The 72,089-nt window shown below is 41.0% G+C and overlaps 2 protein-coding genes across 3 annotated transcripts; one reads left to right on the plus strand and one right to left on the minus strand.

Moving 5' to 3' along the window:
- The first annotated feature begins 4,957 nt into the window (after window positions 1-4,957).
- Window positions 4,958-16,866, plus strand: POMP (proteasome maturation protein). The gene is made up of 6 exons (XM_081951434.1): window positions 4,958-5,098; window positions 8,683-8,780; window positions 10,979-11,039; window positions 12,232-12,333; window positions 15,454-15,547; window positions 16,715-16,866. Exons 1-6 carry the CDS (start codon window positions 5,096-5,098, stop codon window positions 16,780-16,782), a joined length of 426 nt encoding a protein of 141 aa, XP_081807560.1. The 5' UTR covers window positions 4,958-5,095; the 3' UTR covers window positions 16,783-16,866.
- Window positions 16,867-17,346: 480 nt separating this feature from the next.
- On the minus strand, window positions 17,347-34,702 carry SLC46A3 (solute carrier family 46 member 3). Of its 2 annotated transcripts, none has more exons than XM_081951417.1 (6): window positions 34,419-34,702; window positions 29,547-29,751; window positions 27,483-28,347; window positions 25,272-25,355; window positions 22,573-22,729; window positions 17,347-22,066 (listed from the first exon to the last, which is right to left on the minus strand). In XM_081951417.1, the coding sequence occupies exons 2-6, from the start codon at window positions 29,736-29,738 to the stop codon at window positions 21,979-21,981; spliced, it is 1,386 nt and encodes a 461-aa protein (XP_081807543.1). In that variant the 5' UTR covers window positions 29,739-29,751; window positions 34,419-34,702; the 3' UTR covers window positions 17,347-21,978. The 2 variants fall into 2 exon arrangements, with proteins under 2 accessions (XP_081807543.1, XP_081807544.1); XM_081951418.1 differs by lacking the exon at window positions 34,419-34,702 and adding an exon at window positions 33,866-34,387.
- Between the last annotated feature and the right edge of the window lie 37,387 nt (window positions 34,703-72,089).

Below are 72,089 nucleotides of genomic sequence, written 5' to 3' on the forward strand. Positions count from 1 at the left end.
ACTTCCTGTCCCTTAGGGTCCCTGTAGGCCTTGGGTCTGCTCCCCACCCCATTGCCACCCCCCCCCCCCGCCTATCATCGATTGCACACTTATCTTCTGTAGATCTCTAAAGCTTCATGTTGGGGAAGGTGAGCAGGTCACTCCCAATCTTGGCACACGTGAAGGCCATTCCAGAAATTGGCACCATTTGACGCCACAATTCATTGCAGTCTCTCCAAAAATAGTGCTGTTTCCTGGGATTCTGGGGGTGCCAAGGGGTGGAGCTTTCTGCTGTCCTTCACCGATGCACATTCTGAAACTCTAGAGATCACATTGAGTAAGGACTTCACCCATTAATATCCCTGAAGGCTGCGTGGCTCCGCCTTAGAAGTAGGTGTCATTTTTGGAAACACAATTCATGGTGGCCACTCCAAAAATGGTGCCTGCTCCCTGCAGGGATGCCGAGAGGTAGAGCAGCCTGCTCCCCTTCCCCAAATTAGATTAGATGGGTGGCCATACAAATTGAATAAATAAATAAATAAATACATGCTAGCTATCAGAAGACTAGCATATGATTCAAGTCATTTCCAACAGAAGGTATCCAATGCAGTAGGAGTTTGTTTTTTAAACAGAATGAACAGAAACAACAATCTATTAGAGTGGACTAGGTCTGATTCAATAGTTTACAAAACTAATGCAAATTCAATCTTATTTGGTAAAAGCAGGTGATCTAAACCATTATAACTTTTCTGAATTAAAGTTGTATAGGTTAATGTCATTCTGCATTTTTTAATGGAAGGGTTTTATATATAGCTTCTGGAAGAAACACAGGATATAAAGCTAATGAATGAACAAACAAACAAACAAACAAATTCTGAGATAAGAACTTTGAGCTCAGTTTGATTTACTCTGTTAACTTGGACAAAATTATTGCCTACTTTATAAACTTCAAAGATTAATTAAAAGAAAGCAAACCCAGGAGGGTGGGGGGTGGAAGGGGAACAAACCTATTGGCAAAACTTTCTTACTATTTATTTATATTTAGTATGTTACCCTTTTATGGAAGTCTGCTTTTAAGGGAAACCAAATTATTACTGCAACAATACATTCTTTTGTTATATAGCCTAAACATATGTCAATTATGTACGTGTAATGAGGGTGTCGTGTCTATATCCTACATCTACAAGGACAACTTTGAAATGTAAATGTTTCACATCCTGAACAACAAACACAAATATAAGAGAGAAACATGAAAGATTTACTTTTTTTTCTAGGAAATTAGCTAAGCAGAAAGTTAAGAACATTCCATACTTTTTAATAAAAAATCCGTTACATTAATTAAGCTAATATTTGTTTTGCAAAATATAAGTGTGTAGAAAAAATACACTCAAGTATCAGGTATTAAGTTGTTCTACTCTATTATTTGGCAAAGATCAATCGTTATTATAATATGACTAAGCATTTTAAGATATGATGGCATGCAGATCATGCTTAGCAAAACAACAGAACAAAATTCTGTTATTAGAGTCTGTGTTGAACAAAGAAAAGAAGCATAACAACTGATGCACTAAAAAATATTTTGCTAAAAGATGTCTCATACTGATGCCCATTCCCAATTAAAAAAAACCTTGTCATTTGATTAGTAAGTATCTACAGGTACTCCTCGATTTTTGACAATTGAGCCCATAATTCTGTTGCTAAGAACGACAATTGTAAAAGTTAGTTTTGCCCCATTTTACAACCTTTGTTGCCACAGCTGTTAAGTGAATCACTGCAGTTGTTAAGTTAATAATACAGTTATAAAGTGAATCTGGCTTCCCAATTGACTTTGCTTGTCAGCAGATTGCAAAAGAATCACACTGTTGAAAGAAATGTCCTTCTGGGTTCGGCTCCAAGTGGGGAAAAAGACACTGGAGACATGGAGGCTGCTTGGAAAGATGATTTAATGGTGAACAGGACCACATGGCTTGAACAGAAAAGGTGATCCAGAACAGAAAAGGTGATCACATGCTTCAATGTTGGGTGAAGAAGAAGAGAGAGGAAGGAGCTTGCTGGGCTTTTTATAATCTGTTCAGCCCCACCTCTGTTTCCTGTTCCTGTGTAAGAAATGGCATGTTCCTGTGTAAGAAATGGCATAGGGCCTAGTTATCTGCGGGATCGTGTCCTGCCCCATACATCCCTGCGGCCCATTCGCTCACACAGAGAAGGCCTTCTCCGGGTGCCGTCCTCTAGAGACTGTCAGAGGGCGGTGCCCAGGAGTAGGTCCTTCTCTGTGGCGGGTCCCACCCTTTGGAACGACCTCCCCCCAGACATCAGGACAACAACCGATCTCCGCTCCTTCCGCAGTAAACTGAAGACCCACCTGTTTCGCCTAGCCGGCCTGGCATAATCTCGACAACTGTTCCACCCCTTGGTTAATTTTAATTGTCAATGTTAGCTTTTAAACTTTTATTCTTATTGGGGTTTTAACTTCTCTGATTATTGTATTTATTTATTTTTACCTCCTCCTTTGTAGTCCGTAGACCGTTGCTTGTGTACGTCGCCCCGAGTCCCTGTGGGGAGAGGGGGCGACTAATAAGTCTGATAAAATAAATAAATAAATAAATAAATAAATAAATAAATAAATAAATAAATAAATAAATAAATGTATTCTGATTGGTTGTCAGACTCCCATGGGGCCATGCAAGGGCAACTCTCTAGGCTATGTTTTGAATCCAAGTTTGGTTGAGTTCTCAGATGCTATGTGGTAAATTGGGTAAAGGGCTAATACTATCATGCCTTAATCCCATCACCCTGGAGCTGAAGGGGAGAACTCTTTAGAATAGACTGGCTTGGATATCTTAATGGCCCATTGACAAAGGGGGATGGGCAGTGTGGAAAGTTATCACCCAGCCCTCTCCCAGAAAAATAAAATATCCTAGGAAATATTGAAAAGGCAGAATATTATATTTCCCTGGATGTGAAAAGGAAGAAACATGTTTTAAATTGAGAATAGCTCCCTGTAGCTTCCTGCTTCCACCCACTTTGTCAAGAAGGCCAAGCCAGTCCCTTTACATAATAAAGAGTTCTCCCCTTCAGCTCCAGGGGGATGGGATTAAGACATGACAATATTGGCCCTTTACTCAACTCACCACATGGCATCTGAGAAATCAACCAAACTTGGATTCAAAACACAGCCTAGAGAGTTGCCCCTGCATGGCCCCATGGGAGTCTGACAACCAATCAGAATACAAGCTCAAGATCAAAGGCCAGAGAGAGCATAAAACCAGGGACTCAGCATCTCAGTCCTTCCTTCTCTTCTTCTCCCCAACATTGAAGCATGTGATCACCTTTTCTGTTCAGGACTCAAGCCATGTGGTCCTGTCCACCAGTAAACCATCTTTCCAAGCAGACTCCATGTCTCCAGTGTCTTTTTCCCCACTTGGAGCCGAACCCAGAAGGACATTTCTTTCAACAGAAGGAGCTACTTTGTCTTTAAAACATGTTTCTCACTTTTCACATCCGGGGATATATAATATTCTTGCCTTTTCAACATTCTTCTAGGAGAGGGATGGGTTTTAACTTCCTACAACACGACCCCGGGATTCTGGAAGCATCATAAATCTGAACCAATTGCCAAGCATTCGAATTTTGATCATATGACCAAGTCTGAAAATCACTCATAAATCACTTTTTCCAGTACTATTGTAACTCTGAATGGTCACTAAACAAATGGTTGTAAGTCAAGGACTACGGCTAAATTAATGGTTGTATGAGGCAAGAAATTATTCACTCATTATTTTATTATGCTCCAGCACTCCCATGATAAATGGGGCATTTTATTTTCTTTCATAATTTTATTCCCTGCCCTTCCCCCCCCCCCCCCCCCAAAAAGGCATTTGTTGAGTGAAGTCAAGATTGTTTCAAACTCCTTCTATGCTGTTCTACCTCTGCTATTTCTCCTTTTGGATTTAGATAATGAAACCTCAAGGAAATGAGGCTTCATTTTTTACAGTGGTGATAATTTCAGAAATATATCACACACAAAGGACTACAGCAATAACATTCAAGTCTCCTGATGTTCCACCGGACTCTCCTCCAGCAGCTCCTCATTTGGCAACCGCCCCTGAACTGAGGCGATCTGGGCAGAGCCAATGCTGCTGGAGGATTTGGCTGACTACGCATGTGCTAACTGGGAGGAGAGGGGTGTTAAGTCCTCGAGCCTATGGCCCCTGATTGGTTGAGACACGAGCAGCCTGGCGGGAGAATGCAGCCATTCTATTGGTTCAGCTTCTGACAGCTCTAGTATAAAAAGGGCTGTCAGCTGTCAAATGTTGCAGTTTGCCGGATCGAAGTTTGCCTTACATTTTGCATTGTTATACTATTAATAAAGGTTGTGTTAGCTTAAACCTGCCTTGCCTCAGTTCCTGTCTGCCTCGTTCTCCCTACAAAACACCTTCCTTCTCATCAGGTGGCCAAAGTACTTGAGTTTCATCTTCAGGATCTGGCCTTTTAAAGAGCAGTCAGGGTTGATCTCCTCCAGGACTGACCGGTTTGATCACCTTGCAGTCCAAAGGACTCGCAGGAGTCTTCTCTAGCACCAGTTCAAAGGCCTCAATTTTTTGGCACTCAGCCTTTCCTATGGTCCAACCTTCACAGCCATATATTGCAACTGGGAAAAACCACAGCCATATCATTAAACAACAACAACAAAAAAGATAATGCAACTCTTTAAGATACTTTTTCCTCCCCAGTTTTATTTTGACCTCCCAGGGGCTGCAACTGTGAGAAAACGTCCCCAGCACGACTATCAGAAATAGAAACCGCCTAATAATAACTGCAGTAATTTGTAAAGTCGAGACGCTTAACTTCCTAACCCGTAAACAAAGTGAGAATAAACGCAGCATACAGTACACTAGAAAACAATTTTCTGCTCTCAAGCGGCCGCCTCCTATTGGCGGGTAGAGGAGCTTTCCAAGCCCCGCCCCCTCTCGCCTCCGAACTCATTCCCAACCCTACTTTCTTCCTGCGTCGCGCGAGAATTTCGTGTACGTCGGGGCGGGCGTATTTGACGTCACCGCGCGCTCTCGTCACCTGAAGCCCGCGGAAGAAAGCAGCCGCCGGTGACTCTGCAAAGATGGTGAGGGAGGGTCGTTGTGCGGTTGAAGGGAGATGGGGGGGAAAAACGCGCGCGGGGTGGGTAGGCGAAAGGAGGGATCGCGGGGAAAAAAGGGAGATGTGGGAAGATCCTCTCGCGTGCTGTGGAGCGATGGCCGGACAGAACCGGGATTTTAGGGAACGTGGATGGGTGGGGGTGGGGGGGTTACCTTAATGTTCAATGCTGGCTTATTCTTGGCTTCCCCGACGGGATTCTGGGTTATCAGAAGCAGGCCTGGTGGTACCTTGGTTCCGCGGCTACATTGTCACATAGGGTCTTCCCCCAATTTTGTGGATTCTGCGCCTCTGTCCTTTCTTAACTAACACGAAGGTTTTCTTGGCCAGTTAATTCAAATTCTAGATTTCGGCAGGATATCGTTGGGTAAAAGGATCACGGTTTAATATTTTATTTATTTCAGCAGTTTATTCAGGCTTTAGGCGCGGCTCGGGGCGGCTAGGTTTCGTTTTTTCATTTGCTGCTATTAGTGGTGTAACTGCAGCAAAATGCTTCTTTTGGGTGGGGGGAATCCTGTTACTTGTCAGTTTGTTTTTCTTTTATACTGCTTAAGGGACGTTGATCTTTTGTCAACGTGGGTTTGACAAAAATTTTACATGGGCTTCACCATACTAATTGGATTAATACAGTAGGTTTGATGGCAGGGTTTACATCTAACTCTGCTTTCCATTTCAAATGCATTCTGTAGCCAAGAAATATGATTGCATGCATGCTTGGAAAAGCACCAGTGATGGAAAAATGATAATCCTCCAAAGAGATTAAACTAAGGTTGGGAAAACCCAAGTTCAAGTAGATGCTCATTTTTGGAAGTTCATGTGGTGACTTTAGGCCAGCCACTCTCTTTCAGCCCACTTTACCTCACAGATTAAGCGTATGGGAAAAAATTAGAAGAGGGAATGTTGTATACACAACTATTATAGCTGGAGAAAAGGCTGGATATAAATTAGGAAATAACATCTGTATGCAAATATTGGTGGTTCTGCCTTTGTTAATCCAGCTGAATCAGTCTAGTTTAGAAGAAAAAAAACTATTTCCTGTTGACTGATACAGATGAACATATAACAAGTTCCATTATTTGCAGTGGCTATAAGGAAGATACAAAAGCATATGTTGACAATAGTTTTGTTAGTATTAGAGAGGATGTATTGAACTAATGTGGATATTTGTAATTTTATATGGATTTTGCTAAAAAAAAACAGTTGCAAATAAATGTATACACCACAATTGATAAAATAGTATCTTTGTGCAAATATTAAAACTATGGTGACAACATCCAGTAATTAAACACTTGCATTATTTATGGAGAAAAACAAATAGTGTGGTACAATAATCACACTGGGATGGACAACTAAACATAAGAATGAAATGAATTGATTTTTTTAAAAAGTCCAGCAGAGGCCAGAAATTGTGGAGATGATTTATTTCCAAGCAGCTATGTATAAAAAGACATTTTACATATTAAATATGGTAGCATCACTCTTGGTGTCAATGGAAGTGCAGCTTTTAAACAATGGCAACCATTCACTTTGCCCGTGGTGCCAGACTCTTCTTGGTTACTTTTGCTGGATCGCTGTCTCCTGGCAAGATTTTTGCAGGATTTACTTTGCAAATATTTCACTTCCACAGGGAAGCAATAGCACATTAGTTCCAGTGTCATTGTTGGAAGGATTTCCTGCAGTTCACCCTCTTATTTACTTAATCTAGCCAGTGATTTAATAGATCAGCTCATTGTAAATTTATACACTCCAAATATTTGTAAAATAGAGGTGTGTGTTTGGGCAAAGGAAATGCCTGGATATTCATGTCAGGGTAATGTGGTGCAATAACCCATGCAGACTGGTTGAAAGAGACACACATAAGGTGCAGTTAAAATAAACAAGAAAAGCTGATGGTGGGAAAGGAAACAAGTGTTGCTAATACTTGTGGGAATCTTGGCTTCATAGTATAATATCAGCTTGTGTCTCAGTTCATAAATTAGTCTGTTGTATATATTCCATGACTGTTTGCTATATAGTCTTAATTTTATTTCATTGTATGGTTTATAGTGAACAACTCCTTAGAATTATGTACAATTTTATGGGAATATTTAATATATTTTTTGGGGGGGAGAATCCTGTCACTAAATAGGTAAAGCATTGGGGAGTCTTGTTCTTTATCTTAATCACAGATCTTATTTCTACAACCTATGGTAAGTATTTTCCCTCTTTATATACTCTGCTTGTTTTATAATGGATTTTTGTTATAAATAAACCATTTTCCATAACCCTGAGTTTTCAACTCTCCCTTTCTTTCTTCCTCTCCCTCCCCCGCCTCCTCTCCGATATTTATCAGATAGATATAGTACTTGGCTGCTAGAAGTACAAATATAATTTCTGTCTCTCAAACTTTTTAGTAACTAACCCAAATTTATGGTTCCTATGCTCCTTTCATCTTCCTGGAAGTGAGAATGTTTAGAGATAGTTTAAAGGTAGAAAGAATTGTTGCCATTGTGGCAAGTCCCTTGCTGAACTCTCTTTGATTTTTACAGTTTGATAGAAGCATGTTTACTCAGATTGCAGGAACAAAGGTTTACATTGTATTGTTGTACGGAGTACTATGTTTGCTATATTGAGTTGACCAAGTATATGTATGGATAAAAATATAATAAAAATGTTTCTTTCTGTATTGTTCTATAAAAAGATTTTAGTAATTCCAATAAAGCTTGTCACATATTAATTGTTGTAGAAATGGTAGTCACAAGAACTGTTTAAGAACAGCCTGCATACCAAAGTAATTGATTTAGCAAGTCAGAGAACAGGTAGTTACGTGATGAGTTGCATGGGTGTAAATTTAGTAATTATCAAAGCATCTAATCTATACTATTAGGTCCAAACAAGTTATAGACTAAGCTTTAACTTCATATGCTACTTGGACAGGACAGAATAGATCAAAACTCTTATAGCTTTAGTGATACAACCCAGATTTACTACAAGTGTTAAAAGTGTAATAAACAGGAGGAAAAAAGGTTTAAAAATGTTTTGCATTAACCCTAATTTTGAATGCTGTCATCTATAGGTAATCCTCCACTTGTGACCACAGTTGGCCCCAAACCTTCTGGTACTAAGTGACACAGTTAAGAATTTTGCCCCATTTTATGACTTTTCTCACCACAGTTGTTAAAGGAATCACTGCAGTTAAGTTAGTAACATGGTTGTAAAGAAAGAAACAAAATTGGCTTTCTTGTTGACTTTGCTTGTTGGAAATTTGCAAAAGGTGATCACATGACCCCAAGACACCGCAACAGATACATATGAGCCAGTTGCCAAGCATCCAAATTTTGATCATGTGACCCTGGGAATGCTGCAAAGGTCATAAGTGTGAAAAATGGTCATACCACTTTCTTCAGTGCTATTGTAAGGTCCAATGGTCGCTAAATGAATGGTTATAAGTCAAGGACTACCTGTATTTAACAAGCAATTATTGCAAAGTTTGAAGTCTCAGGTGCACAGAATTTAATTGTATTAAAATGAACAATGTTGCCTGTCTACAATAATAGCTTTCTTCTATTTAAGAATACCAGAGGGCTTGGATCTCAGCTGAAGGACTGCATTTCAGTTCCTGATTTCTCAGCTAGTGGAACATTTGAAAGCCATGATGTGATGCACAGAGGGTAAGTACCAGAGATTTATAGAAATATCAGGGTGAAATTTCCTGTGTAATCAGATCAAGTCATAATGATCACAAATCCTTCTGCCTGACTTTTGTGTACTTTGTGAAAAATAGTGTGGAAATAGTTTATTTCCAAACTCCAGTCAATCTTTATTTTTATTCTTTGCTTGCAATAAACACACTTAAATCTATTTGGATATGCCAGATTTTCACCTTCAACTTTCAAAGGAATGGAGTCCATTTGTCACTTGCGGGCTGGATAATTCCCTTTTCCAAATACCACTCTACCTTATTCTTACAGTAAAAATATTTAATAACTTTTAGAACTTAAATCCAGTTGTCCAATTCTAATAAATGCTTAATATATAGATTATTTCTACAGAATTATGGTCATAAGACATTCTCCAGAATGCTTCCAACTTGTTTAGGTAAAGGAACCAATTCATTTTCTTGAATCAGGTGAAAAGTTCCGTCTATTAGTAGTAGATAGGTACAATTTATAATCACCTTCTTGTCTGGGAAAAGGGGTCTGTGCAAGTGTGTATAGTTTTACCATGCTGGAAATGAGTGAGACTTGTCCTGTGAATGAAAATTTTGAAGCTGACTCCCTTTGTTACCACACTGGTAGCAAAAACGTTTGTATGACTACAAATATAAAGCTCATTTTGTCTAACTAGTTCTGTAGCACTGTCTCTTTGGAATTCTTTTACCTATGAGTAACCAAATCATTGTGGAATATATGTGTCTGCAAAGGTTTGTTAGCAATTTAGTGGTAAAATCAGTGAATGACTAGGCTACTGAATATTTGGAATCACACACCATGGTAAGATATATTTTATAAAATAATGTTGACTGGGTTCATATAGTACTTGCAACTGCATGTCACAGAGAACTCTGGAGTGGTCAGCCTAGTTTTCAGGAATATTATCTACTGTGGAAATATTCATGCCTCATTTTTCTCTCACGATAGATACACTGTAGTGCTAACTGAGAACTGATAGAGAGGGTCACTTAAGAGTAAGCAAAATAAAATTGTATTTGAGGAACTCAGTGAGACAAAAGTGTCATTGGTGAAGCTGCCTCTTAAAAAGAGTTGCCCCAGTCAGCCAGTCTGGGGGTCTGAAAGAATTCTGGGCTTTGATATCATCTTCCACAGTTTTTTCATCCTGCTTTTTTGGAGATGAAAGATGCTCTCTTATTTAGCAAATAAAAAGGAATTTAAAAAAGAGTAAGCAAAACAAGGCTTAAATCTTAAATGTTATCAGTCACGGGGAAAAAATTCCTTCAGTTGTATCCCTATAGTTTTCTTGGCAAGTTTTTCAGAATCGGCTTGCCTTTGCAAGCTTCCTAGAGCTGAGAGAAAGTGAGTAGCCCAAAGTCACCCAGATGTCTTTGTGCTTAAGGGGGACAAGAACCTACAGTTTCCTGGTTTCTAACATGATGCCTTAACCACTACATCAAACTCACTGGTTAAGGGAAAAATAAGTCATGTAGTGCTTGACTTATTACTACAACTGGGGGCAGAATTTCTGTTGCTAAGCATAATTGTTGTTAACTGGTTGTTAAGCAAGTTGTGCCGGATGTTACAAACTTTTTTTGACACAGTCAAAGGAAATTACTGAAGTTGTTAAATGAATCATATGGTTGTTAAGCAAATCCAGCCTCCTCCATTGACTTTGTCAGAAGCTGGCTAAGAACATTGTAAATGGCAATCACATGACCCTGGGACACTGCAACCATCATAAATATATGCCAGTTGCCAAGCACCCATATTTTGCTCACATGAACATGGAGATGGTTATAAGTGTGAGAACAGCTCATAAGTCACCTTTTTCTTTGCTGTTGAACAGTTGCTAAACAAATGGTTTTAAGTCAAGAATTACCTGTCTATAAGAACTATTTATTTCAAAGGTGAAAAAATTCAAGGTAAATTCCTGGAATACAATGAAAATGTTTTCAGTGGTATATAAATGTGCTAAGAGAAATATACTGTATAGTGAACATTGCAGTGGTAAAAATGAAGAAAAAATAATTAATAGTAGTTTATGTCAGATTTTCAGGCTTTTAGAATTCAAGGTGTGTATTTGGAATGTCTTCTAATGTTGGTGAAGGAAACAAGACTGACATGTATAGTTGCCTTCATTCACAAGACTTTGACATAAGATTTTATGTGATATCTCTTTTTATTTGTGTTTGCAGCTTTCCACATGTAAAGAGTGAAATTTTTCCTGTTCATCCGTTGGAACTTTCAGAGAAGAATGTAAGTGGAAGGGAATATTATAGATAGGTGTATAGATGTAGGTATAGATATGAAAAAAACTGTCCATACTGAAACGTATCTTTTCAGATGCCTGATGACTAAAATCAAAATTAACTGAAACTTTCTAAACAACCAATAATTTACAGAATAGATACTTTTGAGTACAAGCTGCAAAAATGATAGCAAGAGTACAAGAACTCTGCTAGGGTTATTTATGAGTAAAGCTGAAAATTTCATTGGAACATAAAATTCCTGTTGTCAATCACATCACGTTAGAGAAGACTAAATGGATAACCTTTTTCATTTGTGCATGCATATAGGTGGAAAGTCTAAATGGTGTAGTTGTCAATTAGTACTACAGCTACTATTCAAGGACTGGAAAATAGAAATGGAGAAGAGCAGCATAGCTAATATGCAAATAGGCATTTAATATGTAATTTAACATAATGTTCCCTCTAATTTATACTTAGGTTAATTATTTATATAAACTAAACCTAGAAAATGTAGGTTGTAATGTAATTTTAATTTAAGATTTAAAAAAAAAATCTTTAAATTTTTTAAAATCGTCTCGTACTATATGTAACTTTAAAATATACCTGAAAATTACCTTAATATGCTTGGTTAAAACATTCAATACTTTTAAGGAAAGATACCATTAGCAAAAAGCTATGTATTACATTATACTTTTAGAAATGTGTTGGATTTCTGATTTACCCTTTGGGGTACGACCTTCAAGAAATTTTTGACATTTAAGTCTGAAGCTTTATGTGATAGAAATTTATAATTATATAATACTATATTCAAATTTGTACACTGATGAAATAGACTTGTAAGATAAATTACCCAGATTCTTATAAAAGTTTGGCAAAGTAGCTCATCTCTTTTCCCTTCTCAAAATAGTCAAATTTGACAATGCCAAATATATTGATGGTGGGTGATTGGTGTAGGATTTGGATCATCCGTCTGTTTATTACATGGGGGTCCCATTAATTCAGTTGGTGTAAAACAGCAAAGCTGTATGTTAATGGAAAGGAATGTTTGAGCTTTCTTACTCTGGACAGGAGAGTTTCTTTTCCTGTTCAGCGAGAAAAAAATAAATAACAGCATTCTCTTATCTGCATAGTTTTTACTAAGTTAATTCACATCTGACTGTCTAGAATGTAAAACATGTTTTCACCATTTCTTTTGGTAGTTTTCCTTAACTCAAGATAAAATGAATTTTTCAACTCTGAGAAATATTCAAGGGCTACATGCGCCATTAAAGTTGCAAATGGAATTCAAAGCAGTGAAACAGGTATGCTTATTTTCAATAAATAATGTCTCCAGATTTTAGTTTATTTAAAAAAAATTAGAACACAAGTTAACATTTACAGAACTAAAATGGCTATTATTACCCAGCGCAGTTTGAAAAAAATTTGGACAATTAATGGCATGACACAAAAATGTAGGACAAAGGCATAAAGCAAAACACACACCCAACACAATAATATTTAAGGTACCATGTTTCCCCGAAAATACCACCTGTCCTGAAACTAACACATTTGCCACATTTTTCGCGTGGGCAAAAATATAAGCACCCCTGAAAATAAGCCCCCTGGACAACCCCCCCCCGCTCACCGACCTAGCGGTATCCCGAAAGCACCAAGCAGCGAGAGCCGGGGTGGCGGAAAAGCACTCACATTGCTTGGTGCCTTCAGGATACTGCTAGGTTGAGGAGTGGCGTTCTGCCTGGCCGGAGGAGGGAGTTGCCGGGCGGCTGCTCCCTTGCAAGCAGGCTCCCGAAGAGCTGGGCACAGCCTCGGGCGAAGCAGCCATGAGGTGACCACGCTCACGAGCAGCCGCCCAGCAAACCCCCTCTCCAGCCAGGCAGAGTGCCATTCACTGACCTAGGGGGTATCCCAAATGTGCCAAGCCCCGGGAGCTGGGGAGTGGGCATAGCACCACGTGCCTTGGCTGTGCCCGGCTCTTCGGGAGCCTACTCGCAAGGGAGCAGCTGCCCAGCAACCCCAAAACAATAAGCCCTCCTCCTATAATAAGCCCAAGGCCATATTTCGTGGGGCGAAAGAAAATAAGACCATGTCTTATTTTGGGGGAAACACGATAGCTATTAACAGGACATCTTATACTTAACCAGAGTAACTCGTAAACTGGTATTCTTGGATTCCCCAAATAATGGGCCAAAATGTTCAAATGTGCATCGGCAAAAAAGTTAATTTTGGTAGGATTATATCTGAGTTTCTTTTGCTCTATCCAGAGCCTCAAGGTACTAGTTGAGGGCTTCCACAGTACAGGTGGTCCTCGATTTATGTTTGGTCACTTAGTGACCATTCAAAGTTATGACAGCCCCCCTCCCCCCAAAAATTACTTATGATCCGAGTTCTGATGGCTGCTTACACTCCCCCACAGCCGCATGACTGGTGCTTGGCAACTAGATCATTTTGTGTCTGATTGCAGTGTTTCATTGTCATATGACTGCAATTTGAAGAACTGTGGTGGCCCAATGGTTAGAATATAGTACTGTAAGCTACTTCTGCTGGCTGCCAGCAGTTTGGCAGTTCGGTTCTCACTGGCTCAAGGTTAACTCAGCCTTCTATCCTTCCGAGGTGGGTAAAATGAGGAGCCAGCAAGATGCTGATTCTGTATACTGCTTAGAGGGGGCTGTAATACTACTGTTGCACCCCTTCCTGGATCGGGATGCTCTGTGCACAGTCACTCATGCCCTCGTCCTTTCTCGCCTGGACTACTGTAATGCTCTCTACATGGGGCTGCCCTTGAAGAGCACCCGGAGGCTTCAGCTGGTCCAGAATGCGGCCGCGCGGGTTGTCATGGGGGTACCTAGGTGCTCCCATGTCACACCCCTTTTTGACGGCCTGCACTGGTTGCCGGTTGTTTTCCGGGTGCGATTCAAGGTATTAATTATGACCTTTAAAGCGCTCCATGGCTTAGGCCCAGGGTACCTGCGAGACCACCTACTGCCACCAGTAGCCTCCCACCGTCCAGTACGATCCCACAGAGTTGGCCTCCTCAGGGTGCCGTTGGCCAAGCAGTGTCGGCTGGTGACCCCAGGGGGAGAGCCTTCTCTGTGGGAGCGCCTTCCCTCTGGAATGAGCTGCACCCGGAGCTCCGCATAATACCTGACCTCCGGTCCTTCCGACGCGCCCTAAAAAGTTGGCTTTTCCAGCAAGCCGGCCTGGCCTGTTAATGTTAATTTTAATTTATTTTAAACGTATTGTTTCTTTTTTAAAAAAAAAATCGGTTTGGTCTTTTTGGAAAAGGATTTAATCTTTTTTTTAACTTTTGTGATGTGTGTTTTTAATGTTGTACGCCTCCCTGATTCCTTTTGGAGAAGGGTGGCATATAAATCCAAATAAACCTAAACCTAAACTGTAAAGTGGTATATAAGTCTAAGTGCTATTGCTGTTTACAATGGTTTCTATTTTTGTGCTTCTTCGGCCGGTTTCTAGAAAAACACACCCATTGGAATACATAAATTAGCTTAATGATTGTGTTCAAATCAGGTCCAGTAATATGGGTGCCATCATGGCCGGTCATGATTTATAATAGAAATTCTGGCTGTGTTATGTAAGTTGAGGACCTTTAAGTTTGGCATGGCCCAAGTTGATGATTTATAACTGTGGGACTGTATAATTGAGTGTCCATAGTATAAATTAGATTTAGTTGGACTTCATATCTTATTCCTACATTCTTTTAGTTTATTTTTTCTTAGTCCTTCTTTGAGTTTTGCCTAACTTTGCTTTATCCAAAAGGGAATGGATAGCTACATAGGTGTTTTGTCAGGATTATTAACTGAATATAAATTAATGCTGTGGATTTATTTGGAATAAATCTCAGTATCTGCACGGAAATTCACTTTTTGATAAGTACACATGGAATTTAGATGCTTCACTCACCCCTTGCAGAGCCATTATTTCAAATTGTTTAGAGAACCCTACTAGGCATTACATGTTGGGGAATTACCCCTTCACAGAACATTTTATGATTTTAAGTATAATGCAAAATATTGTTAATTAACACTGATATCTCTATTGCCTGAAAAGTTGTGTGTCTTCACACCCACCCCAGTAATATTTTTTTTTGAAATGGAAGAACCATATTATTAACTATGTAGACAAAAATTAATGTGAGGCCAGGACAGAAATATTATTTTGAAGAACAATTATGTCTTCTTGCTGACATCTCAGAAGAAGAGGGGAGTTGGTAAAGTTCACATTTTTAGAATGTATTTTTTTCAATACATTTCATGCTATATTTACATTCATGCTTCTTCAGACATTAAATAGGTGGAATACAGAAAGTGCAGCCTGAGTGAGCAACCTGATACTGTTTTGCTTGTTCCTTTTATATATTTCATCATTAGTAAATATGGATGGCTAACTTGTAAAATCTTTTGTAGATCCAGCGCCTGCCTTTCCTTCACAGCTCTAATCTGGCACTGGATATCTTAAAAGGCAATGATGACTTCATTGGTTTTGAAGATATTTTTGGCGGTAAGGAACTTTCTGATGTCTGGACAAGTTTTAAGTTCTAGGGAGAAAAGACTGAACTTGGTCATATTCCCACGTTGGCATAGTTATATGCATGGCCGCACATGGCTGAGGGCTAGTAACAGAAACAACCTAAAGACACATTTATTGTCCTCTGCCGTTGGGTTTCTTAAGCATTTTAATAGGCATCTACAGATAGTCCTCGACTTATGACCACAATTGAGCCCAAAATTTCTGTTGTTTGGTGAGACATTTGTTAAGTGAATTTTGAAATGGGGAAAAGAAGGAATGGTGCAATTCTGTGTCAAACTTTTTTTGACTAGTTGAATTCTAGAATATTGCCCTATGTCAAAACAAAGACGCATTGTATCTAAAACCATGATAACTGAGAAAAGATGCTTTATATCTACAGTACTTTCAACCACAATTGAGCCCAGAATTTCGGTTGTTAAGTGAGACATTTGTTAAGCGAGCTTTGCCCCATTTTACGACCTTTCTTGCCACAGTTGTTAAGTGAATCACTGCAGTTGATAAGTTAGTAGCCCAGTTGTTAAGTGAATCTGGCTTCCCCATTAATTTTGCTTGTCAAAAGGTTGCAAAGGGTGATCAAATGACCCTGGGACACAGCAACAGTCATAAATACGAACCAGTGGCCAAGCCTCTTGAGTTTTGATCACGTGATCATAGAGATGCTACAAAGTTTGTAACTAGAACAGTTATAAATCACTTTTAGCAGTGCCATTCAGTTGTAACTGAATGGTCACTAAATGAACTGTTCTAAGTCGAGTTTACTATGTTGTTGTAGTTGTCTACTATGTTGTTGTAGTTTACTATCAGGGAATGCTGGGAGAGAATAGAACCTCAGTTTAATCTAGTGGAATTCCTTTTCCTATGTGAAACTGTCCATTTAGACATTTTGTAGAGTCTTCGGGAAAGAGAGGAAATATTTATGTGTGGGATATCTGGACCTGGGTAAACACTGTTAAGAAATTACCTCTTATACAAGAAACAAATACTAGATTTTATTCAGGCCATTTTTCATCTGAATAAATTAAATTTGCTCAATGTAGATTAAATGAAGACACAAAGTGTAATGCATAAATGACATGTTTACTGCCAAACGTGCCTTCAATGGTCTTAAATTAACATTTTATTAAATCTCTTTTCCAGATCCTGCACAAAGTGAACTAATGGCAGAGCCTCATGTGATGGTTGAACATAAACTTGGTTTATTATAATACTTACACATTACAGCTTTTTCTGTTTATCCGAACATTCTTACCTGTGTCTGCGAGGGTTGAAATAAACTATATTAAATGAAAGTGAAACAATACTTATTTTGATACGCAGTTTCTCAGCAACTCAAGTGAAGAAAAGCACAATGAAAGTTAGAAGCATCCTGTTCTGTGTTAATGCCAAATGTCTTATGAATTTGATTTTTAAAAAAGGATATATGATTATATCCAACATTACAGTGACTCATATTTATAGTTAGAGAAGGCCACACATCAAAATATATTCAGAAACAGGAAAATATGAAACTGCTAGGGTTAGAAAATCTTTGCAGAAGAACATTTTACAATTTTAAAGCAAGAGATTTGCCGTTAATTTTTCTTTGCTCCTGATGGTTGATGTCTTTTAAGCAATAAATAACATTTTCAATAAGCCTTGGGACTTTTTCTGAGTGTTCAATAGCATCTTCAAAATTGTTTACCCCAAGCAGGGCTTGTTTTTGTTAGGAGGCTGTTGAGTTGCATGTAATGCAGTGGTGGGGTGCAGGCGGTACGTCCCGATACGGGTGTACCAGAGCCTGCCCAGAGCACCGGATACCGTTCCGGTATGGTGCTCCGGAGGGCCCACCTGCCTGCCCGAGTTCCTTACCGTGTTTTAAAGCTTTCAGCGTTTACGTGCATGGCACGTGCAGTGCCTGTGCAATGCTCCGCCAAGCAGCTGGAGCGTTGCGGAGGCTTGCGGAAGAGTTGTTTGCAGCTACAATGCATGCGCGTGCCGTACCGCTTGGAAAGGGATTTGGAACCCACCACTGATTTAATGCTAGCCTATTTGTCATTAACACCGTTTTAAGCTGAATCTGGTAGTAACCAATCATAAGAGCAGGTACTAACTAGCCTCTCAATACATTCTTTTGTCTCCCTGAAATAATACCTCTCTATTGAGCCTCATTTTCTTGGCAGGCACTCTTGCTTTCAGAATAACCTATTTTTGATAAGTTGGAGTTAAAGTCGGTTTGTAGTTTCCTTTTTGTCAGGATACTTCTAATATTTGGTAGCAATATTGGCTATTAGCCAGTTATTAATCTTCAATTATTTGCCAGCTTTCACCCATTTCAAAGATTCAGACATATGTCTCTTCTTCCCCACCTTGGTGTGGGGAATACAAGTTCCCATCTAAAAACTGAATTGGCTAGGTAGTAAGATGACGTGGTGGCTTAGTGGCTAAGACGCTGAGCATGTCGATCAGAAAGGTTGGCAGTTCAGCGGTTCAAATCCCTAGCGCCACTTAACAGAGTGAGCTCCCATTACTTGTCCCAGCTTCTGCCAACCTAGCAGTTCGAAAGCACGTAAAAATGCAAGTAGAAAAATAGGGTCCACCTTTGGTGGGAAGGTAACAGTGTTCCGTGGGCCTTTGGCGTTTAGTCATGCCGGCCACATGACCACGGAGACATCTTCAGACAGTGCAGCTTTGAAATGGAGATGAGCACCTCCCCTAGAGCCAGAAATGATTAGCACATATGTGCGATGGGAACCTTTACCTTTAAGATGAGTTACTGACAAGACTTCTCAGCAGTTGCCTTATTGGGGGTGGGGGAATAAAACCTAAATAGGATTTTTGAGTCTTCATGGCCTGTTAACATGGTCATGATTTTCAGTAACTACATCTTTGTTCTTGTATAAATTCATGGTTATGACACCAGGGATAACAATTGGCTTCTTTTGTATTGTTCCCAGGTTTCAAGCATTACATTTATTTTCATGTTGTTTCTTAAACATTTAAACTTACAGCTTCAATAAATCACATATTAAAAATTACCATTGTAATTCATTTTCCATTATCTACTTATAACCTTTTTGATTTTTATTGTATTGGATACTTTTTAAGTGGTATGTTCGACAGAGAGTGGCCTAAAGTCATCCAGTGAGTTTCTATAATTAAGGCTGGGTTTCTCCATTCCTGGCATGGAGCACACTGACTCTCAACAAGCAGGTTAACAAGAATTTTGGGGCTTTTGCTTGTAAATTAGGAAAGACGGACAGTGAGATCATTGAAATGATGGGGAGATGTGTGAACAATCTGTTGCCTGTTCCCTAAAAGCCACCAATGGCTATGCGAAACACATCAATTAAGAACAGAAGCACATTGGATATTCAGTGGTAGCTATAGGAATCTACTGGAAACCAAAGAAACAGCTGAATTTAATTTGCCAGAATGGATTGCTCCCAGGATCTAGTTCTATATATGGTATAAAAGACCCTCAACAGTCTGAGCAAATGGCAGGAAGCAAAAAGGTTTTCCTCATTTTTGGTTCCGTGCACAAAATCCATCCGAAGATGGTTCATGTATCTGACTTCCAGTTTAAATCTCAGTGCTTCTCATGTGAAAAACTTCCAAGATGCGGCAGCAAAACATTATAAAATAATGTTGAGAACAAAACAATACGCACATGGAGTTAAAAGTTACAAGAAATGCACTAAGTCATCCGCAGTACTTTTCATTTAGGCACTGAATGGGATTCTTTGAACTGCAGACCCAAGTGCTAGGAATTGCTTTTATCTCATTGCCTTGAATGCTCTATGGCGTTGGGATGAGTTAGCCCTTTTACATTAGATTACTCACACATAGGCAAGTAGGTTCATGTCTCACAGTAGCACTGAACAAGTACAATGACTTATGCGCTTGCAATATCTCGGAAGAGAAGCATAAATGTAGTTACGTGGCAATTTCAAGCAGTAACTCTAGACCAATTAGATACACCTCTTTGATTTAATCGCAGAAGCATAAAAAATGCAAAAGGTTTCCAAAGCAGATGGAAAATGTATTTATATAAGAATTAAAAAAATGAGAAAGATTACAAAATATGCATAATTGCAATGGTGGACAACGGAACACTGCTTCTCTAATCCTAGTTTTTAGTCTTTATTAACAACAATAAAATGGTGTATGCTTACAAAAATACAAAAGCCACAACCCACTAAAGGTTGTAAAGTACAACCCTATATGGAATTACCCAGAAACCACAGTGTTCTATGGACCCAATACAAGATCAAGTGCATTTTGCTGCTAATGCATTTAGGCTACCCCCTTCTTGCTCATTTCACCTCAAACATTGTCTTCAATGGCAGCCTGAAGCCATAATAAATAGCCTGCTCTGCAGGCAGTTATATATTGCAGTACCAAGCACTGCGGACCTTGTGTATGTCACTTCCATTATTCATAGTAAAATTCTCCTAAAATCACTGATGCATGGCTCTTCCACTTGCCACTTCCCAAGCAAAATAAAAATACCATTAAAAACCTATTTCTTATGTCAAATTACATAGTGCACTTCAAAAGAAACCACACACAACCAATATTGCAGATTAATTGCCTTTTTGGCACATGTGATTTGATAGGTCATGTGACTAGCATGTCTAAAGCTGTATATTTTAATACATTAGGGCAGAAGTGCAGCGAGCACATCAAAGGATTTAACAAGATGGCAAACATGATCAGGTACTTGCAACAAATTTTTCTGTTAATATTCTAATATTTATATACCTCTTATTATCTGAGAATGAGTGACTGGCCCAGAGTCACCCAGTTGGCTTTCATGCCTAATGTGGAACTAGAACTCACAATCTCCTGGTTTCTAGCCTGGTGCCTTAGGCATGAGACCAAACTAGCACTTTTGAGAAGAATCGATTTTGTTTCATAAAATCAAGGGACTTTCAGAAACCATGTAGAATAAGAGAGGTTTTCAGTTGAGTTTACTCTTTTCATAGATTAAAAGAAATGATCCCTATAAAAAAATAGTAATTACACTTTGCTGAATCGCAACACACAAATTTGTTGACTGTTGTACATGCCTGGAAAAATCCCCCCATTCCCATATCCCTGTGTTCAAAATGCATCTTTACAGGGGATACAAAGTCTTAATGTATCCCTTTGGATTCCAAAGTATTGCTACAATTTTAAGCTCATTGTGATTGCTAAGAAAAAATTGAGGTAGCGGCAAATATCCAAAGCAAGGATTTCTCAATGACATAAGAGAAATTCATTAAACAGTCCTGTTGCATCAGGGCATTCCTATTGTTCATTCATTAATTCATCCATCCATCCATCCATCCATCCATCCATTCATCCGTTACCCTTTTTCTGCCATAACTTGTAACTCTGGTTTTTTTTTCTCAATAAAGATATGCTTTCTATTTTCTGAAGGAAATTTCTAGTTTACAGGTTCTTGGACCCTACTAGAAAGCGATCTTTGCCTACTGGCTGACCCTTTTTTCCATCCTAGAGTGCAAATGAATGATTTTTTGCTGTATCTTCTACATCAGAGGTACCAAACTGGCGGCCCGCGGGCCAGAGGCATCACGCGCAGGCCACGTCCACCCCAGCTCCGCAAAAGGGAAAAACGTCACGAAACATGTGACAGCACCGTGACTGTGCAGTTTTGACACCTGTGTTCTACATAATACCCTCTTTACAAAATTAAATAAGTTAGGAGAATTTTCAGGGTGGCTCACCACTCTTTGCTTTTGAATTCCTGTAAGAAATATGAATCACGGAACTTTACTGTTATTACATTCCGTTCTTAGCCTTTAAGTCAATATACACTGTGGCCTTCCTTGTTTTCTCCCCAACAACCAGTGAAGTTTGGCTGGTTTTTGTCCTAGATCAGGCTGCTCCCCAGTTCCAGCCCAATCTCTTACTAACTACTTCACACTTTCTAAGCCTATGCATTTGTTAAAAGAGGAGCCAATGAATATAATAGGGGTCAAAGAAGAGACACAAAAGAAGAGGTACTTACTTCATAGGGTGATGGTGAAGGATTAACCTTACTGACCTAAATAAATAAATCTTGAGAATTTTGAATTCAGGACACAGATTAGTGCAGTGATTAGACAACACATATAATCCAATCAATAATTTAAGCATAGCTTGCCTATTTATCATAATAATTTTGTAATATGTGATCTGACAAAGCAAATACGTTTTTAGTTGAGTTGACCTAGTGTGGATGAAAGGGCAACAGGGCATTTGACGGATATAAAGCACATTTACACTGCATCCCTTGCAGGGCACCCGGTAGCAATCCAAGATAAAAGCAATTATTGTGGAATTCTCAAAACGGAATCATTGAAAGCACTGAAACTTTGGTAACCCCATCCATAGGTCAAGCCATTGTAGAACTTGCGAGCAGTAACGGCTAGCTGTGTTCAGCTGTCGTCATTCTGGCCAGGACTGCCCTCTTCATTTGTGAGTTGCGCATAGTCCTTTTCGTGCCGAGTAACATACATAAACCCACTGGGGGGGGAAAAGGAGGTAAGACATACCAATTCAGTTGAAAAGAAACATAAGTCATAAAATTGTCGTACATTGTAATGCAAAAAGCCTAGAATTCTCTTTAGCACAAAAGAGACACAATCTTTCTTTTCTTTGAAGTTAATTTAGGAAGAACATGTCCATTGTGCCATTTTTAGATTAAGACTAAAGGTGGCTCTAAATTGTTAAGAGCGTTTCACTTTAATATGCTTTCACCAGGACAATTGAATATTGCAGGGGGGAAAAACCAAAGTGACCCTGGGTGGCTTACAACATTAAAAAAACACATTAAAATAATCAAGGATAAAATGACAATACAAACAAAATAAAATCAAAATAAAATAGTACATTTTCTATAATTGAAAAATGCAACTCTATATGAACGATGAGAATTGGAAATAAAAACTAATATCCCTTTTCTATGGAGATAACGTTTCTGTACAAAATAGATTCCGACCTTTAAAAAAAATGAATGATCCCCTGCTTACCTCATTAAACTCAGTGGAATGATGCAAAAGCCAGCTGATAAGAGAAAAGTGAAGCCAGGAAACCATGCTACAGTCATTGCATAGATGGTATTAAAGACAGCAATTGAAATGGTCCCAGTCAGAATCTCTAAGCAGGCAATGCAAGCAAATAAAGCTCCTGCCAAAAAGGAAAAAGAAAAACTGGATTACAGAGATCCTGACGTGTGTGTGTGTGTGGTGTCTGTGTGTGTATGTGTGTGTGTAATAATACTACACTACTAGAAAGATGAATGGGATGGCTGATTGATTCAGCTCTCTGCAGGTCATTCACTAGGTCCCCCCGTGTGGTCCTGGGATTTTTGCTCACCGTTCTTGTGATCATTTTGACCCCATGGGGTGAGATCTTGCATGGAGCCCCAGATCGAGGGAGGTTATCAGTGGTCTTGTATGTCTTCCATTTTCTAATTATTGCTCCCACAGTTGATTTGTTCACACCAAGCTGCTTGCCTATTGCAGATTCAGTCTTCCCAGCCTGGTGCAGGTCTACAATTTTGTTTCTGCTGTCCTTCGACAGCTCTTTAGTCTTCACCATAGTGGAGTTTGGAGTGTGACTGTTTGAGGTTGTGGACCGGTGTCTTTTATACTGATAACAAGTTCAAACAGGTGCCATTGATACAGGTAACGAGTGCAGGACAGAGGAGCCTCTTAAAGAAGAAGGTACAGGTCTGTGAGAGCCAGAAATCTTGCTTTTTTGTAAGTGACCAAATACTTATTTTCCACCATAATTTGCAAATAAATTCTTTCCAAATCAGCCAATGTGATTGATTGGGTTTTTTTAAACATTTTGTCTCTCATAGTTGAGGTCTACCTATGATGCCAATTACATGCCTCTCTCATCTTTTTAAGTGGGAGAACTTGCACAATTGGTGGCTGACTAAATACTTTTTTGCCCCACTGTATATACTACTGTTAATTTTTTTCCCAACCAACACTTTCCAAATAGGAGGATACTATTATCTCTACAATTATTGGCCACACTGACTGGAATTGTTTTTATGAATTTTGTAATGTGCTTGGTTGCACAATGGAATTAGCAAGGGTGGTTCTCACAAGCATTTTAAACAGTATTAGATCTGGAGCTATCAGGGCAAGAGTGGGCAAACCTCTTCAGCTGGAGATTCGCCTGGCTGGGGTCTGAAAGAAATATGGCTGACATCATAACATCACTGGAGCAAGGGTAGAATTTTGTGGACGTTAAAAAAAAATGGAGGGGACATTCAAGTAAAGAAAACAGTTCCTTTGAAAGACTTAAGGACTCCATTTTGTCCCTTAATCCCTACAGGGATTATAAAGCATTCTTATAATCAGGGGAAATAAGTCATTCTGATTTTGGATGGGAAATCCAGATTTTAAAAGAGCAATATGGTTTCTGCAAGATGCATTTTGCCCTATAAACCTTCCCTTCTCGACCCCACATTTAATTCTGCTCACACAACTTCTGGGGCAGCGTTCTACGCAGAAGGGGTGCATTCCTTATCCTGCTGCTGTAATGATTAGTGTGTCAAACTAGGTTCAAATCCCCGCAGTCAGGATTTTTACTGGCCAAGACCCTGTATCTCAGATTGGTTTACCTCATAAAATTGCAGGAAAGGGAAAACCGAAAGGGGATATACAATGTACATCTTGAAAAAACAGAATAGGAATCTAACCAATAAACCAATTAGTTTTCGAGCAAATTAGAGTTAAAAGGTAAAAGTTCCCCTCATGCACACGTGCTAGACGTTCCTGACTCTAGGGGGCAGTGCTCATCTCTGTTTCAAAGCCGAAGAGCCAGTGCTGTCCGAAGACATCTCCCTGGTCATGTGCCTGACCTGATTAAATACCAAAGGCTCACAGAACGTTTTTACCTTCCCACCAAAGGTGGTTCCTACTTTTTCTACTTGCATTTTTACATGCTTTCAAACTGCTAGATTGACCGAAGCTGGGACAAGTAATGGGAGCTCACTCAGTTATGCGGCGCTAAGGATTCAAACCGCCAAACTGCCGACCTTTCTGATTGACAACTCAGCCACTGAGCCACCGCATCCCTAAATTAAAGTTAGATTAGAGCAATTCTATGAGCACATTAGAGTTGCAACTTAAGCTAGGCGACTTAATATTTATAAGCTGGAAACTGACTTTACCCTTCCAGACAATTATTACACCCTCAGGTCACCCTTGTTACACCTTGGCAGATGGATACCATAAAGTTAAGCACAATAAAAACTTTGTGAATTGTGTTTGGACACAAAACATGCTTAGGTATGCATATCAAGATTGATCTCTGCTATTAAGCTACATGTAACTTTTCCCACTTTCTAAGTTACCCTCACAAGTTTCGTAAATAAGAGTGCTGGTCTATGATTGAATAAAGATTGATTGATTGATTGATGAAAGTCTAGTATGCAGGATACTTCATTTTCCTAAAAATCACAACATTTCAAAGATGGCCACCAAATTAAGCTGATGAGGATACTCAGTGCCATGAATTTGGATATCCAGTGGCAGAATGGAACTTACATTCAGCAAATGGAAATGGTGTTATTGGTGCTAGAACTAATTAAGATAACAATACAATATAGAGCTGTTGCTTCAGGGAGAAAATACAAACTGATAGATCCAAGGAACTTCACTGAATTCCTTCGACACCTGCAATTAATTCTTTAGCAGCACCGACTCACCTTGTTCATTAGGAAGAACTATTTTTGACAACATGGCTCGAATAACTGGAATGGGTATGAAAAGGAGCATTGATGGTATTCTCACTGCAAAATAGGAGTCACGAAAGTCAACAGTCTTTAACATAATTGCCCCATATAGCTAATCAATATATACTGTGACAAATAACAACAAATAATTATCTGGGTAATAAGCATGCTTATTTCAGATCCACATGGATTTAGAAAGATGCCCTCCACCAAGTACATTTTCACTATAGCTGTTTCTCAACCTACAACTGACCACAATTAAGCCCCAAATTTCTGCTGCTAAGCAAGGCAATTGTTAAGTGAGTTGTGCCACATTTTATGACCTTTTTGCCACAGTTGTTAAACGAATCACTGCAGTTGTTAAGTAATTCATGCAGTTGTTAAGCGAATCTGGCTTCCTTCATTGACTTTGCTTGTCAGAATGCAGCTGGGACGATCAAAAATGATGATTACATGACTCCAGGACATGGCAACTGTCATAAATATATGCCAGTTGCCAAGCGCCCAAATTCTGATCACATGATCATGGGGATGCTGAAACCAGTCATTTTCTTTCCCAGGGCCATTGTAACTTTGAATAGACACTAACTGAATGACTGTAAGTCAAGGACTACATGTGTCATAAGCAATATGCTTGTCCACTGAGGAATTTTGTATGAGTAATAAAAGTAGTAACTGAAATATTTAATTTATATCTCTTACGGAAGATATTGGATATTCCTTTGTGTGCACATTTTCAACTGTGGTATGTGGATAGCAATAGCAATAGCAGTTAAGACTTATATACCGCTATACAGTGCTTTTACAGCCCTCTCTAAGCGGTTTACAGAATCAGCATATTGTCCCCCAACAATCTGGGTCCTCATTCTACCCACCTCAGAAGGATGAAAGGCTGAGTCAACCTTTAGCCTGCTGAGGATCGAACTGCCAAATTGAAGGCAGCCGGCAGGCAGCAAAAGTAGCCTGCAGTACTCTGCACTCTAACCACTGCGCCACCGTGGCTCATATGAAGCTGCAAGATACTATTCATGCAGAGCAATTGCAAGAAGGAATTCATTACATTCAGATTTTAAATGCAATATTGAGCAGGTGTTGTATATAGCACCAGTCATGGTTTAGGTGGGGTACAGCGTGGTCGAAAATGGACAAAAGTCATGAAATATATTAAATTATGATGTTATCTTGTTCAAAAGCATTGTGGGGACAGTAGACAAAGAAAATAGAAAGTTATCACATTCCCTAAGATGAAGAACTAATAGAATGAAATCTCCCTAGTTATAGAAAATGACTAAAAGACAAGAAAATAATAGGCCTAACATAGCCAAGTATCTGTTATGGGCCTCTTCTGCAAATTGGGGACAGAAAGTGGAAGATTCAGCTCTATTTTCCAATAAAAATGCAGCAATTAGGTACATTCTATTTTTACTGATAGCTTTCAGCTTGTGAGTTATAATATTGCTATTTCAAGAGGGTCTTTTTGGAATAATTTATATAAAGTGTTGCCTCTAGTTTTGCTGTTTGCTATTATTTTATTGCAGCATATATTTTATGCTGCTATTACGTTGCCTTACAGATCCTAAAGCAGGGGTCCCCAACCCAGGGCCATGACCCACTACTGACCCATGGCGTATTTGGAATCGGACCGGGCCTTGCAAAACTGGCAGGTGCAGGCGCTCTTGCGCACCTATCATTCACACAGCACCATTCCCTCTACCCTCCCGCCAGTCCGCCAAGCCAGAAACCTTGGGAACCGCTGTCCTAAAGGCATGGAAATTGTAATTTGAAGCACAACACTTCTAAAAGATTGAAAACTTCATTCACTTGCATATTACAGAGTTGGAATGTAGAGGTTGAAACTTCTGAACTTCTGTTCAGAAAATCTTGGTTAAATTACCCGGCATTTCCAATTAAAAGTCTGGGCAACTGATCACGAGAAAGACATGAGTCTTGGACCAATGCCATAACTAACGTAAAAAAAAGAACAAGCACCACCAAATTTCTAATCACTTAGATCAATATTTCTCAATCTGGGCACCTTTGAGATATGTTGACAACAGCTTACAGAGTTCCCCAACTTGGAGAAGTCTAGGAGTTTAGATCTACATATCTTAAAAGTGGCCAAGATTGATCTATGTTATCAAAAATGTTTACCATCATCTTTGAACTTCACCAAGTGAAACTTACCCAACATCATCAACAATGTAGTGTTCGCAAAGGCGGCCATGATACTTCCTCCAATATAAGAGAAGATTCCAATAAAAACAAGGTAGATATCTCTCAGATACTGAGAAAGGAAAACAATCCCTAAGAATCCAGTCACAGAGACTGAGGTGGACACAGCTGAGCCGTATCCTATGTAAATGGCATTCCAACAGAGGGGAGCGTTCAGTTCGTATAGCACATAGAGACTAAGCCCTCCAAACATTGTGAAAAGGTAAGTCATGAATGTGCACAGCAGCAAGAGGATTAAAATTCGCTTCTTATAGGAGGAGGATTTAAAGAGCATACATACTCCAGAAAGAGTGTCTTTAAGACCTTCCCGCCAAGATTGTGTCTGGATTGCAGAGACTTTCACCGTTTCATCCAAGCAAAATATGACGTAGAAAATGTTGACCATGTGAAATAGAGAAATCATGGCAAATGTCCACATAAAGTCCATTTCTTTTAGAATGTATCCTGAGACCAATCCTCCCAATCCAGATGTGAATCCAAAGATTAAGTCAACCACAGCTATTCGGATGGTCTTTTGTTTCTGAGTCTCACAGCAATCAACTATAAAGGAAAAGGCTCCTCCAAGAAAAGTAGCCAAGTCTCCAAACAGCCCCGCAACCAAGGAGAAAACAAAGAAGAGGTAGAGGGGCAAAGACAAGTCTGACATAATAAAGAGGAAGATGCTGCTGGTAAGACTCCCCACCAGGGGAAGAACCAACGATATTTTGCGTCCATATCGATCTCCATTTGCTACGAGGACAAAGGCCACCAAAATGCTGAAAATTGCCCCACATAAGTCTGTTTTCATAGCAAAGAGAGAAGCTTTTTCTTGGACTTCCTGAAAGAAGGAAATAAAACAAGAATAGAGACAAATCAATCAATGTATGCATTGTAATTCAACTTCTGATCTCATCTATGAATAGGAATTCTGGTTTACTACAAAGTTCTGTGTATAGAAACCAGCAATCAAAGATACATTTGTGCTGGTAATGCAAACTACAGCTAAAAAGCACAAGCCAAATAAGAAAAAAGATTAACAAGGCCCCAAAAATTATGATCTGAGAACTTGGAGGAGGATGAAAACATAATTGCAAGAGCAAAGATTTAAAGTTATCTATCACTGTTATTTTAGCATATTATTTTCGATTTCTATATTTAATCATTTCAGTATGGCCTCCATCCTTTCTCTGGATATGATCATTGCAGATTGTTTGTGGCTGAAGACACATTGGGTTTGGAAGTGATGTTGCAGAGGTGGTATTCAGCCAGTTCTCTCCAGTTCGGGTGAACTGGTAGCGGTGATTGTGGGAGGCTCCGCCCCCCCCTGCCCCAACATTATGCGCGACCACTGCGCATGAGCAGAAATCAGTGCACATGCGCAGATGCAGTGCATGCGAGAGAAGTGAGAAAGCGCATTTGTGAACTGGTAGGGAAGGTAAGTGAACTCCACCGTTGCTGTGTTGTAAAGATTCCTTGAGTCAGTTTGACTTCAGGTGACTCCCTGGACATATTTCTAAAGTTTATTTGGCAGCAGTACGGCAGTAGGCCTCTGAAGTAATGCAAAAAGTTGCTAACGTATTTATCCCCAATTTATGCAAAACCCTGAAATGTTCTTGAGAATTCAGAGGCTTGTTGAAAGATGAGAAAGAACACCTTCGCGTCTGAATCAAATACAGTTAATATTTTAAGGATAGGCTTGTGCATTTTTCCAAACTTAGCTCAAAAATAATTTCTGTATTTTATTTTGCAATGCTGATAAAGACATTTCTTTCGTGAATTGCATGTGTGCGACATTGTCTGCATCCAGGAAAATGGTGCTTTTGGGGGGGGGGGTTGTTTGTTTGTTTCTGGACTATTCTACAGCCCTCAGATTTGCTGGGGGCTTCTCATCTAAGTAATTGCAGCTAAGTGAAGAGATGCTTTGCAGGTGTGAAGCCTCTTCTCTGAACATGTTAAATTCAACATGATTTGTTATGATGCATCATTAACTCTGCTTAACTTTATCTGGGGCACACCCAGTGCATAATCTGATCTTACCTTTTGCTTCGCATAAGTTGGGTTGCTTTGATTCAGTTCACAATGAGACATATTATCTTGAGCTATGAAGGTCGAGTTGGTCGTTTCTTCCCAGATCCTCTTGTATACATATTGCTGCTTCAGAGGAGTGGTCAAAGAATAGGCAAAAATATATAAGGAAATGGCAGGCTCCAGTAACAAGGTTTTCTTCATCCTTGGGGTTTTGCTTGAATTATAATTCAGGAAGAAAACAATAGGTTAGCCTTTTTCAGAGGAAGAGAATTCATGCATGCCTTACAATTCTCTAACTGATCATTAACCAAATGATGGGAAAATTGGCAGGTGATTTTATTTTGTGCTCCTTCACTCAAAGGGGTCACTGGGAAATCATTATTCTGCCTGAACTGAATAAAATAAATGATTAATGTAATTGTTAATTTTAATCTAATTTTTAAAATTTTATTGTTAATATTAATTGGGTTTGTTTTTGGATACTTTATTTAATTTCCTTTTTAACTTTTGTAATATGTGTTTTTTTTTAAATGTTGTACGCCGCCCTGAGTCCTTTGGGAGAAGGGCGGCATATAAATCCAACAAACAAACAAACAAACAAACAAACCATGATGAACAAAAGTCATGTTCTGAGTATGCTGCACTCACCTGGCTTACCTGTTACGTTATACACAATGTGTTCTACCAAATACATTTGAGACCCATTTATTAGCATGCTGTACTTTTTAAAGCTACTTTTACTTTCTACAGAAGTGTTTTCCTGTTCAGCTTTTCAGTTTCTGTCGCTGCCATTAGAAGCTGGTTAGCTATAATGAGACCCAAAGGAAGAGGAAAATAATGAACAGATTTTTATTGTAAGGAAAGCAATGAAATGATTCAATGGGCTCTACTGAACATATTCTACAATCTTGTCTTAGGCATCTTCTGAACACTCTCTGAAGAAGAGTTTGTTGCTTTCTAATTTTTAATCCCAGGAAATGCCGGTGAATTGACAAGGATTTTTTTTTTTAAATATTGGAGTTTAACTTTGAAAAAGGGGGCAGTGTCAGGGATGGGATTCAACTGGTTCTTGTGCATTGGAAGTTAATTTTACATCCGGGTTCGGACCACCAGTAGTTCCGATGACCAGCTGGCCTGGCCCCACCCCACCCTGTCCCTCCCAGGAGTCCCTACCCATTCTGGCTCCCAGGTAACTGCAAGAAGGTCTCCTAGGCCCAAAACGGGGTGTGGGCCCCCCACAGCTCATTTTTGCTCCCAGGGGAGTGCAGGAGGCCAAGTGCTGCCTGTCACACCCCCTGGCTACGCCCACCATGGCCATGCCCACCCAGCCAGTCATTAGGGCAGAGAACGGATTGCTAAATTAGTTGAATCCCATCACTGGTCAGTATACAGTAGTGACAGGGATGAGGACATAGAATGAAAAGGCTGGACATTTCATTCCTTCTCTCTCAGAAACCGTAGTTCCACCCCCCCTCCTTTCTTTAACTTTTAGAGCAGTGGTCTCCAACCTTTTTGGCACCAGGGATCGGTTTCAGAAGAAAAATTGTTTTCCACAGGCAGGGGAAGATTTCACACGTACCGAGATCCTGAGCAAGTGCAGAGGATGTGCAAATGAAGCTTTGCTCGCTTGCCTGCCATTTGCAAGGGTCTCCCTTGCATGCTCCTAGAAAGCATCCCAATGAGCAATTTCTCACTAGTCCTAGTGAGACATGTAGGGTTCTTACACCGAGTTAACACTCAGAATTTTAATAAACGGACAGATTATGCTATCACATTGATGTTGCTGCCTACTTTCTCCATGATTATATGTCTTAACCTGATCTTTCAGGTCTTCCAATAGTGAGTAAGAAAGAACGAGAGAGAGAATAAGTAGTGCAACTCTACAGCACTCTTAAAACAATGTGACACCTCTTACTTTCAGTGGGCTTAGACTTGGGGGAGAAAGGTACACTACTTTATTTAAAGTTAATCTATCTAACATATGTAACTACATGCTTTGTAGTCCCACACCACAGCCCAAGGCTCACAACTGAGGCTTCTGCAATGCTCCCACACTTCCTGTGCAAGGCTGATTGTGGTTTTTTTTAATGTAACAAATTGCCACCTGGAGGCCTAGATCCATCATTTCAGAAATTCTACTGAATAAGATAAAGAGCTATGCATACCTATGTAACCAAAAGCTAATACATTTATCTTAATCCCACCCTAAATCATCACTTCCCCTGGATATGAAGCTTTGTTCTTCTTGTTTATATCTACAAAGTGGTAAGGATTACAGAATACTAAATATAATTGCTCCCATCTTGCAAAATAAATGCGCAGATTTTGTTTGATAAATTAAGGAAGGTGATGCACAGATGTGATCCTTCTATTGACAGTCAAACTCTTACAAACTTTAAGACAAAGCTTGTTCAGTTTGTGACTGCACAGAGCAATTGAAGCTGGTATGTTTTCATTACAAAAACACAGTGCTCCAAGTTAAAATATAAAATCTGGTTTACAACCAAGTTAACACAATCATTTTTAGGATTATAAAGTGTAGAATTTGGAATCTGGCATACAACAGAGATAAAAAAAATACTGGTGGTTTTCAGTTCCACCTTCACTTCTACACAAACAGCAAATCAGTAAGTGCAAACTCATCTTGCCTCCTACACCCTGTACAATTTAAGAGAAGTTGTAAAAATATCCTTTGGAGAAGCATATTTTAATGGCCAGCAGATACCTAAATGGATATTGCAGTAACAATGTTGTTCTGCTAAATTCTCAATTAGTTATAGTATTGTAATCTGAAAGTCTGGTATATCAAAGAGTATATAAGTCATTAAAATATGTTAGTGAATTAAGTCCACAACATACAGGGCTTTCTGTTATTCTTTAGCAGAAGTTAGTTTTCATGGTGTAATGTAAATAGCTCTGATGACTGGTATGATTCCCACAATATATTGACAATGTCATGAAATTTTTGTGAAATTTTCAAAAATGGATTTTCGAGACCAGGCATGATATTTGGTCTTCCAAAAGTAGTGTGTTACATACTGATCAATGGATAAGAAACACCCACAATTATTAGTTCAGTGACCTTTTCCTTCTGAGCACATTCACTGCAATGAAACTTGGTACTCAAAACTACAATACCTTGTTGGGCAAAGTAGAAAATATGGCAAGGTGCAGTAGGCAGACAAGGATTTTGATTCCCAATTATTTAATAAACGCAGCAATAACTTATGTCACAGAAATTGGAAGTATCCAGGATTGGGATTCTCAGTAGCATGCTTTAGGATTTTGATAGTCACAAATTCCTAAACCCTGAATTTTAAATCCTAAGTATATTTTGGTTGCTTAATTTGGTCTCCAATTAATAGATTTAAAAATCTTGTGAAATTCTACTATATTTAAAAAAAATTCTCTGCAATGCTTTTGATGTCTATTGAAGTATTTGTCTTTCCTTAAAGCCTGCACTTGATATTTAATATGGTATTGTTTTCTATACTCCATATGAATGATTGCATTAATGAGCAACCTAAATTATTTTAAAACAATAAGGTAAAGGTTCCCCTTGCACATATGTGCTAGTTGTTCCTGACTCTAGGGGGAGGTGCTCATCTCCGTTTCAAAGCTGAAGAGCCAGCACTGTTCGAAGACATCTCTGTGGTCATGTGGCCGGCATGACTAACCGCCAAAGGTGCACGGAGCGCTGTTACCTTCCTACCAAAGGTGGTCCCTATTTTTCTACTTGTATTTTTACATGCTTTCGAACTGCTAGGTTGGCAGAAGCTGGGACAAGTAACGGGAGCTCACCCCATTACGCGGTGCTAGGATTCAAACCGCCGAACTGCCGACTTTTCTCATCAACACGCTCAGCGTCTTAGCGACTGAGCCAATGGGTCCTGTGTCAATAAACCATGTCAATAAACAAACACAAATCTGATTTTTGTTGATCATAGCTGTAGAGGATTGGAGTTTTTAATTTTTAATTTTTGGCACAGGAGTAGCAAGTGATAGTACAAGTACAAGTAAACATTGGCTGCTTTGTAATCTATCACATGTCAAGATGTTTTGCACACAAATTCTACTGAAAGCAGTTTATTCCAGGAGGTATAAAGGTATAAAAGTCTTGTTCTTTTATAGCTTTATCCAAGCAGTTTTTTTCCCCTCAATAAACAGGTACATGTACAATACTGTAAAAACTGAAGGTGCTATAAAGTTAGAAGGAATTTGGGCATCTTTACATATTCTGTTATCTTCACAAGACACGCAGCTCTTACACAACAATTTCAAAAAACATGACATGAGTCAGTCAGTGAAGGGAGAGCCTGAAAAGCTACCTCTGAGCCTGAAATAACCTTTACAAAAATCCCTTGCAAACGCCAGCGATTTGGGTTGTCAGATCAAAAAACTTTCCTGCGTTAGACCCAGCAATTTTCTTAATATTCAGTTCCAATGCATTCAATTCCCACACAATCTGTGCCCCCCTGGTCTGGTGGGGGGGTGACGGCTGTTGTAGTCTAACGGATCGGGTCTGAGAAAACAAAGCAGACACCGCTTCCCACCCGAACATGAACGCATACACACAAAAACAACAAACCCACAACTTTAAAACACTTCGGAATTTTAAATTAAAATCCTGACCCATGCATGAGCGCAGCCGTGGTGATTTAAATTGGGGGGGGGGGGGGATGAAAGTAGAAATGTGGCTAAGTCTGTTGCATGCATTTTCCCGGGACCGTACATCAAAACATTTCCCAGTGTTTTTCACATGCAAACGTTTCCAATAAACCCTTATCTTGTCCAGGCGCTCAGAACATAGCACAAGCGCAGCCAGCAAGCAATATCCGCACTGATGTCCGGCGGTCCTCCTTTCCAACCCCAGCCGCTCACCTCCGAGAAGGCGATTCCAAGCGCTTTGGCGCTTTCGTGCAAGTTGAAGGGAGTCCGAGCGGTCGCGAGCCGAGAGAAGACGCACCTCGGGCTGCGAAAGAGACCTATTGTAGCCGGCGAACGGCAGGTTCCTCGCCGGCTCTCCTTCCAAGGCTGTTTCATCGGGTCACCGCTAGGGGAGCTGGAGGGCGAGGAGCACAGCGATTGCTCCATTCAGATATCACTCCATCCGCGGGCGGGGCCTTCCTTCGGGCCGAGGGACTGACCATTTTTCTTGCGCGTGACGCGTGACGCGGCTCCTCGAGTTGCTGCGGCTGCGCTCACCTCCGCTCTGTTCGCCGTGGGGGAGGGGGGGGAGGGAAGAGGAGTGAGAGCGTGCTAAACGCCGTCCTCACCAAACTGCACCCAAGAGGAATCCTGGGTGGGGATTATGTGATTTGTAGTCCAGCGACTGGGGTGATGGTGGGTGGTGTGTGTGTGTGTGTGTGTGTGAGAGAGAGAGAGAGAGAGAGAGAGAGAGGCTGCTGTAGACGAGCGCAGCTTTGCAAGAACTGTCTATGGAGATTATTCACAGCCATCCAAGTCGTGGTTGTCCCAAAGGGGCTTTTTTCCAAGGGGGAACCGGACTTTCTGTTTTTTTTTCTTTGAAGACGTTTCGCTTGAAACTTGAATGAGAAGCGGAAGCTTGGAGGAGAAGCGAAACGTCTTCAAAGGAAAACCAGAAAGTCCGGTTCCCCCTTGAGAAAAAGCACCTTTGGGACTTTGCATGCAAAGTTGCTGGTGTCAAATTTCCGTTTGGCATGCAGATGTTAAGTACGCACCTTGCATTAAGATTTTATTTACTGCCCTATCCAGTTCCCACCAGTTGTATAAACTGGTTGTAAAAGGTAAAAGTTCCCCTCTTCCTGACTCTAAGGGGACTGTGCTCATCTCTGTTTCAAAGCCGAAGAGCCAGTGCTGTCCTCTGTGGTCGGCATGACTAAACGCGGAAGGCACAGGATTGCTGTACATGCCACGTGCCTTTATATTTGATTGTACGTGGCCCCGAGTCCCTTCGCGGAGAGGGCGCGACTGATAAATTGAATCAAATAAATAAAATAAATAAAAATAAAGGTGGTCCCTATTTTTCTCCTTGCATTTTTTACATACTTTCGAACTACTGGTTCAGAAGCTGGTACAAGAGCTCACTCCGTTACGTGGCGCTAGGGATTCGAACTGCTGAAATGCTGACCTTTCTGATCAACAAGCCTAGCGTCTTAGCCACTGAGCTACCACATCCCCTAAAGTGGTTGACTTACCAGTCATTTGGGGGTCAGGGTGATTGGTACCTCCAACGACAATAAATCCTGGATGCTGAGATTGTGCATTAGGGAAGCCCAAGCGTTGTGGTTTATAAACTATGCTTTATAGTTAGCCATCCTATGTGTGAACAAATTATTATTTATTCAACAATATGCATGGATTGGCTTGTAAGTCACTGAGTTAACACATTACCTGTCAAGATGTCTGAAGACCATGTTCCTTTAAAGATGATTTCTTCACTTAGGAATCCAGCAATACCTTCTACATCAGATCATTTTCTGCTGTTTTTCCCACATGTAAGTCCTTAAGAAATAACCAGAATACTGTATGGCTGCCCCTTGCTATTTTTTGTTGAAAAGATTTGCAGCTGGCTTAGCACTAGGCAAATTGATCAAAATTGTGCTGACCAAATTTGAAAGGCTTGCAGCAGAAACCTTCAGAATCCACTGTTGGGGCTTGCTTATAAATTGTTCATGAAATATAGTCTAGAATTTTTGAACAAGTCAAAGAATTGTGTGCTTAAATAACTGAGAAATGAAGTATCCTGTGTACAGTAATTAATGGGAGTGTACAGCTCAAGATCCACCAGGTTAAAAGTGGCCTCCAACCGGTTTTAGAATCACTCATTAATAGACAAATGTAGAAACAGAACTAATAATAAATGGCAGACAATGTGAAAGCTAAATGCCCAGCAGTAATAATAATGAAGATTACAAACCTGTTCGTATATTATGTTTACTGTGGTGCCAAAATTATGGGCACCTTAAGATGTTGAATGTAGGCCAGGATTCAAAATCCTCTTAGACTGTAGGAGTTAATTATGTAGTTTTAGAGCGGTCTGTGCCAGAGATTTCACATTGTTGGTGCCAGGTGTTTTAGGTTTCCCTTAGGCATGACAGCCAGCTGGGTGACTTTGGGCTAATCACCCTCAGCCCAACCCACTTTGCACGTTTGTTGGGAAAAGAGGAGCAGAAGGAGTACAGATAGTCCTTGACTTAACAACAGTTCATTAGGTGATGGTTCAAAGTTACAACAGCACTGAAAAATGTGACTTATAACCATTTTTCACAGTTACAACCTTTGCAGCATCCCCATGATCATGTGATCAAAATTCAAATGCTTGGCTGATGATGATGATGATGATGATGATGATGTTGTTGTTGTTAATCTTTGGTGAGATTCACAGCCTTTGGGGCTGGTTGATAGCTTAACAGCTTGAGTCCTAACCAAGGACCTAGGAACTGTTAAGGTAACATCGGAGGATATAAGTTGTTCCAAGTAGGGTGTTTTTTTGTAGAGTTCAGAATGCTCAAGTCAGGTAAATTTAGAATTTCCAAATAGCGAGGTAGCCCTTTAGGTATTGCTCGAAGGGCTCCAATTACAATCGGGGCAACACATGATTTCTTTTTCCACAGTCGCTCAACCTCAATTTGCAAGTCCCGGTATTTTGTGATTTTTTTCTTGCTCCTTATCTTCAATTCGTGTATCACCAGGTATTGCAATGTCAATGAACCATACTTTTTTTCTTTTCAACTATTGTTATGTCAGGTGTGTTGTAGGCCAAGTGCCTGTCAGTCTGAATTCTGAAATCTCACAAGATCTTGACTTTTTCATTCTCTAGAACCTTCTCAACCTGATGTTCCCAGTTTTGTACAGTGGTACAGTTTGAGTACAGTTTTTGCTGTACTCAAATCCAAACTTCTGGCACAAATTCCAGTGAATGATTTTAGAAACTCGGTCATGGCATTGTAGGTAGTCAGTTTGTGAAATTTTGCTACACCTACTGATCAAATGGTCGACTGTCTCATCTTTCTCATTACAGAGGCGACATTTGCTATTGATGGTAACATACTGAATTTTTGCCTTAATGTAATTTGTAGATAAGGCCTGTTCTTGAGCTGCCAAAAAAGAGCCACCTGTTTCTTGTTTCAGTACTCCTGATCTTAACCAGTTCCAAGTTAGCTTTTGGTCAGCTTTGCCTTCAATACTTTTCAAATATTGGCCATGCATAGCTTTGCTTTTCCAATTTTCAGTTCGCTTCTCAATTACTTCTTTGTTGTATTCAGATGATGATGATGATGATGATGATGATGATTATCATCTTTTATTCATTGAACATGAAACTCAGTCAACTGAACATTTAAAAATGTACCACAAATATCATTGGCTGGTGCTGATGGTTGATACCAGTTGCTGCCAGCTTTCTAGTACTGCAGTTTTTTGCAGTTCCACTGATGTTATTGCAGGAATTGCAATTTCTTGATATATTTTATAAAATTCTTGGACATAGCTCTTATATTCTTAACACTGTAGTTAACAATTATGAATGTTTTTAATAGAAAAGTAAATTGTATAAAAAGATCTGTGTGAAAACTAGCCCTGAAAATAACCCGAACAGTTGGTAATTCCAGAGGATTTACAAAACAAATATTTGTACACAGACACAGCATTGAGTTCATTTAGATTATACCTGGGTAACAGAACACAGATTTACAACCTGTTCCTTTTTAAAACTGTACAAGTTCAGTCAATCATTTTTGTACGCATTATACAAAACAAGAAATCTCTTTGAGTGTTCTTGTTTTTTAAGTGAGCAAAATATATTACAATAAAACTGAATGGTGTTGAAAGTAGTTTTATGATCTTTGAAGGTTCCTTTTTTTCTCATATTTTATGTTCTCTACATGCTTGGTAGATTATTCTGGGCGCAACTTGAAATTTCTTCCAAATTAGGAAAAAATCAACATTATCTTCTGTCAGCCAACAGTTGTTGTTGTCTTTTACAGTTTATAGTTTCGTATAGGATATCTTTTTTTAATTGCTCTATGATTTTAGGAGCACTTTATTTTCCTTTCCTTTGTTACTGAATATAATATTTTTTCATAGTTCTATACATCAAATTTATATCATCACATATCTCACGAGAAGTGGCAGTGGGAGACATACAAAGACAAAACAAAAAGCCCATCAATATTAAATCGTTTTAAACGAATGCAGCATACAAGAGATGAGATTAGCAAGGGAGCCTGGGTCCACTGAGGCCCCAAGCCAGAGGTGGTATTCAGCAGATTCGGACCAGTTCACCCGAACCAGCAGTGGAAATCGCAGTTGGGCCCGTCCCGGATCTATGCTGTCCTATTTAGACATGTTTTTGAGGCTGGGCACATGCACAGAAGGGGCATATGCACCCGTAAAGTGGGTGCGCATGCGCAGGGCAAACCAGTGGTAACAAAACGTGAAACCCACCGCTGCCTCAGGCCCGATGACACAGCCAGGAATTGAGGGACTTCTGGAAAATAAATAGAGATTAGGCTGACCTCCACCCTTTTTCCTTTAAAAAAAATAAATTTTACTTATTGCTTTTAAGATTGATTTCTTTCCAAGGAAGGGAGCGCTATTTTCCCTACTCACTTACTTCAGAGGCGTAAGGCTTAGAAGTGCCACTGTAGAATTGATTTAAAAGACCTTTTTGTTGCTATTTGTCAGTAATCCAAAAAGGCTGTGGAATCCATTTCTGTCCCATATGTCAGTATTAGCAAAGAGGACACACGGTAAATATTTACTCAATCAAAGTTATATGGTTGTGGGTCTTACAAATGTGATTTTGGGTAGCTAGCAATTTGTGTGTGTGTGTGTGTGTGTGTGTGTGTGCAGTATGTGTCAGTAAAAGCACAAAAACCAATAGTGGTTGACAAAAACAAACCAAGAAACACTAAACAGTAAGGATAATATGAGTCATTTAACTTCAGACTTCAAGCCATGGAGCACATCCCTAGTGTCAGCACTTTGACTCTGATTCTGCTAGCCTTTTGCTATCTAATGTCTGGGACATAGTGTTCCACAGGGCAAACCCTGCAGCAGAAATAGTCCATTTTCTTTTTTTCTTTTTTCTTTTTTATAAATAATTTTTATTAAATGTCTTGATCTTTAAAAACAACAGGGAAGACACAGCAAAGAAAAAAAAAACCCACAATAAGACAAAACAAAACACAGAACATACATAACAATATACAGTAATTTTACAGCTTTCTCTATCGGCTTTTCCTTCTTAGCTTTTATAATTCTCCCTTCTGCATTGCCTTCCTCTCACTATAACCTTGTCCTATTGTTTAACAAACATAGTATTAACACTTATAATAGTATTCATTATTTATATCGATATATTTGTATTCTCTATTTTCTATCTTGGCTTTTGTTTTCTAGCCACTTGTACATTTTATTCCATACTTTATAGAAGTCCGATTCTTCTCTTTCTTTTAGTTCTATTGTCATTTTATCCATTTCTGCGCATTCGAGTATTTTCCTGATTGTAGTTTCATCTGAGGGTGTATTGATTTTTTTCCCAGTTTTGTGCGAAGGCAATCCTGGCTGCAGTGAGTATATGTATGATTATGTATTGAGATCCAGCAGTCCTAATAAGAATGTTTCTGGTTTGAGTTCTACTTTTCGCTCAGTAATTTCTTCTAAATAGTCCATTTTCTAACTCCCATTAGATTATAATCTTCACCATAACAGAGGGAACCAGAGTATGCTTCTCCCGGCAGAACCAAATGGGTAGAAAAAGCTGGGGAGAGGTGTTCTTGCAAATAACTCAGCCTATGCCATGATGCAGTGGCTGAGGGGCTAAGATGCTGAGCTTGTCAATCAGAAGGTCAGCAGTTTGGCAGTTCAAATCTCTAACGCTGCGTAATGGAGTGAGCTCCTGTTACTTGTCCCAGTTTCTGCCAACCTAACAGTTTGAAAGTAGAAAAATAGGAATCACCTTTGGTGGGAAGGTAACAGCGTTCCGTGTGCCTTTGCCCCTTAGTCATGCTGGCCACATGACCACGGAGACGTCTTCGGACAGTGCTGGTTCTTCAGCTTTGAAACGGAGAGGAGTACCGTCCTCTAGAGTCTGGAATGACAATCACATATGTGCGAGGGGAACCTTTACCTTTATATGCCATGAAGGGCCTTATAGAAATCAGCCAGCATATTAAATTCAGTTTAGAAGCAAACTAGAGGGCAAGTAACATGAGCTACCGAGGTGTGCCCTTGCATCGTTCTGCTGCTGATTCTGGACTTCTCATAGCCTGGGTGATCTTCAAGAGCATTGCAGCATGTTGCAATAAATCTTCGTGGGAGTTAACTAAGGTCTGAGTGATCATGGACAGTGCGTCCTAGTCTAGGAAAAGATGCAACTGGCACACAAAACAGTGTTGTGTAGGAGCTGCAACTGATGCTGTTCTTTGAACAGGAGCTATAATACCAACAAGCCCCCTCCCCCCGGCTGAGTACAAGCCACATGCATAATGAAAGATAGAAAAATACTGTTCAAAGCCATTCAGTCCTGTCAGTGTTGAGTTCCTTCTTCCTTCTCATCCAAACCACCGTAGCCTTCAGACCAGTGGTGGGTTCCTATCGGTTTGGCCTGATTCAGCCAAGTAGGTAGTAACTCGGCCTGCCATGCCCCCATTCTCTCAGCAGTTTTTTGTTTTTGCACATGCGCAGAAGCCCTTTTTAAAGTACCTGGTTGACCCTGATGGAGATGTAGAACATGTCTCATACTGATCAATGACTTCATGTAATAGCTTCATGTAGACGTCTGTTAAATAGTAGAGAGAATATCCATCTCTGAAGAAGCACAGAGAAAGGGTCACCCATCTCACTGAAGATAAGTGGTAGTCACAAAAAATACCAATCAGCTTTCCAAAGCAAGAAAGTAAGCTAAAAACCTGGAGATTGTTAGGAGACATTTAAACTTTGACCCTATAGGCTCAGGCCAACCGCCACACAATTACTTATAACTAACAAACTTTCTCTTTCCTTTGTCTCATGTCTGTTTAGTTAATGGTTAACTATTACATTTGTGTCTAGCGAATCTAGAAACGTTGTAATGCTTAATATCCATAATTTAGTAGTATAGCCTTTATTGTCATTGTACAAAATAAATACAATGAAATTGCTTTACAAGGTTAGTCATCATTGACATTTGCAAAACCAATAAGGTTCCCCTCGCACATATGTTCCTGACTCTAGGGTGTGGTGCTCATCGAGCAAGCGCTGTCTGAAGACATCTCCATGGTCATATGGCCAGCATGACTAAACACCGAAAGCGCACGGAACGCCATTACCCTCTCCCAAAAGGTGGTTTCTGTTTTTCTATTTGCATTTTTACATACTTTTGAACTACTAGATTAGTAGAAGCTGGGACAAGTAACGGGACCCCATTCTGTTATGTGATGCTAGGGATTCGAACCGCCGAACTGCCGATCTTTCTGATCAACAAGCTCAGGGTCTTAGCCACTGAACCACCACGTCCCAATAATATAGTTTGGTTCCATTAAGAAACCAGGTTTACATAGGTTTCACAATGATAAAGGGAAAAACAGCTAGACGTTGTACATACATAAGCCATTTGATCATCAAATTTAAGAATGTTAAGGTACCATCTTTATACTCGTTACTCAGCATGGCTCTTCCTGAGATTTTTCTGCTTGGAAGGAGCTTATACTATCCTTGTATCTTACAAAGTTTTGATAGCTCAGATCAGTGGTGGGTTTCAAATTTTTTTGGAACCTACTCTGTGGGTGTGGCCTCCTTTGTGGGAGTGGCTTGCCGGCCATGTGACCTGGTAGGAGTGGCTTGGCAGTCATGTGACCGGGTGGGCATGGCTAACTTGGAAAATGTGGTGAAACTCACTTAACGACGCTCTTGCTTAGCAACCAAAATTTTGGGCTCAATTGTGGTCATAAGTTCTTTTTCTTTCTTTCATCTCTCTCTCCCACTTTCTTTCTTTTTTTCTTTTTCTTTCTCTCTCTCTCTCTGGCTCTTTGTCTCTCTCTCCCTCCCTCCCTCTCTGTCTCCCTCTGTCATTTTCTCTGGGTGTCTATCTGTCTGCCTCTCTCTCTGTATCTCTGTCTCTCTCTCCTCCTTCCCCCATCTCTGTCAATCTGTGTGTGTGTGTCTGTCTGTCTCTCACTCACTCTGTGTGTGTGTGTGTGTGTCTCCCTCTGTCTCTCTCCCCTCCCTTCCTCTCTCTCTGTCACTCTGTGTATGTGGGTGTGTCTGTCTCTCACTCATTCACTTAATCACCCACTCTGTGTGTGTCTCTCTGTCTGTCTATCTTTCTCTCCCTCCCTCCCCCTCTGTGTGTGTGTGTGTGTGTGTGTGTGTCTGTCAGTCGCTCTCTGATTCCCTCCCTCACTCCCTCTCTCTGTTCCTCTCTCTGTCTGTCTGTCTGTCTCACTCACACACACACACTGTGGTCACCTTGTTGAGTGTTCCAATCACATTTGAAACACTCAACAACTGGCCTGCATTTATGGTATTTTGCAGCATTCTGCAGTCATAGGACCAAAATATATGCTTTTCCTTCGGCTGCAGGAGGAGGAGAGAGAAGCCACTTCGGCCACTCTCTTCCAGACGCCCAGCTGGGACCGAAAAGGCGCCCTTTTGACCAAGAAGGGATCAGCTGTGGATGTGGAACTGCGGGGGTCTTTCATGTGCGTAAGCTGAGCAGAAGGAACATCCATTCCTCAAACCCGGACAGCGCTACTCCCACCTCCCCATTGTCCGAGTTGCAGCAAGTGAAGTGACACGGGCGGCAGGCAAAACGAGGCTTCTTTGCCAGCCTCCCAGCTGGCAAAACAGAAATTTTCGCCAACTGGAAGGTATGTGTGTGTGTGTGGGGGGGGGGGGAAGTGAGAAAGAAAGAGTAAGAGAGAAAGGAAGGAAGGGAGAGAGAGAGAAAGAGAGAGAGAGACAAAGATAGAAAGAGAAAGAGAGAAAGAAAAAAAAGGAAAGAGAAAGAAAGAATGTTGGAGAGAGAGACACAAGAAGGATGGAGGGAAGGAAGGGAGGAGGGAGGAAATAAGTGGGGGAGAGAGACGAAAGAAAGAAAGAAAGAAAGAAAGAAAGAAAGAAAGAAAGAAAGAAAGAAAGAAAGAAAGAAGGAAGGAAGACAGAGGAAGAGAAAGGAAGGAAAGAAAGAAAGAGGGAAAGAGAGGCACAAGAAGGAATGAAGAAAGAAAGTAAGTGGGGGAGAGAGACACAAGAAAGAAAGAAGAAGGAAGGAAGAAAGAAAGAGGGAGAGAGAGACACAAGAAATAAAGGAAGAAGGAAGGAAGAAAGAAAAAGAAAGAAAGAAAAAGGAAGAGAACTTATGATCACAATTGAGACCAAAATTTTGGTTCCTAAGCAAGAGCATTGTTAATTGAGTTTCACCACATTTACAAGTTGGTCACTCCCACCCGGTCACATGACCGCTAAGCCACGCCCACAAAATAGGCCACACCTACGGAATAGGTTCTAAAAAAATTTGAAACCCACCACTGGTATATATACTATATTGCCAAAAGTATTCGCTCACCCATCCAAATAATCAGAATCAGGTGTTCCAATCACTTCCATGGCCACAGGTGTATAAAATCAAGTACCTAGGCATGCAGACTGCTTTTACAAACATTTGTGAAAGAATGGGTCGCTCTCAGGAGCTCAGTGTATTCCAGCGTGGAACTGTGATAGGATGCCACCTGGGCAACAAATCCAGTCGTGAAATTTCCTCGCTCCTAAATATTCCACAGTCAACTGTCAGCTGTATTATAAGAACAAGGAAATGTTTGGGAACGACAGCAACTCAGCCACGAAGTTGTAGGCCATGTAAACTCATCCAACATCAGTGTGTGACCTCACAAATGCGCTTCTGGAAGAATGGTCACAAATTCCCATCAACACACTCCTAAACCTTGTGGGCAGCCTTCCCAGAAGAGTTGAAGCTGTTATAGCTGCAAAGGGTGGACCAACGTCATATTGAACCCTATGGATTAGAAATGGGATGTCACTTACAGTAAGTTCATATGTGAGTAAAGGCAGGTGAGCGAATACTTTTGGCAATATCGTGTATGTATATCAGAGGTGGGTTGCTGCAGGTTCAGTCTGGTTCGGCTGAACTGGTAGTGGAATTCAGGCCTGGGTCGCAGAACTGGCAGCGACCTAGACATGCCACACCCCCGAACTGGTTCCCTCGCTGCTGCTGAGCCGCCACCATTTTGTTTATTAGTGACTGCGCGTGCACAGTTCACTGCCAATTGTTCTGCGCATGTGCAAAGAATAATTTACATTGAACGGTGCACACACGTGCAGCACGCATCTGGTGCGCGTGGGGCTTGTGAACCAGTAGTAAAACCGGCACTAACCCAGCCCTGATTATGTATGTATAGGTATGTACCTACAGGTATAGACTTCTCTAGATTTTTTGCTTGATTATGATTACAAATGCTTAAGGTGAAATATAAATGGAGCAAATGTTCCTCTAAAGTCATTATTTGAAAAAAAAAAGTATTTTTTGCCTACAAGAGACACATATTAGATAAAGGGACATAACGTATTTTTTGTTTGTTTGCTTGTTTCAGAGAATACCTGTGTGGGCAACTGATGCATGTTAAAGCAGTGGCAAAAGGTAATCTAAAATGAATATAAGGTGTTAAAAATGCAAAGGAAACAGGGAGATTAGGTTTACTTGGAGTTGGATTTGTATTTTGCAGTTTGCACTTTGGTTTGGATGAAAGAGTGTGTGTTGTTGAGAAATAGAAGGCTTTTTGGTGTTAGAAGAACAGGACCTGAAATTTAGGTAGCATCAGTATCTGTGGTACAAACAAAGCCAAGGTTAATGTGGAATTTAAAATCCTGTCAGAAGTGTCGTATTGAGAACTTGAAATAGATACAAATTTAGGTTATGCTTGAAAACCTAGAGCCTTAAGAACAAAGAGCCTTTGTGCCTCTCAGAAGAGCAAGAATAAGAAGCACAAGGAGCATTTTATGGTTGTGAAATGACAGGTTAAACACAAACGCTAATTTATCATAAAATGCTAGAATTTTGTCAAGGGAAATACATAAATCAAGAAAAGAACTGGAGGCAGAGGAGTATAATTTAGTAACACTTTTCTTATTTACAGCTATTGGAAAGATTTTATAAAAGACAACAAGAGTTTAAAGTTTTAGAGAAAACATGGAATAATCGAATAATGACAGGTAGCAACTTTATGTAAATATGTATTACCATCAGAAATATATAAATTGGTTGAAAGTAATAAGTATGACTAATGTCATTGGTTTTATTTGTATTAGAATGTATGACACCCAGGTGCCACACTGTTCACGCATTGATATTGTTGGATCTGGGTAACGAGAGACAGACTGCGGACACGAAGTGACTTAATAGCTCTTTATTAGTGATAGTAGTGATCCAGCTTACTCTGTGGTCGGAGGGTTCCCCTTTTATAGGGATGAGGCACGCCCATTGACCAATCAGAGGAATACCTGTTTCCCGCTGTAGGAGCGGACCTGAGGGAAGACTTATCCCGATATATGCTAATATCTAACACCCCTCCCCTCCTAGATGGGACGTTGCGGTAGGTGACATAGTCCTTTAGGTAGGTGGGTGTTTGTCTTGCTCGGGAGGAACGTCGGAGTTCAGGTTGTGTTGAAGTACTTGCAGGATTGGTTTCCTGTTGGTTTGAAGTAGTTGCAGGATCGGGTGCTTTTTCTGTTTCTGGAGGTCTTGCGTTTTCGATGCTCTTTTCCCTGGTATCTTGTTCGGCTGCGATGACGGGGGTTTGCTCAGCGGCTGTGATGACGGGGGGTTGCTCCGCTGCGTGCGTGATGTCCTGTCCCCCGCTTAGCTCGCCGGTGTCGTCGTTTCCTGGGATGAAGTTTCCCTGCGGTTGTCTTTCTGTGGACAGGAAACTTTCGCCCTCATCCCTTAAGTTGGAGTGTGCTAGGCGACCTCGAAGCTGATCGATGTGCCTTCTCCAATTCCGCCCATCTTCAAGCTCTAACAAATACGATCGAGGGCCCATGATGCCAATGACCCTTGCCGGTATCCACAATGTCCCCCCTGTGTAATTTTGAGCATAAACAGTGTCTCCTTCTCTAAAAGATCTGACCTTACTTGTAGAGTCTGGGGGAGCCGAGGTAGAATAATTCGGGTGGAGCCTGTCCAGGTGAGATCGTAGGCGGCGACCCATTAGTAGTTCAGCGGGGCTTCTACCCGTCGTTGCGCTCGGGGTAATGTGTTGAATGAGGAGGTAATGGTCAATGCGTGTTTGCCAATCCCCCGGGCCCATCCTGGCGAGGGCCTCTTTCGCGAACCGCACCATTCTTTCTGCCTGACCATTGGACGCTGGATGGAATGGCGCGATGAGGGCGTGTCTGATTCCCAACCCTGCTAAAAATGTTTCGAACTGCATGGCCGTGAATTGGGGCCCGTTGTCCGATACTAACAGATCTGGTAGACCATGGGTGGCGAAAAGCCGCCTAAGAACCTTTATAACTGCCTCTGCCGTGGTTGATGTCATTAGGACTACATCCAACCATTTAGAATAAGCATCTACAACTATGAGGAAGGTTTGACCCTGGAATGGCCCTGCAAAATCAATATGAATGCGTGACCAGGGTGCCTTGGGTTTTTCCCATTCTGTGGCGGGCGCTTCCGGGGGTGCTGGTCTCGACTCCTGGCATGGATCGCAAGTGGCCACCCACTCCTCTATTTCTTTGTCCATATTGGGCCACCACACATAACTTCTCGCTAACGCTTTCATTCTCACGATCCCCGGATGCCCCATATGTAAAGCATTCAATACCTTTTTTCGTAGCGCAAAAGGAATAACAACTCGATCCCCCCACAACAAACATCCCTGTAACACGGAGAGTTCGTCCCGTTTAGACCAAAACATTTTGAATTCCGGGCCCACATTTCCCTTTGGCCACCCCCTCCATACCCAAGTTTGCACTTGTTTTATTAAATTGTCCTTCGAGGAGAACCTTGCAACGTCGTAAGAAGAAACCGGTCCCGAATCCAAACAGTCAATGAGCAATACCGGTACTTCTGGAGTGGGGTCTGGCAAAATGTCTGGTAATGGGCAACGGCTTAGCGCATCTGCGTGCCCTAGAGTGGAGCCCGGTCGATGAATTAACTTGTAAGAGTACGCAGCCAGGAAAACAGTCCACCTGGTCATACGTGGAGAAAGGGAGACCGGAGTGGGGCGATTCCCCGCCAAAAGTCCTAACAGCGGTTTGTGATCAGTAATGAGTTCAAAATCGCGGCCGTAGAGGTATTCATGGAAACGTTTCACACCTGCAACGGCAGCCAATGCTTCTCTGTCCATTTGGCTGTAGTTCCTTTCGGCCGATGAAAGAGTTCTGGAGTAGAAAGCAATGGGTGCTTCTTTCCCGTCGGGCATCCTGTGGCTGAGGACTGCTCCAACCCCGAACGGCGATGCGTCGCAGGTCAATACCAGCGGGAGGGTCTGACTGTATTGTACAAGTAGTGAGTCAGTGGTGAGCAGGCGCTTTACCCCGGCGAATGCTGCAGCTTCTGCTCGTCCCCATCTCCATGGTGCGTTCCTCTGGAGTAGACGGTGTAGTGGCTCAGCAACGGTCGCCTTCTGTCTCAGAAAAACGCTGTAGAAATTAAGTAATCCGAGGAAGGCCTGCAACTCGGTTTGATTTCGTGGTGTGGGGGCGTCCTGGATCGCCTTAATTTTCTTTTCAGTGGGGTGAATTCCCTGACCATCAATTCTATAACCCAGGAATTCTACGCTAGGCACGTTAATTTGGCATTTTTCTTTTTTCAGGCGGAGACCCTTCTCTCTGATTCTGGCCAAAACCGATCTGACTCTTTTGTTTAGTTGCTCCTCGTTTGCAGCGGACACCAAGATATCGTCAAAATATGGGACGACTCCCGGTATCCCTTGCAACAGTCGTTCCATGACGCTCTGGAACAATCCTGGAGCAATACTTACGCCGAATTGTAGCCGGTTGCATTTAAACGCTCCTCTGTGCGTCACTATAGTCTGGGCCTCCGCTGTGGCGCTATCTACTGGCAGTTGCTGGTAAGCTTGTGCCATATCTAATTTAGCGAAAACTTTTCCTGGCCCCAATGAGTGCAATAGGTGCTGTACTACGGGCACCGGATATGCGCTCTGTTGTAGCGCGACATTAATTGTGCATTTATAGTCTGCGCACAAGCGGACTGATCCGTCTGGCTTGACTGGGGTCACGATGGGCGTTTCCCAGCGCGCGTGATCTACCGGCTCAAGGATTCCTTGCTCCACTAACTTATCTATCTCTTTGTCTATTTTAGGGCGGAGTGCAAAAGGCACTCGTCTTGGTTTAAGTCGGATTGGCGCCACTTTAGGGTCTAAATTGAATGATATTGGTTTACCCACATACTTACCAAGACCGGGGCTGAACACATCCTCGAATTCCTTAAAAATCTGTTCAGCGCTGCTGTTTCTTACGGCGTTGATCCCGGTGACTTCTAACCCCAGGGCTTCAAACCAATCAAGCCCCAGAAGGTTCTGCAATGGCGCGCTGGCGATGGTCACGGGCAGCTGGGCTTCGATGTCCTTGAAACGGATGTGGAATGTGCCTTGGCCCACGATGGGGACTTGGTTCCCCTGGTAGTCTCGTAGCAGGACGTCTGGGGCGTGTAGTTGGCTCTTTCTGAGGCTAGGGATAGCCTGCTTCATGGATGCCCATGAAATGATCGTCAGGGTTGATCCTGTGTCAACTTCTAGCTCGCAGGGTGAGCCCTCCAAGAGGACTGTGACTCTCAGCCTTTTTGGCCGCTTAGGGCGGACCTGATGTATTGTGGTGAGATACGTTCGCAACTCCTCTCTCTGGGTCAACTCTATCTCACCGTCAACATCCTGAAAATACTCTCGTTGAGCGTCTTGATAGAACGCTCTTTCAGCTCTTTGTGTGTATTCTCTCTGGGGATACGCTCGCTCACTTTCTTGTGAGTAATCTCTCTGGGAATACGCTCGTTCAGCTCTTTGGAAATTTTCTCTCTGGGTAAACACTTGTGGATTTCTCTCTGGGCGCCCTTTTTGGTTCCGCCAAGCCCCTGGGTTGGGCTTCTGTTGGCGGTACATGGGTGGCTGCCGTGAGGCAGGGACTCCGCTCCGGCACACTCGTGCGATGTGCCCAAGTTTGTTGCAGTGCGAACAAACAACGTTCCTGAACCTGCAAGTAGACCTGGGGTGATTCCCTCCGCAGCTTGCGCAGGGCGGCAAACGGGATCCGGGTCTCCCCCCAGGCCTCAAGTGACTGCTCTGCATTAGGTGACTGTCCTCGAACTCGGGATCCTCGTAGTCGGGGCTTGTGTCCTCATAGTGAACTCTGGTTTGTCTCGGTGCTGGCTGGTATGCGCTGGCCCCTCGTTGTATGGTCACCGCTGATTTCTCCGCTGATTCTGACGCTCTTGCTTCGTTTAACGCTGCCTGTAGGGTTAAATTCGGGTTTGCCAACATCTTCTTTTGCAACGAAATGTCTCTTACCCCACAGATGAGCCGCTCTAAGATGTGCTCTTCCAAATCTCTGTATTCGCAGTGAGCTGCTGCTTTTCGTAGGGCTGCAACATATTGATTGATTGATTCTCCCGCCTTCTGAGTCCTCATGTTGAATTCCTTGCGGCAGACATGGCGGGAAGGTTTTGGCGCGTAATGAGTTTGCAGAGTTTGTTGCAACGTCGTCCACGATACTGCCTGTATTGGAGTAGGCGCAGTGAGGTCTCTGGCCGTATTGAAGACTTCCTTTCCGCAGTAGCCGAGGAAGATGTTTTTCTTCCTCGCATCGGTGATCCCCGTGTATTCGTTTGCTTCGAGGAAACACTCGAAACGAATCATGAAAGCTTCCCATTCGTCGTTTTCTGGGTCGAAAGGAGCGGGGGGAGCATGCATCGCCATCTTCTCAGTTTGAATTTGCCGCGCTGCGGTGATCTGAGATGGCTGTCGGAATTGCTGCCGAATTCCTGGGCTGGATCAAATCCGGAGATTCTGGAGTAGCGTTCTTCGTCCTATCTGACTCTCAATCCCACCTTCGTCGCCAATGTTGGATCTGGGTAACGAGAGACAGACTGCGGACACGAAGTGACTTAATAGCTCTTTATTAGTGATAGTAGTGATCCAGCTTACTCTGTGGTCGGAGGGTTCCCCTTTTATAGGGATGAGGCACGCCCATTGACCAATCAGAGGAATACCTGTTTCCCGCTGTAGGAGCGGACCTGAGGGAAGACTTATCCCGATATATGCTAATATCTAACAGATATGTTTGTAAAAATAAAAATTAAAAAAAACTTTTAAAAAAGTTTAAAGTTTTGAACCTTTTATGATTAAATCTGAAATAATATTATGCACAAATCTCGCACTTTTTGCTTTCCCTTTTTCTTCCTTATATTAGTTTTTAATCTTCCCTTTTAAAATTATAGATGTAATTTATATTATTCTGAAGAAAGCAAGTATTGCTCTCATTGCCCCATCTCTTGTCTATCGATTTTTCTGATATATCTTTCTGGGTTGTCCAGTTCTATGCTCCTACATGGACTATCACACCACGTAGATGAGTGAGGACTTTATAAGCCACATCCATCTCTGCCATTTTTCAATCCCTATGGAAAGAAAAGAAAAAAGATTATCTGTTCTTGGGAAGTCCATATTTTTGGGACGTCTCCAAAACTTTACCCTAGATCTGGAAAGGGACATTTAATCTGTGCCTCTTTAGCTCTAAAATGAACACATCTGGGGTTAGAGTATTAACTGAGTTAGAGCGCTCACATTGCAAATTCTTCTCTGAACTCAATTGAGTTTATTGTCAGAACAGGGTTACGGTGTGTATTTAAATTTACCCTCCAATGCAGGACTGTCAAACTCACGGCCCACTGGCCACATGTGTCACACGCTGACCATGCCCACACCCACTTTAGTAAAGGGGGGGAAAGTCACAATATGTCATGTGATGACGCTGTGACGATATGACTTCGGTACCCCTGCTCTAATGTATTCATATTCAAATGAAACCCTGTTTTTTAAAAGACATTCTTCTATTTTTAAATTTCTTTTCTTGTTCTGTATTTATTAAATTCTTCAAAGGAAGAAATGAGCAGAAGCAAGAGGGGAAGTCACACAAATTGTCTAAACAAATCAGTGGTGGGTTCTGGATCCCGTTCCAACCAGTACGGTTGGAACAAGCCCAGCGGATCCACATAGATGCATGCAGTGCGCGCATGCATCTTAGCGCCTCCGCAAGCCTCCACAACGCTCCAGTTGTTCAGCGGAGCATCGCACAGGCGCTGTACACGCCATGTGCATGCGTGAAAGCCCCGAAGACTTAAAAGACCGGTAAGGAGCTCAGGTGTGCGGATGGGCCCTCTGGAGCACCATACCGGAACAGTATCCGGTGCTCCGGGCAGGCTCCGGTACACCCGTACCGGGCCGAACGGCCTGCAACCCACCACTGAAACAAATGTATCACAGTCATCTGATTTCAGGGATCTGGTTATAACTGCTGGATCTGGTGATATTGGAAATGTGCCAGGTGATTTTTTTTTAAAAGTCACTGTGAACATTTAATTCATTTTTATCATAATGCTTCCTATCACTTTCTCTTTTCAATGTTATTAAAGCATTCTTCAGTAATCTGCAGCTAAACTTGAAAAGGGAGGGAGAAATTCTGAAATTCTCCAGAACCACTCACTAGTCTGCCTTTGAAGTTTTTGCTTGTGGTATCTCTGCTTTTATCCAAGCTGCTCTTCATGCAGTTGTCAACTATCATTTGCACACTAGAGCTTGACAGAGTGATGGGAAGAGATCACAGCTTTTTTTTCTTTGCAACTGGAATCTATAAATAAGATTGCAGCTGTCTTCTTGATAATAAGCTCTGATTGGCATATCCGTATCCAAGGAAACCTTTCCCCTCCTTCTAATCCATGCTTTTTTCCCCCTCTTAAATTGATCCTTTCATCCAAAGGAAAAGTACCTGCCACAGCGAGATCAGTAGTTCTGTAAATTGTTTAAACAAACAAATATCACAGTCATCTGATTGCATCCAAATGTAAGTAATGGATGTGACACATTGAATTAAATTTATGTTAAACGACGACTCTTTCATTTTCTTTCAAGCACAGACTTAAAGTCCTATGTCGTACAACATGTGAAACCGTCATCTAGGATGCATCAGTTATTCTTAAAGGCCATTCTTAAATTCTACCTAGCGTCATCTTAGTGAAATAGCAGCTGCTTAAGATGAATGGATGAATAAAACCTGTTTTTTTTTCTTGCAGTCTTTTCTATGTCACATATTTCTAAAGAGGGGAAATAAGCTGCAATTGACAATTTGTAATATTAAATCAGTTAAAATGTTGACAGGATTGGAAAAAGTGCTTTATGGGTCAGATGGATCCTTAAGATCCCAAAGAAATTTATTGGGAATTTGGGAATAAACTCAAACTCCCTCTAACCATTTTGAAAAAGAAACCTCCTTTATTTATTTATTTATTTATTTATTTATTTATTAATCATTTTTATATGCCGCACCCTCTCCACCAAGGGACTCGGGGCGGCGTACAATTTCCTCACCAGTGGTGGGCTTCAAATTTTTTTAGAACCTCTTCTGTAGGTGTGGCTTGCTTTGTGGGAGTGGCTTGGCAGTCATGTGACTGGGTGGTCGTGGCCAACTTGTAAAATGTGGAGAAACTCACTTAACAACGCTCTTGCTTAGCAACCAAAATGTTGGCTCAGAAACTGGCATTTGAAGCACGCAAGTTACAAGACCCTTGCACCCCTAATCCTTTAGAAAAAAACCCCCAGGGATGTTCAAATTTGACAGCTTTAAGATTTTAAGGCTTAGATAGGACTCTTACAGGCAGGCGGGGCGATTGGTGACCCAGCCAATCAGTGAGGCGGGGCGATTGGTGAGCCAGCCAATCAGTGAGCGGCGGGTGGAGCAAGCATGGTGCGGACAGGCGGGGGGAGGGAGCTGGAACCAGTTCTAAACGGCACGATAGATTTGTGGAACCTCTTCCATAGAAGAGGTTAGAACTGGCAGGAACCCACCTCTACTCCTCACAAAGTTTCTCAGTTCTCTGGCATGATATCCCATTTTTTGGGACAACATTTAGCAAGGTTTGACACATTTGAGAGTATGGGAGGTTACTCATGAGAGTTTGCAAAGAAGGTGTGAAAAAGTCAAAATGGCAAATATGATTTTGCAATCAATCACCACCCTCCTTTAAAAAAAACTATTACATTTCAGAGTCAAATATTAAAATACAAACATTTAAAAAAAAAGAGAGAGAAAGGCAATAACAAATTAAAATTAAAAGTGACAAAATATACATCAAACAATTTTGTACCAAAAATTATCCTCGACTTTCTTTTTTTAGTCCACAGATAATAAAAATACAGCAATCTTTCTCCTAGGTTTAAACAAATAACATCTATTTTTTAAAATATCTTAAAATAGCAACCAACATTCTAAAATACCAATATTCACATGTTCAATTTTAATCTAACATGTCATAAATTGTCAAATGTAAATAACCTTATATTTAAAAAGATGGAATATTTCTCTAATCCAACCCAATCCAACCCAATCTAATCCTCAAATGTCAAAGTCAAAAGATGATTTTTCTCCTTGTCTCGTAAGAAATCTAACAGTAGCCTCCAAGTCGCAAGAAACTTGTCAAGTTATTGTCTCTAAGCAGAGCAGTCAATTTTGCCATCGCGGCTAGTTCCAATGGATTTCAAGATCCATTTTTCCATTTTGGGTATACCAGTGGTGTACTACCGGTCCTGTGAGTTCTGTGAGTGTGGCTTGGTGGGCCTGGTGTGGCTTTGAGGGCGTGGTTTTGTGGGCGTGGCAGGGGAAGGATACTGCAAAATCCCCATTCCCTTTCCAGCTCCGTTCTCCTGTTCAGGGCAACAAAAGAAGATTGGCTGGGAGGCAGTAGGGGCGGGGCCAGCCTATTTGCCAGTTCTCTGAACTACTCAAAATTTCCACTCTTGGTACTCCAGAAGCTGTCAGAACTGGCTGAATACCACCTCTGCTTATATTCCTCTTTCCATCACACACACAAAAGGCTGAGGCTTCAGACTTTGAGTTTTTGGATCCATCGATGTCCTAGAGACAATTACTAATACTTTCTCTCCCTTTTGAGATAACATAACGCCCAAATAATATTTTTTAAAAAATCCTGTTCAAACCAAAAAAAAAGCCAAAAATCTTAGTTCTACCCAGCCTCGCTGCATCATTACCTAGAAGGCGTGTCCTCATCCCACCTGGCTAAATTATATTAATATTATTAAAAAGAAGATGCAACCTTCCTTGTTAAACAGGAAGCTTCATTACACAGAATTATTTATCATAGCCACCCTAACATTAGCCTGGCAAAATATGTAAATTATTCATAGATCTTATCACGCTGCAGCTTCCTAAATATTTTATAGCTCAAGCACTTTTGCATTTGCATAAAATATTTTCTTAGAGAAAGTAGGGATCTGGGGTTATAAAGTCATTAACAGTGTATTGTAAAATATGTTGTCTCCAGGGTCTGGACTTCTTCTTAAATGCTTTTAATCTGCCTGGGTAGTGAAAACAAAGCCAGATGTGATACTGGGAATGGTGACAAGCGTAGGGATTATGAGATGCAATCGGAGCCCTTGATTCTCAATAAACTGAAAATCTTGAGAGAGAAAAGAAAATGTAATTACCAGCCGTATTGAGAAGAACCTTTTAAAAATATCTTTTGGATTCCATGTGTAGCACAAAAAGACATGAATCACCACAGCAGGATGCAAGAACTGGGGAAGTAGCTCTAACAAGATTGCTTCCGTAATTTGAGTTTCTTAATGAAGCCGATCAGCTTCCAAAGAATCTGTAGGAAACTGATAGTGGCTTATTTAATTTTAGGCACTGTTAAGAGAGAGAAAAAAGGTCAAACAAAGCTGGAGTGTTATTCACAGGATTTCTTTGGCTCCTGGAACCTTTCATGGATTGGAGCTTCAGCTGCTAGAATCCATCAGATTGCATGGGAATTTTGGAGAGTCTAATCCCAACCGGTATATAAAAGGGTAATTGTTCTGTCAGGAAATTTCTCCTCAGTTCTAAGTTTCTTCTCTCCTTGATTAGTTTCCACCCTTTGCTTCTTGTTCTACCCTCAGGTGCCTTGGAGAATAGTTTGACTCCCTCTTCTTTGTGGCAACCCCGGAGATATTAGAAGACTGCTATCATGTCTCCCCCAGTCCTCATTTTCATTAAACTAGACATAACCAGTTCCTGCAACCTTTCTTCATATGTTTTAGCCTCCGTCCCCTAATCATCTTTGTTGCTCTTCTGTGCACTCTTTCTTGAGTCTCCACATCTTTTTTACATCGTGGCGATCAAACCTGAAAGGTTTTAAAAGCCTTATACAACGAAGTCAAACAGTTGGCAATGCCGTTGTTTACTGGTTTAATGGTCAGCTCAAGAACACAAAAAGCAGCATATTTGTAAACAACTCTATATTTATAAAGTTACTCATTTTTATAAATGCATATAGTTTATAAACAACTTTGGAAAGCAGAAGCAAGAGCTTGCCAACTGGAAAAAAAATTACAATACAAATAAAAATATAGCCAAATAAACTTCTGATTGAAGCTACCATCCATGGTAGGTTGGTGGTGGGTTACCAATTTTTAAAATACTGGTTTGGGTGCACTTGGGCACGTGTGCCACATTTCTGTGTGTGTGCCATGCTTCCGCGCATGCGCAGAAGCGACTGAGCGGGTGGGCAGAGCCTCCTGCCACCGCTACTACCAGTTTGCCCGATCTGGGCCAAACTGGCAGCAACCCATCTCTGCATGTGATATATTCCTCAGGCCAAATGTGGCTTACAGATAAGCCAGCAAAATACTGGCTTTTTTGCTTTTTAATCCCCCCCCCAAAAAATAAAACCGTGGACTAACTGTCCAACATAATGGACAGTTAGTTATCAGTGATAGGAGCCCTCAATTATATTCCAGATTTACGTCCCTCAATATCTCTCAGTTTTGGATATCTTGCTTAGAAATAAATCAACTACATCTGGAGGATCAAAATTTCTCCAGCCCTGGTCTTGAAGTACTTACCATTTCATTCATTTTCATAGTCCAAAGCGGGGTGTCAAACTCAATTTCACTGAGGGCATTAGGGTTGTGTTTGACCTCGGAGGGATGGGGTGAGCGTAGCCAGGGTGGGCATGGCCAGCTTTATGTCATTTGTGTCAGGGGCGCCTGTGGTGCCTCTGCCAGAGAAAACAGGCTCCCGATCTCCATTTTCGGCTAGGATGGCCTCCAGCAACCCTCTGCCAGTGAAACTGGAGCTCGGGAGGGCCGCATGAGTTCCATTTTCACTGGCAGAGAGTTGCAGGAGGCCATCCTACCTGAAAACGTAGTTTGGGAGCCTGTTTTCTCTGGCAGAGGCACCATGGGCCGATCTTTCGCTCTTTGCAGGGTGGCCCTGTGGGCTGGATGTAAGCACCCCTTGAGCAGGATCTGGCCCCGGGCCTTGATTTTGACACCCTTGGTCTAGAGGAACCCCCAATGCTGGCAAATATTCATTCATTCATTGAAGAAGCTTCTGACCCATGGTCCCTGGATCTTCACCCCAAGGTACCATTGTTGACTTTAATGTTACGTAGCTGTGGCTCTGCTTTTAATGAGATCAACTTGCAGGTGCTAGAGATGTTAGATCATCAAACAGATTTACTTTTATGCTATGGAAAGCTTCTTCTTCTGCTTTTTGCATGGAAACCCTAAGATCAGGGTTGTCTGGTTTCATTTATCTGTTGAGCTATTGGACATTTCAGATTTACATAGCTATTGTCTATCTTTTCTTTCAAACAGCTTTAATGCTCACCAAATTTCTGAACACCCAGAACTTTCATGAATAAAAGACGTAACATGGAAGACTGAACTTCGCATTCATTTATTTGTGTCCAACCCTTTGAGCCATAAATGTTCAATTTTTTATCCTGGGATGATCTTGGAGGTGTATTTCATTTTCCTCTGCATTTCAAAGTAAGCACGCACCAACAGACAAGACTGAATCCTTTGTGGATCTATTTCCTTTAGTGATGCCATGTATTTGATTTTTGTGGGATGCATTGTTTTTCCTGGACACTAAACACGCAATGTCCTGGCATTCGTTCCAAAAATGCTCCAGTTGAATTTCCGAGAAGTTACTCCATGAACAAATGGTAAATGCAAAATGTATCTGAAATTTGTTTGTCTTTCTCAAAAGTCCCTCACCCCTCTTTTTTCTAACCTGTTCCTGGATATCCTTACTTTTTCCTTTGTTCCCACCCAAGTTTAGAAAAAAAACATCTACTTCCTAAATACTAAAGAATTCGGAATTCCTTGGCTAAAGCTTCTGCAAGTTTAAAAAAAAACTTTGTGTGACTTATGGGAAGTACCAAAACATGTTCGGCAGGGCTGCCTTCTGTTCTGCGCATTACGTGCCTGTTTTTGTCGAAGCAAAAATAAAATAAAATTGGACGTGCTTCTTCCTGGCTGAAGGCAGCAGGACGCGTTTGGATTGTGTTTCAGTATTTCTCTGGATGTGATTCTGCTTGCTTGCACATGCGACAGCACAATCACAGTGATGGGCAGCACGTATCCCCTGCACAGGAAGCTTTGGTTTTTCCAAGGAAAAACGTTGTTGTGTAAACAGGAGGGAAGGGAGAGGGAAAAGGGCTATTTGTCTCTGTATAGTCCCAGGATGAGATGGATGTCTCCAAACAGGGACATTATTGACAGGACACCAACTCTGTTAGATACTTGCTCTAACTGCAGTGGTTTCCACCAAGGTCCTCTGTTCCAGCGGGAACAGAGGTTTAATCCTATTGGTCGAAGGGTCTGACAGCTGCCTATAAAAGGGCTGCTGTCAGACTCAACCTTCGCTGGATTGTTCTCACTTGTACTTAATAAAGAGCTGTTGTTACTGTTAAGCCTGTGTGTGCCTATCCATTACCCAATCTAACAAACTCAATGGCCCTGGGGTTCCAGATACACAAATAGAAGTATCAGCAAGTCACGCCCAGGCAGGTAAAGCCAAGATGATGGTATTTCTATTCTATTCTAAGGATCTCCAGGGAAGGGGACAGGTAAATAATTCCAGGACCCTCAACCTGTCAATATGAAAGCCTCAGTTTCATAGCTTTATGGAGGAGTCTAATACTTTATTCAGGGACATGGTGGCTTAGTGGCTAAGACACTGAGCTTGTCGATCAGAAAGGTCGGCAGTTTGGCAGTTCAAATCCCTGGTGCTGCGTAACCAAGTGAGCTCCCGTTACTTGTCCCAGCTTAAGCCAACCTAGACGTTCAAAAACATGTAAAAATGCAAGTAGAAAAATAGGAACCACCTTTGGTGGGAAGGTAACAGCGTTTCATGCACCTTTTTAAAATAAAAGCCACAAATAAAATACAATATAGCCAAAAATACATTTTCTAGACATTGCATCCATATTAAACCAGCTTTTTACACTGAAATATTTAGCCACAGCTAAAGCAATCTATCTGAAATCACAAGAAACAAAGAATAAAGCAAAGGGTTAAAACAAACTTACAAACTAGTACAGCTTTTAAAGGCAGTAAAATTAAACAGATCTTTAGTGGATATCCAAACAAATGTCAACAACCATTGTAGGTAGATGGTTTCTAGGAGGGAATTATGTGGCCAGGTTTCCCAAACCAACATGATCGTATCAGTCTTAGCTGTTTCGGCTAGCCGGCCTGGCATAATCTCGACAACTGTTCCACCCCTTGGTTAATTTTAATTGTCAATGTTAGCTTTTAAACGTTTATTCTTATTGGGGTTTTAACTTCCCTGATTATTGTATTTATTTATTTTTACCTCCTCCTTTGTGGTCCGTAGACCGTTGCTTGTGTACGTCGCCCCGAGTCCCTGTGGGGAGAGGGGGCGACTAATAAGTCTGATAAAATAAAATAAAATAAATAAATAAATAAATTCATGACTGCAGGAAAACCTGCATTATGCTCCAATCCTTTCAAATATATATTTCCAGGCAAACTCATCAGTTACTGATTGTTTAACCAGACTTTTTTTTGCTATTATGACTACTTATTGATCTCCATCTCCAAATTCTCCAAAAGCTTTTTATTGTAAAAATATTTTACTATGCACATTCTTTGTATGTTTTATGGTGTGCAGTTGTTTTGAATAGTTGCGCATTGCGTTGGTGGCATTTTCAAAATAGTACTTTCCACTCGTTTAGATTACTCCTCATTGTCAAAGTTATACATGGATACACATTAAGATAAACATTAAAGCGTAGGATTAAAGAGCATGGTAATACAAGTTGGCATTTTCAAAATAGTACTTTCCACTCGTTTAGATTACTCCTCATTGTCAAAGTTATACATGGATACACATTAAGATAAACATTAAAGCGTAGGATTAAAGAGCATGGTAATACAAGTTGGGCATCTTGTAGCATTCCCATATATATGACAAGCAGACGGAATTAATGCCTGAAGTAGATCATGATATTTGTGCTATTATATTCTCAGTCTTCCTTCTGCTCTGTGTTTGATTATAGGGCTGTGCACCATTTTTCTGTGGAGGAACACTGACACATTCCATAATTTGTATTTATACTTGAAAAGATTATACCATAGTTCAATCAGTATCTCAAAGTAGTTGTAAAATTCCCTTTTCTTTGTAAACATGTAGCTTACATTAAGTGCCACCTATTGAAAACTAAAGGGAAATGCAATTTCACAATTTTGAAAATGTCTTAGGTGCTGAAATATATAGGCATTTTACTTGTGTATTTGTTTTTTTTTTTAAAAAAGATCTCTGCCTGTAAAATGTTTCACAGTGCTGACAAACTATGCCTTCTTTTAATCAAGTACAGAAATTGGTGATATGCAAATATGTGATTGAAGGCCCCCTTTAAAACATTAATTGCACACATAACACACCTAAAAAGGACCTAGTTTTAATTCAGTAATTGTGACTCTTTTTTTAAATACCATCACACCCTTTGCTGAAACAACCAACAAAATATTTTTCATATTTAATAATTTGTAATTCCAGAAGCACTTGAAGAATATTATTGTTACATTGGTTAAAGCTTCTTTGCCTTTGGCAAAATCAAATTACATTCTCTGACTTCTGCCGCTTATCTACATGTTCTTATGAGAGATAACAGAATTCATAGGATACCATTTTAGCGATCTGGCTAAAGGTTCATTCATTATTTTTGTTTTCTTTCACAGTGTGCTTTTTCTATATTTTTGTTTTTATTTATTTTTATCTCCCAGATTGATACCTGCCATAGTCAACTAGATTCTCAGCAGTTTAGCGTAATGAAGCACATAACACACATACAAGAGCAATTCAATTAAAACAGTTCCAATAAGTCTAAAACAGTGTTTTTCAAATTTGGTAAGTTTAATGCAGATATCAACCGTGGCAACTGTCAAATATGAAAAATATTGGTCTAAGATAAACCCATAAATCTCACTTTGTCCTGGAAATTTCATCACTGCTCATAAGCTACATAAAACTTCATTTTATATAATTTCCAGTAGGCTAAAGATGTCTGGGCCAACTCGATTTCAAAGCAGAAGCTAATCTCTATTAAAGTCACTGTCACTGAGTGGGGCAGCATCTATCCGCCTTCACACCACATGCTTGTGAAAATAGGGGGTCACCTCAATTCCTCCCAGGTTTGTGAGTTGGAAAGGTCAATTTTGATTGGAGGACACAGCTTCCAAATACCTCCGTGCCAAGACATTACCTATAAATTTGAATTGCCCCAAAAGCTAATAGGCAGTGCCAGCGGGCGATGCCCAGGAGTAGGGCCTTCTCGGTGATGGGCCCGACCCTCTGGAATGACCTCCCCCCCGACATTAGAATAACGACTGATCTCCGCTCCTTCCGTAAAAAACTTTAGACCCACCTGTTTAACTTAGCTGGCCTGGCCTAACTGTAGCTTTTGTGTCCCTCTAGCCCAGTGTTTCTCAAACTTGGCGACTTTAAGTCCTATGGACTTCAACTCCCAGAATTCCCCAGCCTGGGGGATTCTGGGACTTGAAGTCCACAGGACTTAAAGTCGCCAAGTTTGAGAAACACTGCTCTAGCCTATATTTTAAATTTTAAATGCTTAGGGATAGATTTTTTAGGTTATTTTAATTTTTAACTGTAACTGTACAGCCTATCATATAATTTGTTTGAATGGGTATTTATAACTATCTAAGTTTGTATATTGTTTCATTGTGGTCTGTACACCGCCCCAAGTCCCTTTGGGGAGAGGGGGCGGTCTATAAATTTAATAAATTAAATTAAATTAAATTAATAGTAAGGCAGTGTAAAGGCTGACTGTCAGGCCTCCAGAACCAAAAACAACATATGGAGTTACTTCTGAGTAGTTTCCTTGCTGTTTGCTTATGGACTAAAGCAACCTTCTTCATAACCATAGATATACCATAGATATACTCTGAACTGCTGTGGAGGGGCTCTCTTTGCCCTCTTCCTGCCTACCAGACATTCCAAGTTTCTTTTCTTTCTTGTAGACTTTCATTACCCAAACCAGGTAATTTCAACAGTGCAAGAAAGCTCAGAGAGCACCAAGGAGCCTCATTTCAACCCTGAGCTACAAATATTCTCCTTTATTGCTTCCAAGCTGTGCTGTCTCTTTGCCATCTGGGAAGGAACTCCTGCCTTCTATGACTCCATACTACATCCTATCCACTGGTGGGTTTCAATTTTTTTTAGAACCTCTTCTATAGGTGTGGTTTGCTTTGTGGGAGTGGCTTGCCGGCCATGTGACCGGTTGGGAGTGACTTGACAGTCATGTGACTGGGTGGCCGTGGCCAACTTGTAAAATCTGGTGAAACTCACTTAACAACGCTCTTGCTTAGCAACCAAAATGTTGGCTCAGGAACTCTGGCATCGAAGTGTGCAAGTCTTGAAGCTGTCAAGTTAAGAGACCCTTGCACCCCTAACCCTTTAGAAAAAAACCCCCAGGTGTGTTCAAACTTGACAGTTTTAAGACTTGTGGACTTCAACTCCCAGAATTCCTCCTCCAGTCATGTTGGCTCAGGAACTCTGGCATTGAAGTGTGCAAGTTTTAAAGCTGTCAAGTTACAAGTCCCTTACACCCCTAACCCTTTAGAAAAAAAACCCCAAGGATGTTGACAGCTTTAAGACTTTAAGGTTTAGATAGGACTCTTAGAGGCGGGCGGGGCGATTGGTGAGCCAGCCAATCAGTGAGCGGCAGGTGGGGCAAGCGTGGTGCAGATGGGCGGGGGGGGGGGAGGGAGCTGGAACCGGTTCTAAACGGCATGGTAGATTTGTGGAACCTCTTCTATAGAAGAGGTTAGAACTGGCAGGAACCCACCCCTGATCCTATCATACTGTCACATAGATGTACAGTAATACTTTCATGGTGTTCAGGGTTGGTATTCATGTACCAGTCAAGACCTGGGCATTATATTCTGGCTGGACTGAAGCTTTCAGAGGTCTTCAGTGCTGTGTAGAGATTTTTCTTGAAGTCCAAATAAACATTGGTGAAGCAGACATTACTATGTGAGGTCTTGGTCCAGTTAAGTCTACAACTGGCACACCAATTGCAGTTGGGTGATTGTGAGATTGTTCATTTAATGGGCTCACCTCTACATATAATCTCTACAGAGATATAATATAATTACAGAGTTGGAAGGGACCTTGGAGGTCTTCTAGTCCAACCCCCTGCTTAGGCAGGAAACCCTACACCACTTCAGACAAATGGTTATCCAACATCTTCTTAAAAACCTCCAGTGTTGGAGCATTCACAACTTCTGGAGGCAAATTGTTCCACTGATTAATTGTTCTGTCAGGAAATTTCTCCTTAGTTCTAAGTTCCTTGATTAGTTTCCACCCATTGCTTCTTGTCCTGCCTGCAGTTGCTTTGGGGAATAGCTTGACTCCCTCTTCTTTGTGTCAACCCCTGATATATTGGAACACTGCTATCATGTCTCCCCTAGTCCTTCTTTTTATTAAACTAGACATACCCAGTTCCTGCAACCGTTCTTCATATGTTTTAGCCTCCAGTCCCCTAATCATCTTTGTTGCTCTTCTCTGCACTCTTTCTAGAGTCTCCACATCCTTTTTATATCGTGGTGACCAAAACTGGATGCAGTACTCCAAGAGTGGCCTTACCAAGGCATTATAAAGTGGTATTAACACTTCACGTGATCTTGATTCTCTCCCTCTGTTTAATGACATAATAAACCAATCTCGACCCTTACAGATATATTTGAAACAAATCTATAGAAAGCAATAATAAGCATTGTAGCCACTTACTCTAGATTTCTTGTCCCTCTCTTGTGGCTATAAAATGCAAAAAGGAACCCCGCCCCCAACCATGGTAATGAAGGCACAATATTATTAGAATCAATATTTTATCTCTTCTGTGAGTGCATGCTCTGGAAATGTGATAAAATCTCTCTTGTTCAGATGAAAATAACAGTTCATATTCTACTTATGGGATAATCAGATTTTAAATTTCAGTTAAATTATATTCCCTTTCATCTCTTTTACTATGATGGAGGGTGTTTATCAACCATACCAGGAGATATAAGTCTCTATCAGGAACATAAAATAACTTTCATTTTAAACTTCATTACAAAAGAAAAACAATTAAATATAAGGTCTTGATGCTATTTGACTGCCAAATTAATATTCAGAATAGAATATCTCCTTGCCTGAATATGACTAATGCTAATTAAATCAATGAAGCACGAAACACTCGTCTCATTACATCTGCACAATAAAGCTTGAGAGCTCACATATTATGACCATTTATCATATATGGAGCAGGTGTCACTAATTGCAACTCCTTATTTCATTAATACAACCTACAACAGTGATTGTCCTTTGTTGCAGATTGCTTGGAGACTTCTTAAAACCTCAAGGGGATGTCTGATGTAGAGCTAGCTATGTAGCATCCTTGCAGCTTTCTGATGTTGAAGTAGGAGAAACAATTGTTTTCTTCTCTCTGATCACCATGATAGTAAATGCAACATATTATAAGAAAATAATCAACAATTTTGTGCCATTTAATGCAATCAAAATCTACCGATTGAAGTGGAGTGTCACACTGTGTAATACAGTAAAGTGGGTCTTCTCTGAATTTGTTTATATATTACAAAAAAATAAATAAATGCTAAGTTAATTACCTCAAGTCATCCGTTATTTGTTCTCTATGTGAGATTATGTTTTACAACAATACAATAGTAGAGTTGGAAGGGACCTTGGAGGTCTTCTAGTCCAACCCCCTGCCTAGGCAGAAACCCTATACCGTTTCAGACAGATGGCTATCCAACATCTTCTTAAAGACTTGCAGTGTTGGGGCATTCACAACTTCTGGAGGCAAGCTGTTCCACTGATTAATTGTTCTAACTGTCAGGAAGTTTCTCCTCAGTTCTAAGTTGCTTCTCTCCTTGATTAGTTTCCACCCATTACTTCTTGTTCTACCCTCAGGTGCCTTGGAGAATAGTTTGACTCCCTCTTCTTTGTGGCAACCCCTGAGATATTGGAACACTGCTATCATGTCTCCCCTAGTCCTTCTTTCTCTTAAGCTAGACATACCTAGTTCCTGCAAGCGTTCTTCATATGTTTTAGTCTCCAGTCCCCTCATCATCTTTGTTGCTCTTCTCTGCACTCTTTCTAGAGTCTCCACATCTTTTTTACATCGTGGCGACCAGAACTGAATGCAGTATTCCAAGTGTGGCCTTACCAAGGCCTTATAAAGTGGTATTAACACTTCACGTGATCTTGATTCTATCCCTCTGTTGATGCAGCCTAGAACTGCGTTGGCTTTTTTGGCAGCTGCTGCACACTGCTGGCTCATATTTAAATGGCTTTCCACTAGAACTCCAAGATCCCTCTCACAGTTACTACTATTGAGCACGGTACCACCTATACTGTACCTGTGCATTCCGTTTTTGTTGCCTAAATGTAGAACCTTACTCTTTTCACCATTGAATTTCATTTTATTAGATAGTGCCCAATGTTCAAGTTTGTCAAGATCCTTCTGTATCTTAAGCCTTTTAATAAACTATTATATTGCTGTTCTAAGTCAATGCTTCTGAACTTTTTCCTTTATGAAGATTACTATATTGGCTTCAAGAGCTCTTGCAGACATAATATTTTTGGGTTCTTATGTTCTACTACAAAATGTGTATCAGGTTTTGTCTCATGTTGTTCATGCAAAAGTAGAAGTATTGAAATTCAGATAACGTCGTATCACCTAAAAGATATTTACAAGGCAGATTATCTTGAGAAGAAGGCAATCTATACATTAATGTGTGGACAAGGAGGATGCATAGATGGTTTGCAAATATAGACTATGTTTGCAAAGCAAAATTGAATTTGGTATATTAGACACCACAGAATGGTTTGGTCTATTATTCCTATATTTTGGGAAATTTTGACTGTTTTGTGCTGGTTAAGGATACGTAACTGCTGGGCTGTTATTCTAACATCTGGAATTTATCAGCACATCAAGGACTAGGAACATCTTCCACATGAGAGACATCCAAAACCAGTGTTATGTAATATTAAAGAGGAAAACCTACACTTGTCTTGTGGCAATATATTGTTAATATGTGTGGCTTGCCTATGTTTGAAATAGGAGTTTTGTTTTTGTTTTTATGTAGTTATTTATTGGGGCAATGAGGATAACTTTTAAGTAATCTTGTAACACTAGTAAATCTAGTAAATTTAGAAGGCCTGGCTCACTTTCCTTTTTACTTACATATTGCTTGTATATTTAATGTGAATTAACTAATTCTCTTTACATACATTTTTTTTCTTTTCTGTTGATCAGTTTTATCTGGAAAATAAAAAGCAAGCCCTTTCAGAACACCACAGAGAAAATAATATTAATCAAAAGATCTTTTCTCTTGTTGTCACTCTTTTGGCTCATTTAATGTGGGCACTTGATTACGCATCGTAAATGAAAAAGAAATATAGGCTGAGATATCATTTCAGGTAATCTAACATGGTCTATGTCTGCATTTGTATCTTTTTTAATATATTTATTCCTAGGAAGTTGCTTGGAAATCTCCAATCTAGCTTTCTCTCCCTTTGCACATCAAAATAGCAGCTTCTTCCAAATTGAACATTACAAATTTTATGTGTTCTAGACTAGCCCCAGTGAACTAAAAGACCTTTGACTGTGGAAATGTAATGGTATGTTGGAATGGCCTTGGAAGATAGGAGAAAAAGAACCAAGGTGGCACAGTGGTTGGAGTGCAGTACTGCAGGCTACTTCAGCTGACTGCTAGCTGTAGTTTGGCAGTTCAAATCTCACCGGCTCAAGGTTGACTCAGTCTTCCATTCTCCTGGTTTGGCCCAGATCTGGCTAACTGGTAGTGGTGGCGACGGGAGGATCCACCCACCCACCCAGAAGCTTCTGCATCACACACACACACACACACACGTAGTAAAAAAAATGGAAACCTACTACTGCTTCCATATTTCTGAGGTGGGTAAAATGAGGACCCAGATTGTTAGGGGGCAAGAAGCTGACTCTGTAAACCGCTTAGAGAGAGCTGTAAAGCACTGTGAAGCAGTATATAAGTGCTATTGCTAGTACTAAAAAGCCACAAACTAGGCAATGGTCAGATAAGAGACAAATAAGCCCACAAACACAATGGCAAATATTTTATAAGGGATCTTCATTAGTTTCTTGGACTGTAAATGTGACCGGGGGTATATTTATGTCCAGACTTGCAAGAATCTGTTAATATAACCTTACAGTAAAGAGAGAGCTAATACCCCTGAGTATGCTTCTTGTCCGGACTACCTTGTAAGGCTGACATGAAGGTGGAATTACACAGTCTGTGTTACCCTATTTGTTAGACGGGATGTAAGAGCCAATTTAGAGTTTTGCTTGGATTGCAGTTCATTGACCAGGTTGCATCTGTTCATCGAGGTTGAACAATTTTAGCCACCTAAGCTTTTCCATTGTGTCCCAGCTAAAAACAAAAAGCTCAGCTTAGCTTTGTTGGTGATGCTCACTGTACTATTGTGGGTAATAAAAAAAGGATCAGAGTCGGAAAATAAAATTAAAATATGTGTTCACTGGAATACGATATACAATACAATACAATAGCAGAGTTGGAAGGGACCTTGGAGGTCTTCTAGTCCAACCCCCTGCCTAGGCAGGAAACCCTATACCGTTTCAGACAGATGGCTATCCAACATCTTCTTAAAGACTTCCAGTGTTGGGGCATTCACAACTTCTGGAGGAAAGCTGTTCCACTGATTAATAGTTCTAACTGTCAGGAAGTTTCTCCTCAGTTCTAAGTTGTTTCTCTCCTTGATTAGTTTCCACCCATTGATTCTTGTTCTACCCTCAGGTGCCTTGGAGACTAGTTTGACTCCCTCTTCTTTGTGGCAACCCCTGAGATATTGGAACACTGCTGTCATGTCTCCTCTATTCCTTCTTTCTCTTAAGCTAAACATACCTAGTTATAAATAAGCATCCTTAGTAATACAGTAAGTCTCACTTGTCCGTAGAGTGGCTGAGTAAAGGGAGAAACAAACAAACTTGCTTGATACAGGTTTAATGAAGACCAAAGGCCGGCACGAATGAGTCCTTAGTAGTTGCAAAGTCAGCACTGGGAGCTACCGCTTACCAGTGCTGTAAATAGCCATAGTCACGCCCCATGGCCCAGCCCCACCCATGTAGCCAGCTCTCTCAGTCCTCCTGGTTACTAGCTGCTTTGCAATTTGTTAGATCAGGGCAATGAGGGGACACTCAGGTTCAAGGCAACAACAGCTCTTTATTCACAGACAAGTATGTACAATCCAGCGACTGTGAGGTCTGACAGCTCTCCTTTTATAGGGAGCTGTCAGACCTCTCAACCAATCAGGTTAAACCTAGGCTCCCGCCTAAATGGAGGACTGGAGTGGAAACCGCAGCCGCTTGTGTGGATATCTAACACAATTGGCACCAATCAGCTGTTCCAGCCACTTTGCAATCAGCTGTCTTTAGCCGAAGGCATGCTGGTAAGGAAGATCAGGCAGCCATTGGCCTCAACACAGGAGCAACTGGGACACCCTCCGCCGAGCCCACACCGTTCTTACAGCCGTTTCTGCCTCCCCTCCTTCCCCCCAGGTTTGGCAAGCCAGTTGGGGCTTGACAATAAGAGAGCCATTAAGAAAAGTAGTAACAATTATCTGAGAAAATTAAAAAACGTTAATTACAAAACTACTAGAATGTTCAAAGAGATAACAATATAATGGGATGTAAAAACAGGATCAACTGAAATGAATATAATTTTAAACAGCAAGTGTGCTTATCAATAAGCGGTAAATTGCATTCTTCAAAAATTTCAGTCAGACTAACCTTACAAAAGTTTAGCCTTTTTTTGTATCTCTAAAGAGTAAAAAGGAAAAAAAAATGGAAGTAGAGGAAGATACAGTAGAAGCACAGGATAAATGAGCACACCCTGGAAGAAAACTACGTAGAGGTTTATTTCATATCTTCTTCTCCTGTGCTACTCCAACCTGCTAATCACGCCCTGCGACTACAACTCCTACAATCTTCAGCCAGGGTGAAGGGAACCAGAACGAGAAAGGCTGGCTCAAACAAAGCAATGTGTGTTATGATGACCCTGTATCATTGTTACTGCTGGTTTCCCTTCCATTGTAAGGACTTGCATGCCAGCTCAGCACGACACAGGAGTGGGCCATTAAATTTCCATTTGCCCAACAGCCTATGTTCTCCACTCCAGTACTTTTCTGCATTCAGAAGTGAACGAACAAAAGGAACAGCAACAAAAATGTTCACTCTGAATGGTAGCCAGTCTCTAAACAAAAGGGGGAAAAATAGGCATTTTGTCTTGGTTGACAATGGATCATACTCGTAGCACAATATAATGAATTAATTGGTCACAGGAACAGTGGTTTAGGCTCCTGCAGAATTATCAAGCAACGCCCGATGGATGTCATGTCAGAGCTGGCATTTGTACATATTCACGAACTTCCCTCTTATGATAATAAATGCTAAATGTGCCCCATCTCTTAAGTCTCTCCCTGATAATTTTTTCTTTTTAATCTGTCTTTGCCTCTCAGTATTATTTGGCTTTTTATCTGTTTTGTTATTTGGCAATTTCATAATTGCTTGAGCAGGCAAGAGAAACAGCTTCACGATCATCCTTGAGGCGCACAAATCCACCAATACAATCCCAAGAAACGGTCATTTAGAAGGGTGGGCCAATCAGCACTGTACAAATCTATCCTTTCTTTGAAATGCGGAACAAATTCCCCTTGGGCTCAGGCTGGCGAAAGAGAAAATATGCAGGCCCCAGCTCTTACACGGAGGGCTTAGTGCTGAAATTAGGCAACGAAGAGAGTGGCTACAAGGAGCGGCAACTTGCATTGGTTACCCAGATGTGGTTCAGAGCTGCATTAGCACCATGTGCCTAAACATTAATCCCGTTACTGCACACAATTTTTTTATCTCTGTTTTGATTTTATTTTGCCTTTTCTCCCAGGAGGTCAGGATGCTTATCTAGTGCTCCTGTCAGCTTTGTGAGGTAATCCAGAAAGAACCACCCCCAGATGAACTAATTCTGCTTTGTTGTAAGGTTACATTAACAGATACTCTCCTGTCACATTTACAGTTCAAGAAGCAGAGGGGTGGGTAGGGTGTTTCTTTCTGACGGCCCCATTTCTTCTGTGGGCTCAGCTGCCTTTTATCTGTTCCCCTGGCTGTGGCTCTTCCCCTTGTCTCCCAAGATAATTCCCACAACCCATTATATCTTTCCCCTCCATTATTTTCAACCCAACAACTTTGGGCTTGAGAAAAACCAGCCCAAAGTCACCCTATGACCATGATGGCGAACCTATGGCATGTGTGCCACTGGTGGCATGCAGGGCCCTCTCAGCGGACATGGCAGCCGTCGCCCCAGCCCAGCTCCACCACACACGTATGCGCGCCTCCCACTGGCCAGCTGGTCTTTGGGGCTCTGCTGTGCATGCGCGGCGGGTGGGACGCATGCAGGGCACTCACATGCACATAGGGCGGGTGCATGTATGGGGGAAACTCACATTGGGGCCTCACGCAGTGCCCCTGTGCCCCATTTTGGCTTCCATGTTGGTGCAGGAGGCCTTCCAGGCCCAAAATGGGTGCGGGGGGGGGTGCGAACAGGGGTGAAATTCAGCAGGTTCTGACAGGTTCTGGAGCAATTTTGAGTAGTTTGGAGAACCGGCAAATACCACTTCTGGCTGGCCCCAGAGTGGGGTGGGGAGGGAATGGGGATTTTGCAGTATCCTTCCCCTGCCATGCCCACCAAGCCATGTCCGCAGAACCAGTAGTAAAATTTTTTGAATTTCCCCACTGCCTGCGAGGCCTCCTGCCCCAACCTGGAAGCCAAAACAGGGCACGGGGGTGCCATGTGAGCCCCCCTCCCGCATCCCATTTTGGGCCTGGAAAGCTACCTGCAACAACCTGGAAGCTTAAAATGGGTGAGGTTGAATAGCACATGCACAGGGGGCGGGGCACAGGGGGGGTGTTGCACATGCATTGCATTATGGCTTTTGGCACATGATGACAAAAAGGTTAGTCATCCCTGGCCTATGAGTTCCATGTCACCCGAACACATATGCACTTAATCTCCCTTCTCTAAATACCCAAATGCACATTAGCAAGGTAATATGAGCAGAGTGGGATATAGCTTACTCCTCCTTTGTAAGAAGGCTCTTCAAAAAGAGTCCAGCAACCTGAGCTGTACAGGCTGCTTCCTAACACTCATTAATTGCCTCCCTGGCAAACCTCTGGAGAAGAAGACGACGATGACGGGTAGAATCCAACATAGGCAGCAAAAATAGCTTCTGGGGCGACATGCAGATTATGTAGATCTGAAATCCAGCCTGTGTGATCTGGAAGCTCATCTAAGGAAGGCGCACTGCACTTGCTGAAGGGCATTTCCACAGTCTGTCCTTGCTTTTCAATTTCTCTGAAACTGAGTTCCCAGCAAGATGTTACAATGCAAGAATCAGCACTAGTGCAAATTAATTTGTATTCTAATCAGGAGGATGAAGAGACTCATTGCCACTTATCCGTTGTGTGCATCGCGTCTATGTTACATTTTACATCCGTTCGTTGTGACATCTCGCTGAGATAAATAAGAAATCTTAGCTAGGGATTTTCAGTAATTATGATGAATCAGAGGTTAAATTTAGACCTTTATCCCAAATGCTCTTTGTTCTCCTTCATTGGCTTTCTCCCTTACCTGACATTCTTCCCCAGTGCTGGGCTTAGTGCAATCAGCATCTGAAAAACATCAGCCACTAAACTGTTTTGTTAAAAGTTTTTAAAAATTTTATTCTCTTACACACCATTGTAAGTATACATTCACATAATTGTTGTTATTCTTTACATTTGTCATTCTTATACATTTGTTATTTCATTTAATAGGTTGTAATCAAGGGTGGGTTCCTGCCAGTTCTAACCTCTTCTATAGAAGAGGTTCCACAAATCTACAGTGCCGTTTAGAAGCGGTTCCAGCT

The sequence above is a fragment of the Natrix helvetica genome (genome assembly GCF_964273705.1).
Source record: "Natrix helvetica genome assembly, chromosome: 4".
NCBI classification, from domain to species: domain Eukaryota; kingdom Metazoa; phylum Chordata; class Lepidosauria; order Squamata; family Natricidae; genus Natrix; species Natrix helvetica.

Coding starts and splice junctions, on each gene's coding strand:
- SLC46A3 (XM_081951417.1), bottom strand. CDS start 29,738: ATGAAGAAAACCTTGTTACTGGAGCCTGCCATTTCCTTATATATTTTT. Junction 28,348..29,546: donor CAACTTATGCGAAGCAAAAG/GTAAGATCAGAT, acceptor TCCTTCTTTCAG/GAAGTCCAAGAAAAAGCTTC. Junction 25,356..27,482: donor TACATTGTTGATGATGTTGG/GTAAGTTTCACT, acceptor CCTATTTTGCAG/TGAGAATACCATCAATGCTC.
- POMP (XM_081951434.1), top strand. Junction 8,781..10,978: donor CATGATGTGATGCACAGAGG/GTAAGTACCAGA, acceptor TTGTGTTTGCAG/CTTTCCACATGTAAAGAGTG. Junction 15,548..16,714: donor TTTTGAAGATATTTTTGGCG/GTAAGGAACTTT, acceptor TCTCTTTTCCAG/ATCCTGCACAAAGTGAACTA.